Here is a 57,748-nt window from a genome sequence, read left to right on the forward strand (position 1 = left end):
CACATGCACACACATTTTTTTTTAAGTCAGCATGTAAAATAGAGTACAAACGAAACTTCACAGAAGTATGTTAAGAGTGAGAAGGACCAGTAAATTAAAGAAACATGCTTTAATGCACCCTCTCTGTCCGCTCTGCAGAATATTTGTACAGGCAGGCAGTAACTATTCCAACGGCAATAACTACAAGAAACCAGGAAACAAGGGACAGGTAATTGAAAAATCACTGCCAAGATTCAAAATCTAGCAGAAGAAATAAATGTTGGTTAGATTTCCATGGTCAGAAAATGATATTTTATTTAAGCATGTACACATTTTTATTTTCTTTTGTCTCTTCACTATCTGAATCCAATTCTCTGGAATCACTTACATAGTTCATAGTAAGTCAGAGAAGTCCTTGATTAATTTCAAAAATGACCCATAGCATATTTGGGGTGTAAACTCATATGGCTATGCATCTTGAAACAACATTTATTATTTAGGGCTTGTTAGTAAGTGGACATATAGAATATAAAAGAATATATAAAAAAGATAGTATATTACATGAAAATTTAAGTTTTCCTAAACTGGTTTACTTAATTTAATACTATTAAAACTAAAGAAACTGAAAAAAAATCACTAAAAAATTAATGCACTTCTTCAGAGTGATATCTTGATTTAAGTGGTATCAAAGTTTGGAATACTTACGCACAGAAAGAATAATCACACCAATGACTGCTGCATCTGGGGAAAACAAAAATACTTTCATGATAATTGAGCACACAGGTGTCTCCAAATAGCTGTTGCATCTTAATGTGTGGATCAGCTATAATTACAGCAAAGAAAAAATTACCAATCTAGTTTTAGCATGACTGCAAGTGCATCCATGTCATTCTGACCACAGAACCTTTCAAAATAGACTCCTTTTGAAATTCTCAACAAGAGCCTCACATTTTAACACTGTGTGCTGTAACTACCATCCTAGGTTATTTAGTAAGGTGGCTGGAACAATTAGAATTCAGTAGATTAGAAGAAAATTCTTTTAAAACATTTTATCCAATTATAGTTCAGTATTAAGTCTATTCCTTATGATTTTGTCAGGAATTCTCCATACTTTTCTCCAAAAGTGTGATTGTTTAATAAATCATAGTGAAGTTTTATAAATCTATCAAACATATGCTTTTTGCCATCTTCACAACCAATAGCTTTATCTTATCATCAACCCCTCTTTATTTCCCTGTCCCCTGAATTAAGATACAGTCCTAACTATAAGGAGATTTTCTCTAATAAAGCAAATGAAACATCAGGGCACATGGATAAGAATCATACACAGAAATGTAAATATGCATTTTTAAAAAACTATCCAGAGAACAATAAATGTACCACCAAATGAAAATTCTCAGAAATGTCTGTGGGTAGCACCTCTGCTTCTAAACTACCATTATTTGTATTATCTAAAATTCAGACCATAAAACGTTATCTTAGGTCCTGTTCTTTTTATTCCATAAATATTATGAAGTATTAGTATCTGAAACAGAAGTTATGAAGAGGTAGCAAGAATACACAGAAGAATTATACAAAAAAGATGCCAATGACCTTGAAAACCACAGCAGTGTGATCACTGACCTAGAGCCAGACAACCTGGAGTCAAGTGGGCCTGAGGAAGTATCACTACAAACAAAGCTAATGGAGGTGATGGAATTCCAGCAAAGCTATTTCAATTCCTACAAGATAATGTTGTTAAAGTGTTACACTCAATATGCCAGCAAATTTGGAAAAGTCAGCAGTGGCCACGGGACTGGAAAAGGTCAGTTTTCATTCCAATCCCAAAGCAAGGCAATGCCAAAGAATACTCAAACTACCGCACAATTGTTCTCATTTCACATGCTAGCAAAATAGTGCTCAAAATCCTTCAAGTCAAGTTTCAACAGTATATGAACTGAAAACTTCCAGATGTATAAGCTGAATTTAGAGAAAGGCAGAGGAACCAGAGATCAAATTGCCAACATCCATTAGATCACAGAAAAAGCATAGGAAAAAACATCTGCTTCTGCTTCATTGACTACTCTCAAGCCTTTGACTGTGTGGATCACAACAAATCGTGGAAAATTCTTCAAGAGATGGGAATACCAGACCACCTTACCTGCCTCCTGCAAAACCTGTATGCAGGTCAAGAAGCAATAGTTAGAACCAGACATGAAACAATGGACTGGTTCAAAATTGGGAAGGCAGTCGTCAAGGCTGTATCTTGTCACCCTGCTTATTTAACTTACATGCAGAGGACATCATGTGAAATGCCGGGCTGGATGAGGCAGAAGCTGGAATCAGGATTGTGGGGAGAAATATCAACAACCTAAGATATGCAGATGACACCATCCTTATGGCAGAAAGCGAAGGAGAGCTAAAAGAGCCTTTTGATGAAGGTCAAAGAAGAGAGTAAAAAAAGCTGGCTTAAAACTCAATATTCAAAGGATGAAGATCATGGCATCTGTTCCCATCACTTCATGGCAAATAGATGGGGAAACAATGGAAACAGTGACAGACTTTTTTTTCTTTGGCTCCAAAATCACTGTGGACAGTGACTGCATCCATGAGGTTAAAGACGCTTGCTCTTTGAAAGTAAATCAATGACAAAGGTAGACAGCATATTACAAAGCAGAGACGTTACTTTGCCTACAAAGGTCCGTCTAGTCAAAGCTATGGTTTGCCAGTAGTCATGTGTGGATGTGAGAGCTGGACAATAAAAAGGCTGAGTGCCTAAGTTTGATACCCTCAAACTGTGGTACTGGAGAAGACTCTTGAGAGTCCCTTGGACTGCAAAGACATCCAACCAGTCAATCCAAAGGAAATCAACCCTGAATATTCATTGGAAGGACTGATGCTGAAGCTGAAGCTCCAATACTTTGGTCATCTGATGAAAAGTGCCAACTCATTGGAAAAGACCCTGATGCTGGGCAAGACTGAAGGTAGGAAGAGAAGGGGATGGCAGAGGATGAGACACTTGGATGGCATCACTGACTCAATGGACGTGAGTTTGAGCAAACTCCGGGAGACGGTGAAGGACAGGGAAGCCTGGCGTGCTGCAGTCCGTGGGGTCACAAAGAGTCGGACATGTCTGATTGACTGAACAACAGCAAGAGTAGCCTCTGAAGATGGCCCTGAATTTTCTTGGCACAGTGACAGTCGGACCACGGTTTTCAGAGGGGAAAACATAAGAAGTCTCAAGTGCATTTTATAAAAAGATTAACCTGACTAAACTAGTCTAATGTAAAGAAAAATAATAGCTATTTCTCTTCATTTTCTTATCAAGAAAAATTTATATTTCATTTAACTGTCACCACTACACTTCACTGAGCTCTTAAACATATATTGTGTGAATTATGTGAGAAAAGATGAAGTGTGCAACTCCTGTCTGTTATAGAAAAAGTATTTCACTTGTCCATGAGGCTTGTGTATACAACAAAGCAACAGAAAGAAAGTTTATCTACAAATCTCCATCACAAAATAACTCTATCAAATGGCAACAATACATTTTAATGTACACATGACCATAGCATTTAAGAAAGTTGCATCATCCCATTGGAAATCCTAAACTGGGACACTCCTTGTAAACTGTGTCATCTGCATGTCTACACATAATGCTACTTACATTGGTCATGGGATTTGCACTATTAAAAGAACAATATATGTCAACAACCACCAATTTGTGACATGATGTTTCTTCTCTAATTACAGATCATTGAAATAGTTTCGTGTAGAACACTAGGGTTTCACAATGCAAGGTTATTTATAACCAAAATAATACCGAAGTCCTCAAAAGAGTCAGGCTCTAAGTCAACCGTTGGAGAGACATATGCTGAAAAAAGAAGAAAAAATGGGTATAAGAAAAAAAGGTAGAAGACGAAAATTATAAAGGTTAAAAGATCTATAAATTTAAGGGGTTTGATTTGTTTCTAAAGTAAATCTCTAATTTCATTTTCCCCTACATGAATTATATTAATGCTTCTCTTTAAAGCTAGTGTTATAAAATCATAAATTAATATTCAATGTCAAAGCATTCTTCTTCCTATCCATTAACATTTCCTAGGATAATATTTAGTGTTACAGAAAGCAAATTTATCATTAGTATAATGCCAAAATTAGCTATGAATTTTATGTTATTTTACTTAAAATTAAAAGACATAAGATGGTTTAAATATCATTTAAAAGTTTATCTGCAATAGAATGAAATTCAACATAATAAAGATCATTTATGAAAAACCCATAGCGAACAACATACTCAACAGTGCTTTTCTGCTCACTCAGTCATGTCTGACTCTTTGAGACCCCACAGACTGTTGCTCACCAGGTTCCTCGGTCCATGGGATTCTCCAGGCAAGAATACTGGAGTGGGTTGCCATTTCCTTCTGCAGGGGATCTTCCCAACCCAGGGATTAAACTTGTGTCTCCTGCATTCTTTACCTCTGAGCCACCTGGGAATACCCATAGTGAAAGTGGAAGTGAAGTTGCTCAGTCGTATCCGACTCTTTGAGAACCCATAGACTGTAGCCTACCAGGCTTCTCCATCCATGGGATTTTCCAGGGAAGAGTACTGGAGTGGGTTGCCATTGCCTTCTCCATACTCAGAAGTAAAAGTTTGATGTTTTCCTTAAGTCACAAAAAAGGATGCCCACGTTTGCCATTTCTATCAACATAAAATGATATTTTAATTTCTTTTTCTTGCCTGATCAGAGAAATTAGGCAAGAAAAAGCAATAAAAAGCATCCAAATTGGGGAAGAAGAAAAAAGATGATCTTGTTCCACATTAAACAATCTTTTAAGTGGAAAGCTCTAAAGATTATATATACATACAAATGCACAAATACACACAGACCTATTAGAAAAATTAATTCAACAAAGTTGGAAGCTATAAAATCAACAAAAATCAGTTGCATTTCTATACACTACCAATGAACAATCTAAAAGTGAAAGTGTAAGTCACTCAGTCATGTCCGACTCTTTGCGACCCCATGGACTATACAGTCCATGGAATTCTCTAGGCCAGAATACTGGAGTGGGTGGCCTTTCCCTTCTCCAGGGGATCTTCCCAACCCAGGGATCGAACCTAGGTCTCCCACATTGCAGGCGGATTCTTTGCCAGCTAAGACACAACAATCAAAAAGAAAATTTAAAAAAAAAAAATCCAATAAAGTAGCATCAAGAAAAATAAAATACAAGAGGAATAAAAGTAACCAAAGAGGTGAAAGACTTGCACATTGAACTACACAGCATTGCTTAAAGAAATTGAAGAAGACATAAAAATATGAAAGCAAATCCTGCATTCACGGACTGGAAGACAATATTCTTAAGATGTTAATACCATACAAAGCAATATACAGATTAAATGCAACCCTTTGACCATACTGAAAATGCATTTTGCATAAATAGACAAATTAAACCTGTAATTTATATGGAATCTCAAGGGAGTAGAATAGAAAAGAAAATCTCTTGATAAGGAAATGCAAAGTTGAAAAGACTCACTTTTTCTAATTTCAGAATTTACTTAAAAAATGACAATAATCCAAACAAAACTGGTATAATCATAGAGGAAAAACACACAGACTAATACAACAGAATAGATAGTCCAGAAGTCCAGATACAACAGGATGTATTGTACAGCACAGGGAAACATAGCCATTATTTTGTAATAACTTTAAATGGAGTATGATCTTTAAAAATAAAAAAATCACTGTTATACAACTGAAAATAATATAATACTGTAAAACAGCTATATTTCAATTAAAAAAAAACCAGAGAGCCCAGAAATAAATTTGCATTTATATGGTCAAATGACAGTTCACAAGGGTACTAAGAAAATTTAATGGTGAAAAGGCAATCTCTTAAAAAAGAGTTCTTGGAAAACTGGATGTGTGTTAGGTGCTCAGTCATGTCCGACTCTTTGCAACCCCATGGACTATAGCCCACCAGGCTCCTCTGTCTTTGGGATTCTCCAGTCAAGGACACTGGAGTGTGTTGCCATTCCCTTCTCAGGGGATCTGCCTGACACAGGGATCAAACCCAGGGCTCCCACATTGCAGGCCGATTCTTTATCAGCTGTGCCAACAGGGAAGGCTGATTTCAGTATTGACCATCTGGTGATGTCCATGTGTAGAATCCTCTCTTGTGCTGTTGGAAGAGGGTGTTCGCTATGAGCAGAATGTTCCCTTGGCAAAACTCTGTTAGCCTTTGCCCTGCTTCATTTTGTACTCCAAGGCTAAACTTGCCTTTTACTCCAGGTATCTTTTGGCTTCCTACTTTTGCATTCCAATCAAGGACATCTGTTTTTGCTTGTTTTTTGTTTTTTGTTTTTGTTTTTTTTTTGGTGTTGGTTCTAGAAGGTCTTGTAGGTCTTCATAGAATTGTTCAGCTTCTTCAGCATTAGTGGTTGGGGCATAGATTGGGATTACCATGATGTTGAATGGTTTGCCCTGGAAACGAACTAAGATCATCCTGTCATTTTTTATTAAAGAGATTAGATCTGGTATATAGAGTCCTGAAGAGGTATGGAAGGAGGTTCCAAACATTGTACAGGAGGTGGTGACCAAAATCTTTCCAAAGCAAAAGAAACGCAAGAAGGCAAAGTCATTGTATGAGGAGGCTTTACAAATAGCTGAGAAATGAAGAGAAGCAAAAGGCAAAGGAGAAATACAAAGATACACCCATCTGAATGCAGAGTACCAGAGAATAGCAAGGAGAAATAAGAGAGTTTTCATAAGTAAACAATGCAAAGAAATAGAGGAAAGCAATAGAATGGGAAAGACTCGTCACACTGTTTATTTAATTTCTATGCAGAGTACCTCATGAGAAATGTCTGGCTGGATGAATCACAAGCTGTAATCAAGATTGCTGGGAGAAATATCAACAACCTCAGATGTGCAGATGATACCACTCTAATGGCAGAAAGTGAAGAGGAACTAGAGAGTCTCTTGATAAGTGTGAAAGAGGGGAGTGAAAAAGCTGGTTTAAAACTCAACATTCAAAAAACTAAGATCATGGCATCTGGCCCCATCTCATCACAGCAAATAGATGCGGAAACAATGGCACATTTTATTTTCTTGGGCTCCAAAATCAGCGCGGATAGTGATTGCAGCCATGAAATTAAAAACGCTTGCTCCTTGGAAGGAAAGGTATGACAAACCTAGGCAGTGTATTAAAAAGCAGAGACATCACTTTGCCAACAAAGGCCTGAATAATCAAAACTTTGCCAGTAGGCCTGTGTGGATGTGAGAGTTGACCACAAAGAAAGCCATGAAGTGAAAGTTGAAGGTGTTAGCAGGCAGATTCTTTACAGTCTGAGCCAACAGAGGAGCCCCCAGAGGTTGAGCATCTATGAACTGATGCTTTCAAATTGTGGCAAGACTCTTGAGCATCCCTTACATTGCAAGGAGAGCAGACCAGTCCATCCTAAAGGATACGAACCCTGAATACTCATTGGAAGGACTGATGTTGAAGATGAAGCTCCAATCCTTTGGCCACCTGATGTGAAGAGCTGACTCACTGGAAAAGACGCTGATGCTGGGAAAGACTGAAGGCAGGAGGAGAAGGGGACAACAGAGGATGAGACAGTTGGATGGCATCACCGACTCAGTGGACATGAATTTGAGCAAGCTCCAGAAGTTGGTGAAGGACCGGGAAGCCTGGCATCCTGCTGTCCATGGGGCTGCAAAGAGTCAGACATGACTTAGCAACTGAACAACAACAAATGGGTGAGAATGACATGAAAACTAGCACACATGATCTTTACAACTAAAGATATAAAGAAGGAACCAATGTGAGACAGGAAAGAGGACCAGAGACATAGTATAAACAAGACCTATAACCCTGGGGAGTTGACCCACAAATTGTGGCAATCATTACAATTGCAGAAGCTCTCCCCACTGAAGGAGGGGTCTGAGTTTCACATGGGATTCCCCAGCCTGGGGGTCCTGCACTAGGAAGACAAGTCCCCCCCGCCCTGCCCCCACCCCAGATTGTATGGCTTTGAAGGCCAGCGTGGCATACTTTTGGGAGATCCAGGGAGTTTTAGCAAAGAGAGACTCCACTCTGAAGGGTACAAACAAAACGTCATACACTCATGTGACCCTGGGCCAAAGCAGCAACTTGAAAAGATCTTGGCTTGGATCTACTTGCTGATCTTGGAGAGGCAGAGGACAACGAGGACTCACTCTGGGGGCCAGCGGCTAGCAGCAGCCACTGTTAGGAAACTCATATCACAAAGGCTCTGGTGCTAGTAAGCACCATTTTGAAATCCTCACTCTATCTTATTAGCACCAAGGTCGTGATATGACCCTTCCCCCAGGAAGGTGGACACAACGTTCTCAACACTGCAGACCGAGCAGTGTTGGTAACACAACCCCATCCACAAGCAGGGAAGTGTCATCCTGTAACCTCCGGGACCCATCCTTGCCGTCCAGAGGGCCCAGGACCTGATCCAGTACGCTGCAGTCAGACCCTGGTCCCTGGTTCTCCTCATCAGTGGGCCAGCACGGGTTCTGGAACCCCATGGGCAGCAGCCCCACCAACTGCAACCTGATTCCAGCCCAAGGACTGTCAGCCCTTCAGCCAGCTTCCCAAGGTCAGACCCCATCCATCAGCGGGACAACAACAGCTCCAGGACACCCTGACACTATAGTCAGCCACGTCAGGAAATGACCAGCCCACCAGGACCCGCCAGGCCATAGCCCTACAGACCAGAAAGCTGACGCCTGCCCTGAGACCCACAGCCTGTTTCCCCAGCTCTACCAACGAGTCAGCCAGTACAAGCCCTGCTGCATAAAATCATCTATATCCACCACAGATAGTTAAAAGATGAGCAAAACAAAAATATGTAAAATATGGTGGGACAAACATTAAACGTGATGGAATGGAGTAAAAATGCAGGGTTGTTAGAATTAGTTCAAAATTAAGAGTTCAGCAACTAAAATATCCATATGTTGGCTATTGGTAAATCTCATGAGAATCACAAAAAAAACTCTATCATAGATACACCCATAACAAAGAGTAAGGACTCCAACATAACACTAAACATAGTCATTAAACCACAAGTGAAGAGAGGAAAAGAAGAAAGGAACAAAAATGAACCATAAATTTAAGAGCTAAAATTATGAAACTCTTAAAGAGAACACGGAAGACAGCTTCAGGATGTTGGGTCTGGCAGGGATTTCTTGGATGTGACACCAAAAGCACAGATACACAGGGTTTCATCAAAGCCAAACACTGCTGTTTAAGAAGGGACACTATCATCAGAGAGAAAGCGGTCCACAGAATGGGAGGGAACTGCCTACATATCTGATAGGGGTTCACCTCCACAATGTATTATGAGCTTTTAAAAATTGAAAAAAGATCCAATTCAAAATTGGGCAAAGGACTTGCACAGATATTTCTCCAGAGAAGATATAGTAAAGACCAACAATATGTGCATGAAGAGATAATCAATCACTAATAATTGTAGAAATGCAAATAAAAACCACAGTGAGATACTACTTCTCGGACACTGGTATGGATTTTATCAAAAATCAGGAAACAACAAGTGCTGGAAAAAAGATGGAGAAATCAGAACTTTCATGCATCGCTGGAGGGAACATAAAATAGTGCAGCTGCTGTGGAAGATTCTATGGCTGTTTCTCAAAAAAATAAACATAGGACTGCTATATAACCCAGGAATTTGATTCCTAGGTACATAACCACCAAAATTAAAAATAGGGACTCAGATACTTGAATGCCAATGTTCAGAGCAGCATTATTCAGAATATCCAACAGGTGGAAACAAACCAAGGGTCTTTCAACAAATGAATGAATTAAGGAACTGTGGTTTGTATCATGGAATATTATTAAGTTACTGAAGTAATAAAGTTCTGATACATGTTACAAGGTGGATGAACCTTGAAAACATTATGCTAAGTGAAATAAACCAGAAATGATTCCAAGTCTGTGAGGTACCTAGAACAGTGAAATTCATAGACACAGAGAATAGGCAATGGTTAGCCAACCAGTCCATCCTAAAGGAGGTCAGTCCTGGGTGTTCATTAGAAGGACTGATGCTGAAGCTGAAACTCCAGTACTTTGGCCACCTCATTCGAAGAGTTGACTCATTGGAAAAGATCCTGATGCTGGGAGGGATTGGGGGCAGGAGGAGAAGGGGGCGACAGAGGATGAGATGGCTGGATGGCATCACCGACTCGATGGACATGAGTTTGAGTAAACTCCAGGAGCTGGTGATGGACAGGGAGGCCTGGCGTGCTGCGATTCATGGGGACGCAAAGGGTCGGACACAACTGAGAGACTGAACTGAAGTGAACTGAACAAGGTTGGAGGAGGGAGAATGGAGAGGTATTGTTTCATAGGCATAATGTTTCATTTTGAGATGATGAAAAGCATTTGGAGATAGATAGTAGTAATGACTGCACAAAAATATGAATATACTTAATGCTGCTGAAGAGTACAATTAAAATACTTAAAATTGTCAGTAAAATAAAATAGAATTTGGCCTAGAAAAACTAACACAGAGCATTTGAGCATCTGAGCCTGGGCATCTGAAAAGGAAGTATTCTGCTGGATGTTAGATGTATCATTGTGTTGTAATCAAAGCGTCCATTTGGTGCTGGAGCACGAATGGGCAGAATTCAGGGGAACAGAAAGATCAGATCACGCATGAATTTAATGTGTGATAAAAACTGGCACTGTCACAAGCTGGAAAGGAGACGACTTACTCAACAAATGGTGCTGCTTCTCCTTGGTGTTGGGACCAGCCCAACAACGAACTGACCTGAGGGAGCAGTGCCGCAGAAGAATAAGGGAAAATAAGACTCAGAAATAAAGTGGGGATCAGGGGGCAGATGCCATTTGCAGGCAAAAGCCCAGATCCTAATCCTTACATGCCTTTATTGTTAACTTCTACTTCCTTCTACAGATATGCTCTAGAAATATCTGTTCTTTACAATCTCAGATCCCAGATAGACAATGCACAGTCCTCAATGTCAAACCTTCAGGCCTTTCATGACTTTGTTTAGCTAGTGACGTCCATTCTCAGCAACTCCCTCAAGGCTCTGGTTACGGGAACAGTCACTAATGGTTTTCCATCACTCACATCAGTACTTCAACGTCTTGTTTTCAAGATGTCTTTCCACAATGTACTTTTTACTGCTCCCAGCCCTTCATGTGGGAGTGATGAGAAAGTCATTTTTAATTTTCAAAGAGGCCCTGTTAGTTATAGTACAGGCCTGTGCATAGCATTCCCTACAATTGGATGAAGGCAGGTGGAATGAGGAGGAGCCCAATCTCATTTCCCATGACATAAAGAATTCGAGATGACTCAGTGATTTAACGCAACCAAACAGTCACATTGTGGACACATTAATACAATTTAGCATGGAGAATATCTGAAACTTTTTTTAAGAGAGACACAACACTCATAGTCATTAGGGAAAAGGTCAACGCATCCAACTTCCTATTAATGTAAAAACTCTGCACTAATAGATTACCACTGAGATAATTGTTGAGTGAAATATGGTACATATTAAAATCGTCATTTAAGAAGATTGGAATAAATCTAACTACAGCTCCAATCCAAGTGGAAAAAGTGCAAATTTCAGAAAAATATGAACAGCATAATGACATTTTTGGATAAAAAAGAAAAAAATGCTAAAATATGTATACCTACAGAAATAAGAATGCTGATGTGTAAAAATAGATTAAAAAGACACCCTAACCTCTAAAGATATTAGTTTAGATAATAGATCAGGGAAAGAGGTGGAGAACTAATCTTTTACTCTGTATGCTTTTGCAATGTTTGCAATTTTTTAAATTTATATTAGTATCTACTTGTATAATTAAAAGTTGCAGAAAGCAATCTATAGGAAATAGAATAAAATCTTAAAAGAAAACTGACTAGTAGAATAAATCAAAGAAAAAAACTAGAAGAAAATTCCACTTCATGTTAAAAGAGCTTAAATAATAAGTTGACCAAAAAAATATTTAGAAACCACATAGAAAAATGAACAAATTCAGCTTTATTGATAATTTTAAAATGTAAATTAGTATATTACATCATTTTCACTGATCACCTTATTAAATTGTAACCAATGTGAGTAAGATAAAGAGGTACTGAACCTGTGTGACTCGATGTTGTAGTTGTAGCTGGACGAAGACCTGGAAGAATTAATTTGATTCAATTCACCCATTTCATCAATACAAGAGTATAGATTTAATTTTGATGTTTCATTCTTTAAGATTATTTCACAAAATGAATTACTTCTCAAAATGAAAAATATACATTCCCAAACTATGCTATTCTACTTCTGGAAAGTTAACCTAAACGTATATTAACATAAGTACATAAGAATGTATACATAAAAATGTTTACCATAGCTTTGTATTACATAATGGAAATTCTAGAAATTAACAAATAATAAGTCATAAAGATCATGCATTCAGAATAAATATACAATGCTTTAAAAATACCATCCACATAGTATCATGCTACATATTTTGTATCCTTTCTTTTTCACCTCATATTTTGCCCACATTTTTTCACATACACAAAATCGCATAATCACATCGCCCTGGAAGGGCATAAAATTCCCAGGCGGCACAGTGGTAAATCCATCTGCTAATACAAAAGACAAAAGAAACGCAGGTTTTCTGGGGTCGGGACGATGCCCTCGAGAAGGAAATGGCAATCCACTTTGGTATTCTTGCCTGGAAAATTCCATGGACAGAGGAGCCTGGCAGGCTACAGTTAACTGGGTCACAAAGAGTCAGACATGACTGAGCACGCATACACATAATCACATCTACTTTACACCATTATATTTTACTAATGATCCTTTTCATAGTCTTTTTCTAACTGATGATAAAAACTCATGTTCTGATGATAAAAACTCTAACTCATGTCCTCTCATGAGGAATTTTGATTTTTATATTTTAAAAAAGGTCCCTGTAATTTATCTTCTTTATAAACTTGCCCTCACAATTCTGTCTTCTTTTAAACACTAAACTGGATCAGTGTTTTATAAATGCTTTATGAAAAGCTTATAGTCAACTCTTTCAAAAGAGCATATCAACATAGTTACCACAGTGCAGATTCCCACTAGGACCATGTGATTAAACATTGGTGGGTCAATGAGTAAATATATGCAATCTTTATATATCATCCACCAAAAAAAAAAAAAAAAAAAAAATCTCTTTCCCCACAAAACTTCAGAGCACTCACTAAGGTACTCAATGAGTCTACTCAGTGAGGGTACCAGGTTTATGGTAATTATAAAAAGATGTTCCAATTACCATGTTAACATGAACACTGCTGCTGCTGCTGCTAAGTCGCTTCAGTCGTGTCCGACTCTGTGCGACCCCATAGATGGCAGCCCACCAGGCTCCCCCGTCCCTGGGATTCTCCAGGCATGAACACTGGAGTGGGTTGCCATTGCCTTCTCCAAGGCATGAAAGTGAAAAGTGAAAGTGAAGTCGCTCAGTCGTGTCCGACTCTTCGTGACCCCATGGACTGCAGCCTACCAGGCTCCTCCGTCCATGGGATTTTCCAGGCAAGAGTACTGGAGTGGGTTGCCACTGCCTTCTCCTGTTAATATGAATAATGCCCCTCAATTCCTCAAAATATTAGGGCAGAAGGAAAAAAAACAAACAAGAAGGCAGTAAGTGACATTTGAGTCATTAAACAATGGGAAACTGGAACCTATAGAAATGATGTTACTTGAGTGAGGTAACATATTTATTCAGAATAAATATACAATGCTTTATGAGTGAGGTCTGCCCAGGCTAGTGCTGTTCCTACCATTCTTCTTGTCTCTTGCTTCTGCTGAAACCTAAGAGAAGCTAGCGATAGCAGCCCTGAAATCAGGAAGACAATTCCTCCCACAACATCAAAGTAGTCTCCCAAGTCTTAGGCAAGAGTAACTGATCAGTTCCTGTCCCTGCCAGAAAACCCCCATTTCATTTCAATAAATAAGGGCAAATCTTACAAATGTATGTTAGTATACTACTTATGTAATTAAAAGTTATAAAAAGCAATCTATATTCAATAGTATAAAATCTTACAATTTTATATGACTGACTAGTAAAAATAAGGCAAAGAAAAAACCTAGAAGAAAATTCCACTTCATGTTAAAAGGGTTTTAATGTATATAATGAGTTCTGATAAGTCAACAAGATAATTACTTCTGAAACCACATAGGTAAATGAACAGAGGTGCAAAAATAAGTGAAAGTAGATAAAAAATTCAGCTTCATTGATAATTTAAAAAGCAAAATTGGCACATGATATCATTTTTCACCCATTGCCTTATTAAGTTCTAACTATGCAGATAGGATAAAGAGGTACTGAACCTGTTGAACTTGACACTGTAGTTGTATTTGGACGAGGACCTGGAAAAATAAATTTAACTCAATTCATCAGTGTCATCAGTACAAAATTATAGAACTGATTTTGATTTTTCAGTTTTTAAAAAATTATTTCTAAAAATGAAAAATACATATATTTTCCAAACTCTGTGTTATTCTACTTCTGGGAAGTTAACCTAAATATACATTTATATAAGTACATAAAATTGTATGCATAAGAATGTTCACTATAGCTTTATATTATGTAGAAGGTAACAAATAATAAATTATAAAAATCCTGTCTTCCCACTCTTTCTCCTGTTCTTGCTTCTGCTGCAACCAAAGAAAAGAAGAGAGAGAGCAGCTTTGAAGTCAGGAAGACAATTCCTTCCACCATACCAAAATAGTGTTTCAAGTCTTAGGAAGAGTAGCTGATCCATAATCCCTGTCAGAAAGCCTCCATTTAATTTCAATAAATAAGGACAAATCTTACAAATGTATGTTAGTATACTACTTATGTAATTAAGAGTGATAAAAAGCAATCTATACTCAATAGTATAAAATCTTACAATTTTATACAAGTGACTAGTAAAATAAGACAAAAAACCTAAAAGAAAATTCCACTTCATGTTAAAAGGGCTTTAACTTATAATGAGTTCTGATAAGTTAACAAGAAAAACACTTCTGAAACCACACAGAAAAAATGAACAGAGGTCCAAAAATCAGTGAAAGTAGATTAAAAAATTCAGCTTCATTGATAATTAAAAATGCAAAATTAGCACATGATATCATTTTTCACCCATTGCCTTATTAAGTTCTAAACTATGTAGATAGGATAAAGAGGTACTGAACCTGTTGAACTTGACACTGTAGTTGTATTTGGACGAGGACCTGGAAAAATAAATTTAACTCAATTCATCAGTCTCATCAGTACAAAATATAGAATTAATTTTGATTTTTCATTTTTTAAGAGATTACTTCTCAAAATGAAAAATATACATACTTTCCAAACTCTGTTATTCTACTTTTGGGAAGTTAACCTAAATATGTATGTATACAAGTACATAAAATTGTACATGTAAGAGTGTTCACTATAGCTTTGTATTATGTAGAAGGTAGCAAGTAATAAATCATAAAAATCCTGTCTTCCCACTCTTTCCCTTGTCTTTTACTTCTGCTGCAACCAAAGAGAAGAGACAGCAGTCCCAACAGTCGCTCAGGTCTTAGGAAGAGTAGCTGATCAGTAGTCCTTGCCAGAAAGTCTCTATGTCATTTCAATAAATAGGGACTTTTCCTGCCCTTGAGTTATTAGAAAACTTATTTTCTGCTGCCACACACACACAAAAAAAGCCCAGTAAAGAGAAAAATAATAATTGCATGAGTTGGCAGGAGGTGGGGGTGAGGACTAGAAACACCAATCTTGCTCTGAAGACAGCAGAAATCTCTCAGTTAAAATTACACTACTGAAAAAGAATCAAATTCCTTATTGGCAGGAAAATGAAACACATTCCTGAACCCAGATGATACCCTGTACAGGTGTCAACAGATTCCTTTTAAAATGAATAAATGATCACTGTTGATGACACAGAAAACATACATGTTAAAAACCAGAAGCCGTGGATCGTCCTCTGCACTAATACTAATTACAGTGAAACTGGGCATTAGGTGAGCTCCCTTTAAGAGCTTTCTAGACACCAGGCACTGTGCTAAGTGCTTTAAATGCATCCCATTGTGACTTTACTATTCACACAGTGAGGGAGGCATTCAATCACTACACATGTACATAAGCAAGTTTACACACATTACCTAAGTTTAGGCATCTGTTTATGCCTGTGGACTATAGTAAATAATTTTGGACTAACTACAAAAATGGCCGTAAATGCATCCTCCCTCCTTCTCTGACCAAAAATTACAGCGAGTGTAAATCACCAGACATTAAAGGATTTTGAAAATTCACAAAGAATTTAAGGGATATTGACAAATACAAGCAGGACTTTATGAAACCTGAGGCATGGGTAGTTGAAGGCTTAGTAGTAGCAGCAACTGGCGCTGGAAAACAAAAATATAAACTCATTGAATTACTTGGAATTTATCACTCTCTGTTCATTTACATGAATTATGCTTTTCATACTTTATTTATGTAAAAATGCAATTGCTTTCATTTACACTGAAAAATGTTTCCTATCCATTTTACGTGTAAAGATGTTGAACGAGAGAAATTCATGCATCTGTGATGTACGTAACATCACATTTTAAGAGCCTATAAAAGGACAGAAAAATCGAAACAGCAGCTTTCTTTGTGAATTAGTTGTCATGCATGTAACATGGAAATGGCTACAAGGCAGATACGTGTACTAAGTTTGTTTCTTTTCTGTTATTCTGTATCATCAAAATTTATTGTCCAAAAATAAATCTAAAAAAAAAAAAGGAGAAAGACACCTTCATACCTTGAGCACACGTTGGTATCTGGGGCTCCCAAGTACTGTTTGCGTTACAGACAATTGTGCTGCTGCCATGAAGGGAGAAACCCTGGTTACATTTAAATACAACTTGGGCTTTGTAGTAAAATTTTCTTCTAAATCCTGATACTATCATTCCATGTTCAACAACTGGATAGTCACATTTGACCACTGAAAAGTGGAGAAATTCAAAAATTAATGGAAATCTGCTTCACATAGGGGCAAAAATCTAGTACAAAGTAATACTTACCATGGGAAAAAAGAAGCGAAGAATGAAAGGCAGGATGTTAATTGAAAAAAAAAAAAAAGAAAAAAAGACTATTTGTGCATTTGACTTCCAGGGAAACAGATTTAGAGGAATCTAATGTTTTTCTACTAAGAACAGACTATCATTATAGTTTATTGGTTTTTCTACAATTTTTTTCCCCCAGTGCTGACAAGTTTTAAAAAGGTCTGACTATCAGATATAAATTCAGGGTAAGTTCAAAAGTGACTTTTGATATTCTTCAGCTCTAGGATTTTTTTTAGCTCATGCTGAGACTAATTACATACCTTGCTCTTTTAGAAAGGCAGTAAAGACTTTTGGAGAAGGTAATAGTTGGGCTCAAATTTAAAAGTTTAAAATAAGCCAGTCATGAAAAAAATACAAAAAAAAAAAAAAAAAAAAAAGAATAGTTTTCAGACGGCAAAAACACACAGGAATTGGGATGTTCAAGAAATACAAAGGCCAATGTAATAAGGACAGTGTTTTCCAAATATTTTGGACTACAATCCAGAGATCAAGAAACAATTTTTAAGTTGTAAAGCAGTATGCAAGCATGCAGACCCAAGATAAGGTTTCAAGTTAATACTTAGCCCTCACACCAGTGTGCTCTGCTAGTTCCCATTCTACTCTGCTTCTTCAGAAGTAAATTACAGATCATGACACTCTAGCTTGACTTCAGGATCTACTAATAGGTTTTGCAGAACTTGGAAACAAAGCAAAACCAAAAAGCGCTGGACTGGGCAGTGACTTCAAGAGAATATCTTATGAGATTAAATCTGCAATAGATGCAAGTGAAAAAGTGAAACTGATAGTCACTCAGCCTTGTCCGACTCTCCGAGACCCTACGGACTGTAACCCGGCAGGTTCCAGCTGACAGGATATTCTCGGTTGTTTCCAGTGCGGGATGATTATGAGAAAGGATGCTATGAACATTCTCATGGAGGTTTCCACCTGTACATGTTTTCATTTGACTTGGATCGCTGAGTGTTAGTCCCTCGGTCACCTTCAACTCTTTGCGACCCTGTGAAATGTAGTCCACCCGGCACCTCTGTCTACGGGACTCTCCAGGCAAGAACACTGGAGGGAGTTGCCATGCCCTTCTCTAGCGGATCTTCCTGACCCAGGGGTCAAACCCTTAAGTGGATGCTTAACTGTATAAAATATTGCTAGATTGTGTTCCAAAATGGTCATACCACTTTGCATTCTTAACAGTAATGTATTGGAGTTTCAAATACATCATATCCTTACCAAAACATGGAATGATTAGTTACTCTTTTTAATTTCAGGCATTCTAATAGGTTTCTAGTGGTTTCTCATCATGGTGTTAAATTAGATTTTTGTTGTTACTAATGATATTGAGCAACATTTCATATACTACATTGGCATTCACATTTCCTCTTTGGTGAAAAATTCCATTCAAATATGTTCCCCCCTTTTTTGTAAATTGGGTTGTTTTCTTCATATTGTTTTGAGAGTTCTTTATTTATCATAGCTTGAAGTCCATTCAGAAATGTCCTTGACATATATTTTATCCCAGTCTAAGGCTCTTTTTTCATTCTCCAATGTGTTTGAGAGCAACACTTCTGAGATTTTAAGAAGCCTGGTTTATTTACTTTTCTTTAAAGGATAATGATTTTAAGGTTTTCAAAGAAATCTTTGGTTACTCATAAATATTTTCTATCTCTTCCCATAAAGTCTTAGAGTTTAGATCTTACATTTGAATCTATGATCAAGTATCTTTTCCAATCACAAATCAACCACAAGAAGAAAACTGGAGAAAAATGCCACATGGAAACCAAAAAACATGTTCCTAATCAGTCAATCATTCACTGAAGAGATCAAAAAGAATATAAAAATACTTTTTAAGAGTAATGAAAATGAAAATGGTGTGTTTCAAATCTGTGCAACACAGAAAAAGCAGTCTAAGAGAGAAGCTTATAGCCATACAGGTTTACTTCAGGAACAAGAAAAGTCTCAAGTTAACAATCTAAACTTACACCCATAGCAATAAAAGAACAACCCTCCCCACAAAATTTGCACAAGGAAGAAAATAATAAAGAACAGAGTGGAAATAAATGAAATTGAGCTAAAAAACAATGAAGATAAGAGATGGTTCTTTGAAAAGATAAAATTGACAAACATATAGCCACACTCATAAAGAAACAAAAGAAAGGATCCAAGAAAATGAAATAAAAATTAGAGGTTACAACCTACACCACAAAAGTACAAAGGATCATAGAGAATACTATGAATAATTATACATCCAAAGTTGGAAAACCTGGAATAAATGGATAAATTCTCAGAAACATTCACTCTCCCAATACTGAGTCCAGAAGAAATAGAAAATGTGAATATATCGACTACTAGTAATGAAATTGAATCAGTAATTAAATAACTCCAAACAAACAAGGATTATGTGGGTTCACAGGTGAATTGCAATAAACATTTAAAGAACAGTTAACTTCTACTTCAAAAGACAGTGTATAGAAATGAATAAAGCGAGCCATCAGTTCAGCTCAGTCGCTCAGTCGTGTCCGACTCTTTGCGACCCCATGAATCGCAGCACGCCAGGCCTCCCTGTCCATCACCAACTCCCAGAGTTTACCCAAACTCATGTCCATTGAGTCGGTGATGCCATCCAACCATCTCATCCTCTGTCATCACCTTCTCCTCCTGCCTTCAATCCTTCCCAGCATCAGGGTCTTTACCAATGAATCAGCTCTTCACATCAAGTGGCCAAAGTATTGGAGTTTAGGCTTCAGCATCAGTCCTTCCAATGAACACCCAGGACTGATCTCCTTTAGGATGGACTGGTTGGATCTCCTTGCAGTCCAAGGGACTCTCAAGAGTCTTCTCCAACACCACAGCTCAAAAGCATCAATTCTTCAGTGCTCAGCTTTCTTCACAGTCCAACTCTCACATCCATACATGACCACTGGAAAATCCATAGTCTTGACTAGACGGACCTTTGTTGGCAAAGTAATGTCTCTGCTTTTTAATATGCTGTCTAGGTTGGTCATGACTTTCCTTCCAAGGAGTAAGCGTCTTTTAATTACATGACTGCAGTCACCATCTGCAGTGATTTTGGAGCCCCCCAAAATAAAGTCTGACACTGTTTCCACTGTCTCCCCATCTATTTGCCATGAAGTAATGGGACCAGATGCCATGATCTTAGTTTTCTGACTGTTGAGCTTTAAGCCAGCTTTTTCACTCTCCTCTTTCACTTTCATGAAGAGGCTTTTTAGTTCCTCTTCACTTTCTGCCATAAGGGTGGTGTCATCTGCATATCTGAGATTATTGATATTTCTCCCGGCAATCTTGATTCCAGCTTGTGCTTCCTCCAGCCCAGCATTTCTCATGATGTACTCTGCATAGAAGTTAAACAAGCAGGGTGACAATATACAGCCTTGACGTACTCCTTTTCCTATTTGGAATCAGTCTGTTGTTCCATATCCAGTTCTAACTGTTGCTTCCTGACCTGTATATAGGTTTCTCAAGAGGCAGGTCAGGTGGTCTGGTATTCCCATCTCTTTCAGAATTTTCCACAGTTTATTGTGATCCACACAGTCAAAGGTTTTGGCATAGTCAACAAAGCAGAAATAGATGTTTTTTCTGGAACTCTCTTGCTTTTTCAATGATCTAGCGGATGTTGGCAGTTTGATCTCAGGTTCCTCTACCTTTTCTAAAACCAGCTTGAACATCTGGAAGTTCACGGTTCACATATTGCTGAAGCCTGGCTTGGAGAATTTTGAGTATTAATTTACTAGCATGTGAGATGAGTGCAATTGTGCAGTAGTTTGAGCATTCTTTGGGATTGCCTTTCTTTGGGATTGGAATGAAAACTGACCTTTTCCAGTCCTGTGGCCACTGCTGAGTTTTCCAAATTTGCTGGCATAGACTAGGGGAAAATAGAACTACCATATGATCCAGCAATTTACTTCTGGGTATTAATCCAAAGAAAGCAAAACACTAATTCAAAAAGATTTATGCAGCACTCTTTTCATTACAGCATTTTTTTACAATAGCTAGCAAGTTCAGTTCAGTCGCTCAGTCATGTCCGACTCTTTGCGACCCCATGAACCACAGCACACCAGGCCTCCCTGTCCATCACCAACTCCCAGAGTCCACTCAAACCCATGTCCATTGAGTCAGTGATGCCATCCAACCATCTCATCCTCTGTCATCCTCTTCTATGTCAACAAACTGTGGACAATTCTTAAGGAGATGGGACTACCAGATCACCTTACCTGCCTCCTGAGAAACCTGTGTGGAGGTCAAGAAGCAACAGAACCGGATAAGGAACAATGGACTGGTTCAAAATTGGGAACGGAGTATGTCAGGGCTGTATTTTGTCACCCTGATTATATAATTTATATGCAGGCTACATCATGTAAAATACTGGGCTGGATAAAATATTAATAACCTCAGACATGCAGATGACACCACCTAATGGCAGAAAGCTAAGGGGAACCAAAGAGCCACTTGATGAAGGTGAAAGAGGAGAGTGAAAAAGCTGGCTTAAAACTCATCATTCAAAACAAGAAATTATGGCATCTGGTCCCATCACTTCATGGCAAATAGGGAAAAATAGAAACAGTGACAGACTTTATTTCCTTTGGGCTCCGAAATTACCATGGATGGTGGTTGCAGCTATGAAATTAAAAGACAATTGCTCCTTAGAAGAAAAGGTATGGCCAACCTAGACAGCATATTAAAAAGCAGAGACATCACTTTACCAACAATGGTCCATCTAGTCAAAGCTATGGTTTTTCCAGTAATCATGTATGAATGTCAGAGTTGGACCATAAAGAAGGCTGAGTGACACAGAATTGATGCTTTCGAACTGTGATGCTGGAGAAGACTCGTGAGAGTCCCTTGGACAGCAAGGAGATCAAACCAATCAATCCTAAAGGAAATCAACTCTGAATATTCATTGGAAGGACTGATACTAAAGCTGAAGGTCCAATATTTTAGCCACCTGATGTGAAGGGCCAACTCACTAAAAAAGACACTGATGTTGGGAAAGACTGAAGGCAGGACGAGGATGGGATGACAGAGGGTGAAATGATAGGATGGCATCATCAACTCAATGGACATGAGTTTGAGCAAGCTCTGGGAGATAGTGAAGGACAGGAAATCCTAGTGTGCTGGAGTTCATGCGGTTGCACAGAGTCAGACACGACTTAGTGACTAAACAATAAGATATGGAAGCCACCTAAGGGTAGTAACGGGTGAAAAAGATGTGGTATGTATACAATGAAATATTACCCAGTCACAAAAAGAATGAAATCTTTCCATTCATGACAGCATAATACCCTAGAGGGTATTATGCAAAGCAAAATGTCAGTCAGAGAAAGACAAATACCATATGATTTCATTTATATGTGGGATCTACAAAATAAAACAAATGGGCTAATAAAACAGAACTAGATTCATGGATACAGAGAACAGGTGATTGACTAAGAGGAGGTGGTTGGGAGGATGCGCAAAATAAAAGAAGTGGATTAAAAGGCACAGACTTCCAGTTATCAAATAGATAAACCATGAGGCTATGACATACACAATAGACAATATATTCACTAGTTCTGTACCAACTCTAAATGGTGACAGATGGGAACAAGACATCATGGTGATCAACGTGCTTTGATCTTATAAATGTCAAATCGCTATCTTGTACACCATCTGGTCTTGGCATCAGAGAAACGCTGTCCTCATGAAATGAGTTGAGGATTCCCTCCTCTTGTATTTTCCTAAGGCTTTGTGTAGAACTGCTATCATCTATTCCTCAAGTGTTTGGTAGAATTCCCCAGTGAGGACACGGGGTTTATAGTACTCTTTGTGAGAAGGCTTGAGCTGTCAAATTCATAGGCACACAGTGGTTTGTTTTCCTCCTCATTATTCTTCAAATGTCTGTAGGATATTTTGTGCTGTTCTCCTTTTCACTCTTGTAACTGGTAATTTGTATCTTTTCTCCTGTCACACTGTCTATAAGTTTATCTATTTCATCTGTTTTCTCTAAGAACCAGGCTGATTTCTTTGATTATCCCTGTTTTGTGTCTCTTTTCAATTTCATGGATTTCTAACTTTATTATTTCCTTGTGTTTTCTTGCTTTGGGTTTAATTTGCTCTTCTTTTTTAGTTTTTTTATGGTAGAACTTAGATGATTGATCTGAGACTTTCTGTTTTTCTAACATAAGTATTTCACACTAAAAATATCTTCCTGAGCAATACTTTTTCTGTATCCCACATCTTTTGATATATTGATCTGCTGTGTTCTAATTTTATTTGATTCAAAACACTTTCTAACTGTCCTTTTGACTGCTTCTTTGACTCATGGGCTCCTTAGTAGTGTCTTGCATACTTGTCAAATATTTGGGAATTATACATATAACTTGTTCTGATTTCTGCATTCATTATATTGTGATCAGGTACTACACAGGTAAAAGTTTCAATATTTTAGAAATAAATGTGTTAAAAAATAAAGTGTGTTATTAGAGAATGTCCCATGTACATTTGGAAAGAATAAATATTTTGCTATCATTCAGCATCTCCTTCAAGAATCACATATCCTCCCGTGTCTCCCTGCTTTCGGTTAATGTGAAGTCATCAATCACTGTTGAAACAAATTTTGTCTAGAAGTTAACAATGTTATCAGCGAGTGGGTTAGTCTTTCTTTTTTGTGTGTGTGATTCACTATTTTTTATTATTGTAGCTGACATACAATATTGTATTAATTTCAGGTATATAACATAGTGGTTTGATATTTTTATTCATTATGCTAGTTACCATCTGTCACCATGGAAAATTGTTAAAATATTATTGACTCTATTTCCTATGCTTATATCATATTCCTGTGACTTGTTTATAACTGGAGGTTTGCACCTTGCTAATTCCCTCACCACTTGTCTGTCCTCCCTCGTCCCTCCCCTCTGGCAACTATCCGTTTGCTCTCTGTATTTATGAGTCTGTTCCTGTTTTGTTTGTTCCTTTGTTTTGCTTCTTAGATTCCACATATAAATGAAATCATAAGGTATTTGCTTTTCTCTAACTTAGTTCACTTAGCGTAGCACCTTCTATGTCTATAGTATTGCCACAAATGGCAAGATTTCACTTTTTTATGGCTGAGTAATATTCCATTACACACATACACCATACTACACCATGTCTTCTTTATCCATTCACATATTGATGGATACTTAGTGGGTTAGTTTTTTAATAATCCTGTAGTCAGAACTGTCAGAGATCTTGTAATACAAGATAAAATTTTCTTATTTCTTAAGCCAGGGTGTGTTGAGTTTTCTGATGATTTCAAACAAACAAGAAAACCAAAAAGTTCTAGCTTGTGCATATACACAGTAGCTCATGATGTATAAATTGGAATGCCAAGGACATGTGGAGTGACTGGTGGGGAACTCTACAACTAGAATTATCTTTTAATTTGGTTTGACCAATATTTAATTGAATTAGAAATCAATTTAGCAAGAGGAGTAACTATTTATGGCTGTTCTGTTTACTTGTAGGTAAAACTATTTATGAAGTGCTTCCATGGTATTTGCAGACTCAGGAGGAAATAAATGGAAATATTATTACCTTTACACTCCGGAGGCTCACTGCTCCATCTGTCACGATCAACACAAACAAGCCTGCTCTCTCCAACAAGAGAATATTCATCTGGTCCATTTGAAGGATCACACATATAAGTTACTATTTCATTATATTGATATTCATCCTTGTAAATGGTAAATCTTCCATTTTTTATATTTCCAGGTGTGGAACACAAAATCTCTATAAAGCAGGGAAAATGACATGAAGCAAAGATAAAATAGTAAGACAGCATTAGCAAAGTCCTATGAACTTCCTTCAAATAATTCATAACATATGATTAATATAAGCTAGCTGTGACTCCAATATCCAATCAGAAGAAAGTCTCTATGTCAAAATGTATTATCTCAAATTCAAACCATTAATTTAGAAGTTAACTTTTAGAATAAAGCTTATTTTCTGAAATATGATACACATATATTTATCTGCAAAGCCATTCCAAGTTTTGTTTCATCATCATAAAAGAGGCCGACAATTTAATGCTAAAATGTACTTGTGATTAAAAATAAAACTCTGTGCTAAGAAAATCCTTTATGATTTATAAATATCTCCACTAACAAATTGATTGTTAACATTGATACTGAGTATTACTGTCATTTTTCAATTTCATCCCTATGAGAGTATGGTTAAATTTTTCAGAGGCTACAAACTATGTTATTTTGCAATAGGCTGAATCCAAATGTCTTCCTTTAAGCCAGATATTAAAGTAATTTGCAGACGTCCTTGGTGGTACAGTGGATAGGAATCCATATGTCAGTGCAGAGGACATAGGTTTGATCCCTGGTCTGGGAAGATTCCACATGGTGTGGGAAGCTAAACTTGTGGGCCACAACTACTGAAGCCAGAGCGTTCCAGGACCTGCAAACCGCAACTAATGAGCACCTGTGCTACAACTATTGAAGCCCTGCATCGAGAGCCTGCGCTCTGCAACAAGAGAAGTCACCACAATGAGAGGCCTGTGCACTGAAAAGACTAGCCTCCAGGATTCTTGCCTAGAGAATCCCAGGGACAGAGGAGCCTGGTGGGCTGCTGTCCACAGGGTTGCACAGAGACAGACACGACTGAAGCACTTAGCATGCATGCATGCATTGGAGAAGGAAGTGGCAACCCACTGCAGTGTTCTTGCCTGGAGAACCCCAGGGACAGAGGAGTCTGGTGGGCTGCCGTCTATGGGGTCGCACAGTGTTGGACATGACTGAGCGACTTAGCAGCAGCAGCAGCGGCAGATCACAAGAAAACATGTGCAAAATCGCCAGTTATTACAGAAATTCAAATCAAAAAGACAATGACATATCACCTCACACTGGTCAGAATGGCTATCACCAAAAATTCCACAAATAACAAATGCTGGAGAGGGTGTGGAGAGAAGGAAGCCCTCCTGCACTGTTGGTGGGAAAGTAAATTGGCACAGCCACTATGGAGGACAGTACGGAGGTTCCTTAAGAAACTAAGAATAGAGCCACCATATGACCTTGCAATCCCACTATTGGGCATATATCTAGAGAAAAACATGGCTCGAAAAGATACATTCCCCCCAATGTTCATTGCAGCACCGTCTACGCTGGCCAAGACATGGAGACAACCTAAATGTCTATCGACAGAGGAATGGATAAAGAAGAGGTGGCATATATATACAAATACACACAATACATATACACAGCCATTAAAGAGAATGAAATAAGGCCATTTGCAGCAAAATACAGATGGGCCTAGAGAGTGTGATCTTGAGTGAAACAAGTCAGACAGAGAAAGAGAAACATCATATGACATCCCTTGTATGTGGAAACTAAAAAGAAATAATACAAATGAACTCACTTAGAAAACAGAAAGAGACTCACAGACTTAGAAAACAAACTCAGGGTCGCCAAGGGGAAGGGTTAGTTAAGGACTTTGAAAAGGTCATGGACACAGTGCTATATTTAAAATGAAAAACCAACAAAAACCTATTGTATAGCACATGGAACTCTGCTCACTGTTATGTGCCAGCCTGGATGGGAGGGGGCTTTGGGGAAGAATAGATACATGTAAATGTACAGATGAATTCCTTCACTGTTCACTGAAACTACCACAAAATTATTAATCAACTATACTCCAATACAAAATGATTTTGGTGTAAAAATAAATTAATTAATTAAATAAAATAAAAAGAGTAGCCTCTTGCTCACAGTAACTAGAGAACACCTGTGCATAGTAACAAAGACCCAGCATAACAAAAAATAAATTAATTAACTTTAAAAAATTGAACAGTGTGCATGGAATCTAGAAAAAGATTAAGTAATAAGGATAAATGTAAAACAGTACCACAATTCTCAATATTTGTTTTAAAATTTTTTGATTTTTCATAAAAATTTGTTGCATATATTTACATGTATTGAGCTTACTCTTCTTAAAAATGAATTAATAATTATTTAAAAAATTTTCAGCTTTAATTCCAATATAATAAATATCAATAAACATAACCCATATAAAGAAAAGCTCTTGGGTCTCTACTTTAGTTTAAAAGAATAAACGGGTCCCTGCATCAAAAGGGCTTCCCTTGAAGTTCAACTGGAAAAGAATCTGCCGGCGATATGGTACACCTCAGTTCAATCCCTGGGTTGGGAAGATCCTCTGGAGAAGGAAAAGGATACCCACTCTAGTATTCTGGCCTAGAGAATTCCATGGACTGTATAGTCCATGGAGTCACAAAGGGTCAGACACAACTGAGCGCCTTCACTCACTCACAGTCACCACATCAAAAAGTTTGAGAACTGCTGCTCTAGATTCTAAAGAGGGGATATACTTACTTTCACATATTGGGGAATCATCATTCCAGTTCACATTGTTATCAGAAATTTCACAATGTAGAATTCTTGCTCCAATCAGATAAAAACTAAATGAGAAAAAAAAAGTTACTATGTTCTTTAGCAATTAGAAGATGTGGATAACAATGGAAAAAAATGTTTATAGGGTTGTCCTTCTACACTATAGTAAATTGAGGAAGAAATTTCTTAAAATATCATGGATATGCTAAATCTGGAACCAGCTGAATAGAGAGCTTCTGCACGTGGACCCACTCTGGCCTACAGTAAATGTGCAAATTACTGTCACGCTTGTCAGTGTACCCCTCTGCTCCCTCTGGCACGTGTATCACACACTGACTTCTACTCTTTGCTCACGCCATTTTGCTCAGTAAGGACTGAGCAGAGATCAGGGCCCTAGCACTTGCCTGCCTGGATTCAAGTTCCAGCTCCATGACTGCCTTGAGCTTGAGAAATCCCTTAATGCTTCCCCTACACAACTCATGATTGTTCTGAGGATTGGATGAGTTAGCCTCTGGCACACAGTGAGTACCAGGCAAGTTTTAACTCTTATTACTACTTTTAGATCAGAATACACACCCACCTTATTTTATTGCTCTTAAACTTTTTGAGATTTTAACAAACTGAAGGTGCGTGGCAACCCTGCATCAAGCAAGTTTATTTGGGCCATTTTCCCAACAATGTTTGCTCAGTTTGTTTCTCTTGTCACATTTTGGTAAATATCACATATTCCAAACTTTATAACTATTAGTATATTTGTTGTGGTCATCTGTGATCAATGCTATTGAATGTTACTACTATGACTTACAGCAGGCTCAGATTTGGCAATATGCTATTTTAAAGTTAATGTATGTACACTTTTTAGATATAGTTCTACTACACACTTAGTAGACTATGGTATATGTTGCTGTTGTTTTTGTAAACATATGTAAAAAATTCATTTGACTTGCTCTATTGAGGTGGTCTGGAACTGAACCTGCAACATCTCCAAGGTATGACTTCACATTCCTAGGATTATGGGTTCCCCTTGGTGGCTCAAGGGTAAAGAATCTGCCGGCAGTGCAGGAGACCCAGGTTCGATCCCTGGGTTGGGAAGATCCCTTGGAGTAGGAAATGGTAACCCACTCCAGTTTTCTTGCCTAGAGAAGCCCATGGACAAAGGAGCCCAGCAGGCTACAGTTTATAGGGTTGCAAAGACTCAGACACGACTCAGTCACCTGACTTCTTAGGAATAGCTCAGGGATACTCCTACTTGATGAAATCTCTGATGATTTAAATTCACAATACACACTCTCCTCCTTCTGGAAGTTCACTGTAATGACTGTGAGTGATTCTATCTATTTGATACTTCTTATTTGCTACTATGCTTTTACCCCTCTCTGAATATGCTGTATTTCTCAAGAAGGATACAACTTCTTTAGGAAAAATCTACGTATTAGAATTTTGGCATCCCTCAAAGTATCTAGCTGAGCCTCTCTATATAAATATTCACTGAATGTTCCATTATTTTTAATTGACTACATTAAAAAATACCCTATCTGCTTCCAGCTGACTTTTCCCACAAGGCTCACTCATTGATTTTAGATTGCAATGTGTATTTCTTTTCTTTTCTTTTTTTTTTCCATTTTGCAACGTGTATTTCTGGGATGACAGCAATTTAAGAGGCATCGGGAATCTGTCTCCCCACCGTGATAACAATTGCACAGGTAGAATCTGCCTGATGTCACTATTTTGGAACTCTGCCTTCTGTTGATGATTTACAGTTTCCAGGTGAAGATGTAGACAGGTAAATTGACTTGTTTTGGTCAATTTAAATTCTTGTTTAACACAGTGGTAGCTACCCATCCTCACCCATAGCAGTGTAGCAGGGATCTCTGCATGATCTCTGCATCAGAACAGCTTACAAGTTGCTTACGGGAGACACGGTGGTCAAAAAGGACACTGCCCTCCAAATACGAGGATCTGTGTTCTTATCACTGATTGCTGCTTCTGATCACAGATAATCAAAGAGATGGACTTCCATTGTTGTCACACCTCACCCTATTCTTGCAAGCCCCTTCTATCCTGGATGAAGTAACTTAAAGGGGCTTAAATATTTAGTGGCCTTTGTTCTGCCTTTCATTGTTTGCTTCTTCCCCTTTCGGGAGGCAGACATTCGCTATCAGGACATTCAAAAGCAACTGCAGATGCAGGGGAAATAAGTAAGTGACAGTGTGTGCCCAGGGAAAGGCTCGGGAAAGACCCAAGACAATCTTCAGTTTATATATCAGACTGGTCTCCATCACAGAGATACAAAACACATGAACACGAAAGAGCAACCCCCAGGTAAAAGGGGAAATCTAACTTTCAGAATTACCAAAGTATTAGATTCAAGTGTTTTTTGTTCAGTAAGAAAATCACAACACATATAAAGAAACAGGAGTGCGAGCCATTCAAAGGAAGAAATAAAAGAAATTGTCTTTGAAAGAGAACTGATGGGAGACGAACTAGACAAAGACTTTAAAATAACTGTCTTATGAAGGCATTTGCAGTGTTAAATCAATTAATGTCAGTTTTGCTGTCTGATTTTTCTTCAGTGAAGGGGCTCAGTGGGAGACATAGAGCCGCAGATCTTTATGAACACCCTGCAAGTAAGAACATCACTCTCAGGGTCAAGTTCAATGTCACCATTGAGAATATCAAAGCTAAAATCCAAGAAAAGGAAGACATCCTGTTTGCCTAACAGTTTTGAATTTCGGGGTCAAATGGCTGGAGGTTGACCACACACTCTCAGACCACAAATTCAAGAAAGGATTCAACTTGCACTTGGTGCTTTGCCTGTGGGGTGGCATCACCGAGTCTTCCTTCCACTAGTTTGCCCCAAAATACACTGCCACTAAACGACCTCTCACAAGCATTGGCTCACTTCAGTCTCAATGCTGCCGACTGCCACAAGAAGAAACGTGTCCACACCAGCAACCTGCGCCTCCAGAAGAACATTAAATGATTCCCATACTTTGGTGCCTCTTTGCGGGCAGGGAGGTCTCTTGCCTAAACCCCAAGGTCCTGGGCCCCAATAAAATTTGACAGAAAAAAATGACTGCCTTAATGATGCTTAAAAAATTAAAGGAAGAAGTTTAGAAAATCAAGAAAAGATGTGTGAAACATGGAAATCTCAAACAGGAGACAGAAAAACTAGAAAGAAGCCTAAAGGAAATCCTGGACTTGAAAAGTTGTTCCATCGCTAAGTCATGTCCTACTCTTTGTGACCCCCATGGATGGCAGCACGTCAGGCTCCCCTCTTCTTTACTCTCTCCTGGAGTTTGCTCAAACTCATGTCCATTGAGTCAGTGATGCCATCCAAACGCTTCGTCCCCGGCCGCTCCCTTCTCCTCTTGCCTTCAACTTTTCCCAGCACCGCTACATTCACTGCTGCATAAGGTAGACAAGATACAGTAGCTAACTATGTGCCCTTCAGGAGACTAAAGGGATTAAGAACATATGGATAAACAAACCCAATGGACTATATATAGCTCAGCCATAAAAACAGGGAAATCTAGCCATTAGCAACAACATAGGATAGGCCTAGAGAATATTATGCAAAATGAGAAAAGCAAGAAAGAGAAATATAAATATTGCATGATTTCATCTATAAGTGCAATTAAACACAAAGCAAATGAGAAACAACAAAACAGAAACACACTCCAGTCACAGAGAACAAAACAGTGGTTTCTGGAGGGAGGGGGTGGAGGGAGAAATGAATTAGGTGAGTGAAATGAAGAGGCACAAATTTCCAGTTATGAAAGAAAGAGGTTATGAAGATCAAAGTAGGAAACCAGTAATAACTGTGCAATAACCTTGTATGGTGACAGATGATAACTAGATCATGGTAATCACTTTTAAATATATAGAAATATCAATCCCTATGTGATGTACCTGAAGTAATTTAGTTTGTAGGTAAATTATTCTTCAATTAAAGTAAGAAACCTAATGTTACAACTTAAGGAATTAGTGAAAGAAGATTTCAACCCAAAACTACCAGAAGGAAGTAAATAATAAAGATTAAAGCAGTAAAATAGAGAAGAGAAATTAGAGAGAATGTCAATGAAACCAAAAGTTGGTTTTCCAAAAGAGCAAAGACACTGACAAACCCTTAGTTAGATGGACTAAGAAAAAAAGAAAAATCTAAATTACCCAAATCAGAAATTAAATGGGGATATTATCACTTAGGTCTACAGAATTAAAAATATTATGAGACCTCTATGAATAATTTTATGCCAACAAATGATAGCCTAGATACAATGAACAAATCCATGTAAACACAGTACCTACCAAAACTTCATTAAAAAATTACAAAATTTGAATTGAATATGACTTGAATATGACAAAATATGAATTGAATATGAAGTGAGTAGATTGAATCAGTAACCAAAAGTCTTCCATTAAAGAAAAAGTCCTGAATCTGATGTTTTTCAACTCTTTAATTCTGCCAGATGTTTAAAAGAGAAGTTATGCCAATCCTTCTACAAGAGGGGGATTTCAAGATGGCTGGGAAGTAAATCATAGAAACCATGTTCCTCCCCACAAATACACCGAAATAAATCTGCATGTGGAACAACTCCTATAGAATATTTACAGAATGCTGGCAGAGACCCCAGACTTAAGCTAATTTCCACGGGGTAGGGCAAAAGAAATTTTTTAAAAAAGGAGACAAAGGTATGGGGACATGTTCTGTGCCTCTGGGAGGGAGCTTGAAGGAGGGAACGTTCCCACACACTAGGAGATCCCCTAATGGGCGGAGGTGGGGGTGAGCCTCAGAACCTCAGAGGGGGGCACAGCCACAGGTACCTGGGAAAAGAAGTGGAGAGACCTCACCCATCAGTGCTGACAGCACTTCCGTCTCAGACATTTGCTAGCGCCTGCCCTGCTGAGCGGTGGCTGGGCGTTGAGGCTCGGGCTTTGGCGATCAGACCACAGGGAGAGGACTGGGGTTGAGCGTCATGATGAAAGCCTGAAAGCCTAGTGCAACACAGCCGAGGGCCTCCAGGGAAAAGCCCGTGCCAGCCAGAGAGGTAAGAGACCGTTGCTGTGGGGGCCTTCCAGCTCTGCGTGCTTGCAGACGGCAGGACACTGCCTTCGTGAATGCCAGAGGGGAGAGGCGCTGCACTCTGTGGTCCCAGGGGTGGGCAAGCAGGCTGGCTGCCACCAAAGCAAGTGCCAGAGAGAGGTGGCAAAGTGCCACGGCAGAGCCCCGCCCCAGAGGTTGGCATGACGTCCACCGTGGCTCCCACCAAGCTGTCAAGCAGGCAAAAGCCACTGCCCGTACCTGTGCTGCTTGGCGCTGCCAAGGGACCCTCAACCCGGGGCCAGTTCCCCTGGAGGAGCAGACGACCTGCTTGAGGCTGTAGTAACTCCCTACGGGTCTCTGCGGCCACAGGTTTTCCTTGCACTTCCCAACTGGGTCCGCCACATCACTCCCTCTGCCCAGACTGACTAAGCAAGTGAGCCCTGATAAGCTGCAGCTTTTGCCTCATTGTCTGGGCGGGGAACACACACCAGAGGATGGTCTATAAAAAGAGATGGGGCCAAAACCAAAACTGGGCGCCAGGGACCCAGAGGAAGGGAATTCCCTTGTGTAGCCCCAGGAGCAGCAGACTAAATTCCCACAATTAACTTAAGGCTGTGGACTTTGAGGGCAACTGTAGACTTTGTAAGCAAGTAAAAGCTGGAGTAAAACCAGACCTAAATCTGAGTTGACCCCACAGTGCCCGCAGCAGATTCCAGAGACCTTCCTAGAATATTTAGAGGCCTTCCTGAGCAGGCAGACTTGCTGAAGATCTCTGTGTGACTTGGACACGGAGAACTGAAAGCCACAGGAAAATATTCTTCTTACTACCAATCTTTCTCTCTATATTTTTCCTTTCTTCTTTTTTGTATTGTTTTATTGTTGTTCTTTACTATTGCTTTTATTTTTCCTCTACTTAATGCTTTTTGTTTTTAAATAAATTTTTTCAAGTGTGTTTCCTAATTCCACAGTACTTTCTCATTGTATTACAGTTTTCCTCATGTTTTTGATTTTGTATTTTTGCTAGTCTAGTTTCTGTTTGTTTTCATTTATGGATTTGTTTATGGTTTAATTGCTCTCTTCATTTTTTTGTTCCCATTTTCATTCTTTAAAAAATATATATATTTTTTGAGTTTGTGAGTTTGATAGTATGTTATTACATGTTAAGTACTGCTTTTGATATTTTTCTTGGGCCTTTGTCCATTATTTGTTTGTTTGAATTTTTCCTTTTCTTCTGTCTTTTTCTTTTTCTTTATCTTCTGTGCTGTATAGCTTATGGAATCTTGGTGCTCCAGCATTGGGGTCAGGCCTGAAACTCTGAGATAGGAGACCTGATCCATGATGTTAGACCACCAGAGAACTTCCAACCTCATGGAATATTAATTGGCAAGAACTCTCCAAAAGGCCTCTATCTCAACAGTATGACCTGGCCTGACACAAAGGCCAGCAAGTTCCAGTGCTGGACACTTCATGCCAAACAATTAGCAAAACAGAAATAGGACCCTACCCATTAGCAGACAGTCTGCTCAAAGCCATACCAATGTTCACAGACATCTCAAAATACACTACTGGGTGTATAGCACTGCCCTTTAGAGACAGGATCCACCTCCAACCACCATAACAGGCACGAGCACTCCCTACCAGGAAAACAACCCCACCCATGGGGGACAGACACCACAAGTAAGAGGAACCACATCCTTGCAGCCTGTGAAAAGTAGACCCAAGCACAGTAAATTAAACAAACTAAAAAGACAAAGAAGCATGTGGTACATGAAAGAGCCAGGTAAGAACTCACAAGACCAAACAAATGAAGAGAAAATATGCAGTCTACCTGAAAAAGTTTAGAGTAATGATCGTAAAGACGACCCAAAGTCTCAGAAATAAAATGGAGGCACAGAGAGACAGAATGGAGGCATGAATAGAGAAGATACAAGAGATGTTTGATAAGGACTTGGAAGATGCAACGAGCAAGGCAACAACTGGAACAAAAAGTGCACTAGAGGGAGCCAGTAGCAAAATAACGGAGGCAAAAGAATGGTAAGTGAGCAGGAAGATAGAATGGTAGAAATAACTGAAACAGAGAATAAAGAAGAATGAAAATAAGTGAGGACAGTCTCAGAGACCTCTGGGAAAACATTATGCAAACCAACATTCAAATTACAGAGGTCCCAGCAGAGAATGAGAAAAAGAAAATTATGAGAAGATATTTGAGGAGATTACAATTAAAACCTCTAACATGGGAAAGGAAATAGCCACCCAAGTCCAGGAAGCTCAGAGAGTCCCATTTGGGATAAACCCAAAGAGAAACATGCCAAGACACATGTTAATCAAGCTAACAAAAATTAAACATAAAGAACAGATATTGAAAGCATCAAGGGAAAAGCAACAAATAACATACAAGGGAATCTCCATGAAATTAACACCTGGATCTTTCAGGAGAAACTCTTCAGGCCAGAAGAGAGCGGCAGGATATACTTAAAGTGATAAAAGGGAAAAACCTACAACCACAATTACTCTACTCAGCAAGAATCTCATTCAGATTCAATGGAGAAATCACAAGTTTACAGATGAGCAAAAGTTAAGAGAATTCAGAACCACAAAACTACCTTTATAACAAATGTTAAAGGAATTTTTCTAGACATGAAACAAAATATAAAGACATAAAAAAAGGCCAAGCAATAAAGTAAATGGTAATAGGATCATACACATCAATAATTACCTAAATGTATGTATCCAACCAAAAGACAGAGATTGGCCGAATGGGTACAAAAACAATACCCTTATATATGCTATCTACAAGAGACTCACTCTAGACCTAGGGACAAATACAGACTGAAAGTGAGGGGCTGGAAAAAGATATTCCAGGCAAATAGAAATCAAAAGAAAGTTGGAGTAGTAATACCCACATCAGATAAACTAGACCAAACTAAAGACTGCTACAAGAGACAAGGAAGAACGCTACATAATGACCAAGGGATCAGTCCAAGAAGATGTAACAATTACAAATACATATGCATCATCATAGAAGCACCTCAATACATAAGGCAAATGCTAACAGCTATGAAAGGGGAAATCAACGGTAACACAACAAGAATGGGAGTCTTCAACAATGCACTCACACCAATGCACAGGCCATCTAGACAAAAAATTAAAACTAATAAGGAAATATGAGCCTTAAACCATACATTGAACCAAATGGAGCTAATTGATATCTACAGACATTCCATCCAAAAGCAGTAGAATTCACTTTTTTCTCAAATGCAAATGAAATATTCTCCAGGATATGTCACATCTTAGGTCAGAAATCAAGGCTTGGTAAATTTAAGAAAATTAAAATTGCATCAAGTGTTTTTTGTGACCACAGTAGTATAAGATTATTTATCATCTGTAGGAAAAAAATTAAAAAACACAATACATGGAGATTAAACAATATGCTTCTAAATATGCTTCAGTGATGAAGAGGTCACTGAAGAATTCAAAGAATATATAGAAACAAATGACAATGAAAACACAAAAATTGAAAACCTATGGGATTCAGCAAAAATGGTGCTAAGAGGGAAGCTTATAGCAATACAAGCCTACCTCAAGAAACAACAGAAACATCAAATAAACAGCTTAACCTTACACATACAGTAACTAGACAAAGAAGAAAAAAAAACCCAATAATTAGTATAAGGAAAGAAATCATAAAGGGCAGAGCAGATATAATTGAAAAAGAAATGAAGGAAACAATAAAAAAGATTAATACAACTAAAAACTGGTTCTTTAAGAAGATAAAATTGACAAATGATTAGCTAGATTCATCAAGAAAAAAAAAGAAGATTCAAATCAATAAAATTAGAAATGAAAAAGGAGAAGTTACAACAGAAGATGCAGAAATACAAAGGACCATAAGAGAATACTATGAGCAACTCTATGCTGACAAAATGGACAACCTGGAAGGAATGCAAAAATTTTTTGAAAGGTACACTCTCCTAAGACTGAGCCAGAAAAAAAGAGAAAATATGAACAGACCAATTACAAGTACTAAAATTGAAAGTTGATTAAAAAATTCCCAACAAATAAAAGTCCAGGATGAGATGGCTTCACAGGTGAATTCTATTAAACATTTAAAGATGAGTTAACATTCTCAAACTATTCCAAAAACTTAGGAGGGAAGAACACTCCTAAGCTCATTCTATGAAGCCATCATCATGCTGATAAAAAAGCTAGACAAAGATACCACATAAAATAAAATTATAGGCACTATTACTGAAGAACATAGATGCAAAAATCTTCAACAAAATACTAGCAATTCAAATTGAACAATACATTAAAATGTACCTCCACCATTATCAAGTGGGCTTTATCCCAGGAATGCGAGGATTTTTCAATATCCACAAATCAATTGGCGTGATACGCCATGTGAACAAATTAAAGAATAAAAGCCATATGAGCACCTCAATATATGCAGAAAGAGGTTTGACAGAATTCAACACCCACTTACAAACACTTTCCAGAAAGTGGTCATAGAGGGAACCAACCTCAACACGATAAAGGCCATATATGAGAAACTCACAGCAAACATTTTTCTCAGTTGTGAAAAAAAGCATTTCCTCTAAGATCAGGAAGAAGACAATGGTGCACACTCTCACCACTATCATTCAATACAGTTTTGGAAATGCTAGCCATGGCAATCAGAGAAGAAAAAGAAATATTGAATCCAGAATTGGAAAAGAAGGAGAAAACTTGCACTGTTTGCAGATGACATGATACCATACATAAAAAACCCTAAAGTTATCACCATAAAATTACTAGAGCTAATCAATGAATTTATTAAAGTTACTGGATAAAAAAATTAATGGAGAGAAATCCCTTGCATTCCTATACACTAACGATGAAAAATCAGAAAGAGAAATTAAGGAAACAATCCCATTCACCACTGCAACAAAAGCAATAAAATAAGGAATTAACCTACCTAAAGAGTCAAAAGATCTGTATGCAGAAAACTACAAGAAAGAAATCCATGATGACCATAATAGATGGAGAGATATACCATGTTCTTGAATTGGAAGAATCAATATTTTCAAAAAAACTATACTACTCAAAGCAATCTATGGAGTCAATGCAATTCCTATCAAACTAGCAATGGCATTTTTCACAGAAGCAGAACAAAAATTTCACTATTTATATGGAAGTACAAAAACTCCCAAATGGCCAGAGAAATCTTGAGAGAGAAAAATAGAACTGGAGGAATCAATCTTCCTGACTTCAGACTATGCTGCTGCTGCTGCTGCTGCTGCTAAGTCACTTCAGTCGTGTCCGACTCTGTGCGACCCCATAGACAGCAGCCCACCAGGCTCCCCCGTCCCTGGGATTCTCCAGGCAAGAACACTGGAGTGGGTTGCCATTTCCTTCTCCAATGCATGAAAGTGAAAAGTGAAAAGTGAAAGCGAAGTTACTCAATCATGTCCGACTCTTTGCAACCCCATGGACTGCAGCCTAGCAGGCTCCTCCGTCCATGGGATTTTCCAGGCAAGAGTACTGGGGTGCCATTGCCTTCTCCATCAGACTATGCTACAAAGCTACAAAGCTACAGTCATCAAGACAATATATGGTACTGGCACAAAAACAAAAACATAAACAAACGGAAGAAGATAGAAAGTCCAGAAATAAACCCACACGGCCATGGGTACCTTATCTTTGACAAAGGTGGCAAGAATATACGATGGAGAAAAGACAGTCTCTTCAATAAGTGGTGCTGAGGAAAATGGACAGCTATATGTAAAGGAATGAAATTAGAACACTTCCTAACGCCGTACAAAAAAAAATAAACTCACAATGGATTAGAAACTTAAATACAAGGCCAGAAACTGTAAGCTGTTTGAGGAAAATAGAGGCAATATACTCTTTGATATCCTCTTTGACCCACCTCCCAGAGAAATGGAAATAAAAACAAAAATAAACAAATGGGACCTAACTAAATGTCAAAGCTTTTTTTTGCACAGATAAGGAAACAATAAACAGGATGAAAAGACAATGCTCAGAATGAGAGAAAATAATTGCAGATGAAACACCTGACGAAGGATTAATCTCCAGAATATATAAACAGGTCACACAGCTCAATCTTAGAAAAATAAAAGGCCCAATCAAAAATGGGCACAAGCCCTAAACAGACATTTCTCCAAAGAAGTTAGATTGCCAATAAATACATGAAGAAATGCTCAACATCACTTATTATTAGACAGATGCAACCAAAGTTACAATCAGGTATTACCTCACAACGATCAAAATGGCCATCATCAAAAAACTAGAAACAATAAATGCTGGGCAGGATGTGGAGAAAAGGGAACCCTCTTGCACTGTTGGTGAGTATGTAAATGATACAGCAACTATGAAGAGCAGTATGAAGATTCTTTAACAAATTAGGAATAAATCTTCCATATGACCCAGCAATCTCACTGCTGGGAACATGCCTTGAGAGAACCACAATTCAAAAGACACATGTACCCAATGCTCACTGCAGCACTATTTACATTAGCCAGGACATGGAAGCAACCTAGATGTCTATCGATAAATGGGTAAAGAAGATGTAGAACATATACACAATGGAATATTACTCAGCCCATAAAAAGGAAAAAAATGTAAGTCAATTCTAGTGAGGTGGATGAACTTAGAGCCTGTTACACAGGGTGAAGTAAGTCAGAAAAAAAAAAATCTCATATTATACACATATATCTGGAATCTAGAAAAATAGTACTGGTGAATCTATTTGCAGTGAAGGAGTGGAGACCCTGACTTAGAGAATGGCCTTTTGGTCACTGTGGGGGAAGAAGACCGTAAGATGAATTGAGAAAGTAGCCTTGACATATATAACCTGTCATATGTAAAATAGATAGCTAGTGGGAAGCTGCTATCTCTCACAAAAAGCCCACAGGGGTGGGATGACAGGAACAAGGGAGGCTCAAGAGGGAGGGAATAAACATAATTATGACTGATATGCCTTGCCATATGGTAGAAACCAATACAGCATGGCAAAGCAATTCAGTTCAGTCGCTCCGTCACGTCCGACTCTTTGCGACCCCACGGACTGCAGCACACCAGACTGCCCTGTCCATCACCATCTCCCAGAGCTTGCTCAAACTCACGTCCATCAAGTCGGTGATGCCAGCCAACCATCTCATCCTCTGTTGTCCCCTTCTCCTCCTGCCTTCAATCTTTCCCAGCATCAGGGTTTTTTCTAATGAGTCAGTTCTTCGCATCAGGTGACCAAAGTATTGGAGCTTCAGCATATGAATATTCCAATGAATATCCAGGATTGATTTCCTTTAGGATGGACTAGTTGGATCTCCTTGGGATTCCAAGTCTCCTTGGGACTTCTGATAGTCTCCAAGGGATTATCAGGAGTCCTCTCCAACACCACAATTCAAAAGCATCAATTCTTTGGCACTCAGCTTTCTTTCTAGTCGAACTCTCACATCTATACATGACTACTGGAAAAACCATAGCTTTGACTAGACGGACTTTTGTCAGCAACGCAGTGTCTCTGCTTTCTAATATGCTGTCTAGATTGTCCATAGCTTTCTTTCCAAGAAGCAAGCATCCTTTAATTTCATGGCTGTAGTCACTATCTGAAGAGATTTTGGAGCCCAAGAAAATAAAGTCTGTCACTGTTTCCATTGTTTCCCCATCTATATTGTTATCAAGTGCTGGCACCGGATGCCATGATCTTAGGTTTTTGAATGCTGAATTTTAAGCCAGAGTTCAGTTGACAATTCTACCTCCTATTTCTAAAAGCCTCACTTCAGCTTAGATTTTAAATAGGGTACACTTTATTGTCAAAAAATAAAGTTACCATGATTACTACACTTTTAATGCATACAATAGATTTATTATTACATATCATAAATTATACAATTTTGCTTTAGTTCAGCTTAAATATTTTTCTATTGCACAAATTTCAAATCTTCATAAAAAATGCAAAAGTTGTTTGGCCACAAGTATAATTTGTCACATAGAAAGCAAGATGAAATCAAGTTTATAGAAACGCTTAAGAAGAGGAGCAAAACCAAAATACAGTTAGTAACATTTAACCTTATTTTCTGTAAGTAGCATCTTACTTACCCCTGATTACAAACAAAGTGAGCCTGTGAACCAAACAGAATACTTCCATTGACAAAGTAAACTTGACCATTCATTGGATCTCCCAGATTAGGACATGATTTTCCTAAGAGAAAATATTAAAATTTATTGGTTTACAGCAATTTCAAAAATAGATTTAAATCAAATTCAAAATTCTACAATTCCTGCTTGAATTCATGGGGATCTTATTATTCATTTAATTATTATTTCTTTCCATATTATATGGCCAAACATGATTAATATCTACCTAAGTAACCAATTGCCAAGAAAAAGATTCTTTGGGGATTTTTTAAGCCTGAAGAAATGCACTGCCATCTAAAACCTATATTCACATGAGAGAACCATTATTGCAGTAGACGAATATGTGCACTAAAATGTGTGAAACTCTCCAGAGCAATAAAAAAAAAAGTTTACTTACTTGTACAGGCCTCCTCGAGAGCTGACCATGTATTGTCATCCTCACAAACAGCAGATCTGGAACGAAGAGGAATTATGGGCTTGAAACCTAGGCGACAGTCATATTGTATACGTTCCCCAGGACGATACCTGGGTTTAGGCGCACCCTGGAGCCTCATGGTTTCAAACCTTGGTGGATCACCACAGGCATCTAGGAATAGAGAGAATAAGAACATGAAAATAAAGTAGCTTACTTCTTTCATCAGGCAGGGACTGTGGCCTGGCACCAGGCAGGTAGGACAGAGTAAATAGACAGATTCTTGGCAAGATTTCAAATGACTGTTCTTGCTTTTACCCAAGTGGGAACTGTTGCAAGGGATGTACCTTGCTTATTTTAAATGATAATCCATGAGCTTTTGGTTTGTTGAGTATTAAGGTGAAATTTCATTCAACACTAAATTGAAGATAGCACCAATGTTTTTGGTTTTAAAATATGTTTATAGGTATGTGTCCTTCCCCACTTCTTTCCAAATTCATTATTTTGACATTCACCTCTCCTCTAAGAGGTCTTCTCTAAGATTATGCTTCCATAGTTTGAAACACAAGCGTATGATCACCTATCACTTTGGGTTCAGTTTCCTCTCAGAAGGCAAGGTCCTAGAGGGCAGGGAGCATATACCTTCTTTTTCTACTACACTCTGTACACACTGGGTGCTCAAGACATGCTATGGCAAGAGGTAAATATCAAATAAACCTTGTAGATATCATAGATCAAAATAAATATTGACTAAAATATTTAAAATTATGACTTCCTTTTATGTGTTTTGTATTAGTGAATTGAGAATTTTGCAAGTAAATGGAAACCCTTGAAATATCAAATTTTATTACTTTGAATAGCCTTAGTAAAAATTGGTTTCTTGGATGTTCCAGTAGTAATCATTTAATCTTCTTTCACTGATTAATGAATTGTGCATTCCCTTAGAAACTCCCTGCAGTAGCTCTTTGGGCTGTTTATCCAATGCATCTGGACAGTGAAGCTGTTATATTGCTATGCTTTTCGAATTTTTTTTACCTCTGTCCTTTTTTTGTGGGGGGTTCTTCCCTAGAACAGTGTTGTTCCTACTTCAGCAAGTCCTCTTCATTTTAATTATCTGTGCTCTTGAAAATCTTATAAATGTTAGAAAATAATGTAAAATATTATGGTGGAGACACATTGGTTAAAGTCGTAAAGTGTTAAAAGGAGGCAGAGGCCTTTCCTATAAGGTTATAGGACCTAAGGAGAAGGGAGGTAGACTATTTTGATCCCTGAGGGAACTTTTCTTTCTTATTCTTTGGGTCTAGGTCTTTAGACCGAAAGACTAGTCAGGAGAGAACTCTAAACAAGTGAAATGTTATCCTCCTTTTTCATCATTTTCTAAATTCTAAACTCCTCTCTTGACATTCTGTCCAACATTTCACTACACCAAGTGCTGAAACCCACTTTTGGCAAAATGTTTTCAACATTTCCACTAATCTGGTCTTAATATATGAAATCTCCTCAATCAACTGCCCAAAACAAAAGCAACAAACAAACAAACAAGGATGCAGTTACTAAAAACAGTGTTTAAAGATCAGTACTAAAAAGCCTCTTAAAAAAGTAAATAAATAAAGAGCCTCTTGACGGTGACAGAGGAGACTGAAAAAGCTGGCTTGAAACTCAGCATTCAAAAAGCCAAGATCATGGCATCAGGTCCCATCACTTCATGGCAAATAGATGTGGAAAAAGTAGAAGCAGTGACAGATTTTATTTTCTTGGGCTCCAAAATCACTGTGGACAGTGACTGCAGCCATGAAATCAAAAGATGTTTGCTCCTTGGAAGGAAAGCTATAACAAAACCTAGACAACGGTTTTTCCAGTAGTCATGTACAGATATGAGAATTGAACCATAAAAAAGGCTGAGTGCCCAAAAAATTAGTGCTCTGGAATTGTGGTAATGGAGAAGACTCTTGCAAGTCCCTTGGGCAGCAAGGAGATCAAACCAATCAATCCTAATATTCATTGGAAGGACTGGTGCTGAAGCTGAAACTCCAAAACTTTGGCCACCTGATGTGAAGAGCCATCTCATTGGAAAAGACCCTGATGCTGGGAAGGACTGAAGGCAAAAGGAGAACAGGGGGGCAGAGAATGAGATGGTTAGGTGGTATTACCAACTCAAGGGACATAAATTTGAGCAAGTTCTGGGAGACAGTGAAGGACAGGGAAGCCTGGTTTGCTGTAGTTCGTGGGATTGTAAAGAGTTGGACACAACTTAACGACTGAACAAGAACAACAAAAAAATCAGGATAGCATTGAATTTTATGAATAACATTAAATATACTGAATACTTTGAGTCATACATCATCATTTTACAGTAGGAAAAAATGGATTAGAAATGCAATATAATTCCTATTAATAGATACAAATATATAACATCATCCAGAGTTTCCTGGAACCAAGAGAGAAATCAAGTTAATAGCATGTCCATAATTAAATTATACAAGTGTCATTTGTTTATGTATCTGATTTCACTACCTATCTTGAAACCATATCATTGTTATGCCCGATGTCCAAATCCCCGAGCGGGAAGAGAGAAGGCCTCCAAGACAATGCAACTCGCAAAAAGGGAAGTTTATTGCTGACTCGAGTCAGGGCTCCTGCCGCATCCAACGCAGTGGTGCAGGGTCAGAGAGCCCCGAGCCCCAGCTGTTACACAAATTTATAGAGTGCACACTCCATTGGTAGTTGGTTTAAGCGGATTGGTTACAAGTTTGCAAAGCAATTTCATTGGTCAAAACTTTCGCGCACGCGGGACTTTCCCGGGGGTTTCCGCCCCGTTCCTAATTTCCTAATTGGCAAACAGCAGTCAATGTTAAGCGAAAGTTGATTGTATCCAGGTGGCCTGATAATCTTACCACCCAGAAGTAGGAAGGCCTACTCCTAATCTAAGCTGCCTGCCATGGCGTTGCCTCACAATCATGAAGAAAGAATTTCTAATATGAAAAGAAAAGAAATGTCAATGGGATGGTTTAATCCATTTAGCTAACGAGTATTTCTTCCCACTAATGAGCATCATGAAAGGCACACTTTCAACTATATACACTTTGGAATGTATGCTTTGGCAACCAGTTGAATACAAGGTTTAAACATACAAGGTTTAATGATTGAGTCCAATACCATGCTTTTTAATTACCAAATTTCTTCTCTTACTCAGAATACTGAATTCTTTACTCCTGTGTGATTTTCAAACTAAACATTTCTAGTTTCAGAAAACTAGCATTGTGACTAAGTTTTTTCCTAGATAATTTACAATATAATAATTATTGGGTTGCAATGCTATACATTAGCAGCAGATGCCATTATATAATATGATTGGCTGCATTAATAAAATTCCCTAGTTTTCCAGATGAGTTTCTGGAAGATGAAAGAGTCTGTACTACATATCAAAAGAACTGTTCACCTTCTGTACACTTACAAAGGTTGTGCAGAGACTCTCCACCTGCTTGCTAAATTTAAACATCACTCTGGTACTCAAGCACAAAACCAGATCCCTGCCCAGGCAGTACCTTCAATAAAATTCTGGTCTCTGATCAAAGTGAAATCTCATTGAAACCTGACCATCCTGCCCCTTCTCTCACTGTCGACACAAACTACCTTTTAAAATGAATATAAAAAACAAAAGTTTATTGAAATTAATGTCCATGGTTGATTAATAAACTTTTTAGAAGTCTGGTACAATGCTTGTAATTAAGAACATCTACATTCTATAACACTGCACACCTTTTTATCAAACTTGGAAAATGTGCTACAAAATCATGGTTCCAGTCGATGGGGAAGATGAAACTGAATGGTAGATGCATCATCAGTTGTAAAGAAAAGATACTGAATCCAAGCCTTCAGAAACAATTCATGACTATTTCTTACTTTCTGTCTGTTAGGCTTCCTTTGCAAGTAGGCCCCCAGCAGGTAGGCTGGGGTATAAAAGACTTAATGTTTTTATAAAATGCCACGTACAGTATTTTGATTAGTTAGAATTCACCCCTATACATGGGTAACTTAATTCTTTGGAATTTTAACATGCATAAAAAGGGTAACTAGCTGCAATAAAGAAGGGAGAGAATGATTCCACCTGTTAGAAATTAAAAGATTTTTTCCCCAGCAGGTGGCGCTACAGCACAAGTCTTTGGTTTCTCTCTTCTGCGCTGCCTCTGGCAATATCCGCAAATGGGCACTTTCCACCCTCCGCTGCCTCTTGCACAGGTCTTGCCCTGTGGCCACCTTATTACTTTCTATACCTCTTGGGTGTTGGTGCCTTGCTGCTGCCAGCGTCAATGGCATCACCACGTGGAGCACAAGGATGGTGACTTCTGCTGCCTCCAGGACCCTGTTACAGCCTCCACCATCAAAGAGGAACTGGGAGGGCGGGGGGAGTGGGTGGGGGGAATGGGTAGGGCCCCACCCAGCCGTGTTCTTACCTGACCTCCAAATGAACTTCCCAGACCCACACAAAGCCAGCAATAGCTTCCTGGGCCCACACTTGGCGCCACCGGGTGGCACTTCTACAAAGTACACACCAGGGAACACTCTGTGTGGGCTCCCCTAGCCCAGCCAAGCCCCAGGGGCACAAACACCCCTACTCCCAAGTTATCAAACTGCCCAGAGAATACAGGGCAAACGTCCCCACAGCACAACAGCAGCCTAAATACATCCCCAGGCACCTGGGAACTCCCGAGCAAACCGTCACCACCAGCACCAGATCAGCAGTCTGTGGTTCATTTGGTCACCTGATGAGACTGAAGGCAGGAGGAGAGGGGGACGGCAGAGGACGAGATGGTTGAATGGCATCACCGATTCAATGGACATGAGTCTGAGCAAACTCCAGGAGGTGGTGAAGGACAGGGAAGCCTGGCTTGCTGCAGTCCATGGGTTTGCAAAGGGTCAGATACGACTAGCGACTGAACAACACCAACCTGGCCCTTGGTAAGCCTCAGTTTGGCCCATCACCCCGCACCGCTGAGTGCCCACCGCAAGCAAGACTTCTCTTCCAGGGCTATGTAGTCCCTACTCCCCTAGATCTCCACGCAGCCCGATCCGCGGACGCCCTGGTCACGCTTTCTACCCCAACTCCTTATGACCCCGGGGTGGACCCAGCCCCACGACTCTCCCGAGGGACAAAAAGCAGATCTCCTCCCACCCTCGGCTCCAGTCGGCCGGCCTCGCGAGCCGCTCCGGTTCCCCACCAGCGCGCACACTCTGCGGGCTCCTACCGGACACTGTGGGCAGCAGGAGCACGAGGACCACCAAAAGCATCCCTACGAGGCGCCAGAAAAAGGGGGCTCTCGGGGCGACCAGGAGGGGGCTTGCGCGATGCGAAAGCCGCTGTCACTTTCGGGGAGACCGGTGGGAAAGCCGAGCCCAGCCGGGCGGAGCTCTGAGCTCGGTTGCCAGACGCAACAATCCCCAGACTCACAAGGTGTCCGGGGCAGTAACGCGGAGGGCGTGGCTGGGCCTGCCGGGGGCGGGGTGAGGGTCTAGCGGGGCCAATGGGCGGGCTGCAAGGCGGGGCCTCGGCGCTGGGGGCGGCCCCCGAGCCTGGAGGGGCGGCCCCTGCGCTGGAGGGGCGGTCCCTACACTGGAGGGGCGGTCCCTGCGCCTTGGGGGGCGGTCTCTGCGCCCGGAGGGGCGGTCTCTGCGCCCTGAGGGGCGGTCCTTGCGGCTGGAGGGGCGGTCTCTGCGCCCTGAGGGGCGGTCCCTGCGCCCGGAGGGGCGGTCTCTGCGCCCGGAGGGGCGGTCCCTGCGCCTGGAGGGGCGGTCTCTGCGCCCTGAGGGGCGGTCCCTGCGCTTTGGAGGGCGGTCCCTGAGCTTGGAGAGGCGGTCCCTACGCCTTGGGGAGCGGTCTCTGCGCCCGGAGGGGCGGTCCCTGCGCCTGGAGGGGCGGTCTCTGCGCCCTGAGGGGCGGTCCCTGCGCTTTGGAGGGCGGTCCCTGAGCTTGGAGAGGCGGTCCCTACGCCTTGGGGAGCGGTCTCTGCGCCCGGAGGGGCGGTCCCTGCGCCTGGGCGGCGGTCCCTACGCCTTGGGGGACAGTCCCTGCGCCCGGAGGGGCGGTCCCTGCGCCTGGGAGGCGGTCCCTACGCCTTGGGGGGCAGTCCCTGCGCCTGGAGGGGCGGTCTCTGCGCCCGGAGGGGCGGTCCCGGCGCCTGGAGGAGCGGTCCCTGCGCTTTGGGGAGCGGTCCCTACGCCTTGGGGGGCGGTCCCTGCGCCTGGAGGGGCGGTCCCGACACCTGGAGGGGCGGTCCCGGCGCCTGGGGGTAGGGGGACGGGGCGCGGCGCTGCAGAGGGTTCCCCGTGGGCGTGGAGACGTCGGTGCGCCTCCGCCGGCACGCGGAGTGTCTCTGGTTCCTCTGCGTGCAGACAGGAAGGAGAGGCGCGGCGACTCGGCGGGAGTAGCTGTCTCACCGCCTCTTGGTGAAACGACTGTTAACCACCCTACGCAGGAAGGGTGGAAAGGAATCAAGGGCTGGCACGGTCATCATTGTCCCTTTCCCGGAAAAATCAAGCGTAACGACCTGAAAATAGAAATCTAGAGCTTAGGCAGTGGGTCACTGTGGGTCAGACACCCGTCATGACTCCTTTTGAACCTGGGGCCCTCCAGATTGTCAGGACACTTGGGCCCTTGATCGGTCTTTGCCATTAGTCAGGCATCATTCACGACAGTATTTGAGATTTCCGTGGCTGAGTCTCTGCTACTGAAGCCTCTCATGGCCGGATAGATTTCAAAATCACGAAAGGTTTGGCCATCGCTCTCCCAACTACTAAAATCCATTTGTGCTACCCTGTGTTCCCAGGAGAGCATCTCTGGGAAAGTAAATGGTTAAACAACCGCGGGCAGTTAGCAAAATGGGCCTCAACTCTATATAACCCTTGCTATTGAGGGACTAAATGTTTTATGGAAGATGAAATATAGATACATGAAAAAGGTAAAAAGAAAGGTGCGTTAAGGGCCAAATTCTTGGAAGCAATGAATGTCATTACAGTTGGGAGGAGTAGGAATTGGTTAGGTGAAATGGATAAAGGGAAAACTTTTCTGTCGAAACACTCTTGCTAACAATGCTGGGAAATTAAGAGTGAGCACGATTTATGTGTAAAGTTGTAAGTAAACCTGTATGACTAGTAGAAGAAAAACGAAAGTAACATGACTAGCATTAAGGAACAAACAAAAGGAGCTGCCATTTTCTTATTATGTGGCAAAGAATAAAAAGGTCAATCAGTGTGAGCAAACGTGTTGAGGGGACCAATACCCCCAAACTTTTAGTTTTTAACATAACATTTTTTGTATGTTAAAAAGTTTTAATATGGACATGACTTTTAAATCACCAGTCCCATTGAGAATTTATTCTGAAGAAATTGTCAGAGCCGTGAGCAAAGATTATAGCTTTGGGAAACATTTAAACCCTATGTGTCTGGCAGAACTCTTAAGGATTTTATGATAGGTAGTTTACAGCATGGAAGGCTGTGCAACAGTGTAAAAAAAATATGAATATGAGAAACTATGATATATTTTAAGTGGAAAAAGAAGGCTCCAAATCACTATATAACTTTTGTCATTCCTTCTATTAAAACAAAAGTACTACTTGATACACATAAAGGGGTTAGCAGGAAATATTCCAAAATTAGTAGTTGACAGGATTATGGATATTTCATTTTCTTTGTGTTCTTCAGCTTTCTGTATTGACCCTATGTTACCATTTCTAATCAGGTAAAGAAAAAAGGATTACATGTGACCTGCATTTCAAATGTTCATAGAATGGTGGGGACAGAGCCTGCATCACACAGAATAATGCAATGAGAGGATGGTGAGGAAATGGAAATTCTCCCTGTAAAAGTCATATGCATCAGCTGGAATTACAATACTTTATATACATTTAAGCAATTTTCTATCTGAAATATGCTAAAGATATTCTGGGATAAACAAACCATGGAATTTCTTCTTCCTCCCAGAACAACACAGTTTTTTAATTCTTGGAAGAGCATATAAAACTCAAAGTGTGGGTGTGATAAAAGAAACATCTTAGCATCTTGTTTTTGTGGCCTGTGGGTTCTCTAACTGTGGCATGCAGGATCTGGGGTGTGCAGGGCTGGTAGTTGTGAAGCACGGGCTTAGTTGCCCCACGGGCACATGGGATCTTGGATCCCGAAACCAGGGGTCAAACCTGCATCCCCTGCATTGGAAGGTGGATTCTTAACCACGGACCACCAGGGAAGATCATACCTTAGTATCTTGGGTTAAAAACTCCAGACTTTCCATCATAACACAATTAAATGAGATATAAATAAGGAGACAATGAAAGAAAACATAACTAGAGGGCATTGTCATTTCTTTTAATTTTTACAGTTGTGAAAGAGTGTTGTAAAGGAAATACTTTGTGGTTCAGTGTTGGCAATACTTTGTGAGAAGAGGGAATTCTTTCAGTGTTCGCTGAAACCATCTGTACACAATAGTCCATCTAAAGTATATCTCATAAAGCTGAAATAACTTCCGTTTTATTTTTAGGCTTGAAAGTAAGTTTCTTTTTAATTTAGACTGGTTTTTTATTTACAGGTGATAGATTAGATTCAAAGGTTGTGTTTACTGAAACTTTATGACCAGTGCAATTTCTGCACCTAGGATCCATCAAATGATTCTAAGTATAATTGAAGACTTCACATTGATTTCTGAAATTATTTTTGACCCAACAGAGGTTCAATATGAAAGGTTTTGGGCCTCGTTCCCTATTTTTCTGAACAAGCTCCATGAGGCAAAGATGCAGTTTTCTTGTTGTATCTCCAGTGCTGAGATAGTTCTAGATCTATACTAAGTGCATAAAAGCACCCACTAAATACTGAATGAAATAAATGAGTGTTGCCATCAAATGCATTTAACATGTGTCTGTTGATCCCCTTGCCTGGGTTTACCAAATTCTGGGAAATTCTGAGAAATTTTTATATTAATAATGTTAGGCACTAAAAACAAAGCAGGATTTGCCTCTGAAAGGAATGACCTACAACTGTCTGTACAGAAAACTTTCCTAAATCAGGCAGACAAGCTGACCTATGAAGTGAATCTGTTCACTGTTTAACACTTAGCCTTGAGATCATTTTGATGACAGAGTTCAAAGGGAGGTTATGGACTGTGAACTTCCTAAGGTCCTGAGAGGAACAGAACTCAGGAGTCTAGGCTTTGAGTGAAGTGGAGGCTTAAACACTAGTGGTCTCTCCAACAAACTGCCAACAGAAAAATGAGGAGAGAATGGAGAACATGACTGTTTGTAGACCAGATTTTGAACCATGCGGTAGCTCTCCTGCAAGCTTTAGGAATGGTGGTAAGGTAGAGGGAGGTGTCTGGGGATGTTCACTAAATTAAATGATGTTAGATGATCCTTTGCCTCCTCAATGGGTATATTTACATTCTGCTTTTCAGAAGTGGGCACAGCAGCAGGAAGGGACCTATGCATGCTCTCAGAAGGGGGGCTTGCCCCTCACTACAGGTTAGGTATTTGTGAAAACCTGAAAGAGGATGGCTTAACAAGGATAGTTAAGCCGCCTTTCTGATGTTGGTCCTGGGAGCCCCGCCACCTCCGCTTGCACCTGGCAGGCGGACCTGCCAGACCTCAGGAGAATTACTGCGGAGCCACACCCAACACAGGGATCCGGAACCCAGCCAGGCATAGAGAGGAGGGCATTTCTCAGAAGGACCACGACCTCACTTTGTTTCCTCTCGGCTTTTGGAAACTTCACACAGTAAATACATTACAAACTGTATTCCAGAAGTAGGTTTGCAAAGATAAAATCTTTTATTCCTTCCTCATTATAATGGTGGAGACAATACATTTAAACATCATAGACTTAAACTAACTTACAACTCACACTTCAATCTACAAAAAGGCAAATGAGACAAAAAATTAGAATGCTATCACTAGGAATAACTTCAAGACCCATTGTTTCAACTCCTGCTTTCCAGATGAAAATGTAACGCCAGAGGTAAGCAGAACCTCTCAGTAATACAAGTAAAGTTAGGCAAAACAGTATTTTACCCATAGTTAGTATACAAAATATTTCCTATAGATAATTGAAGTTAAAAAAAATTATGTGTCTCTAGAAATTACATTTTTTCCCTTGAGAAAGTGTGAACTGACACAGCGTATTATTGTGACAGCATATTATTGACACAACATGTATTACTCTATCTGGAGAAATATATGCTGATCTTAAAAGAACAATACCTATTTAAAAATAACTATTTAACAAAGGTATGTGTATTAAGAAACATATGAAGAAAGATTATCAGAAAATGAATTAAAATATTTATTAACAGTGGTTATCACTAAGTAGTATAATCACACACAACTGACTAGTTTTACATGTCTTCCTCATGCATTTTCCAAATTCTCCTCAATTACCCTTCTATATTAAAAATATTAATTAAAATATTTGACAATAAGTAAGAAAAATGACTGGGCTTCTCTTGTGGCTCAGCTGGGAAAGAATCTGCCCACAATGCGGGATACCTGGGTTCGATCCCTGGGTTGGGAAGATCCCCTGGAGAAGGGGAAGGCTACCCACTCCAGTATTCTAGCCTAGAGAATGCCAAGCGCTGTATAGTCCAAGGGGTCACAAAGAGTCGGACACAGCTGAGCGACTTTAACTTTCACTTCACTTTCACAAGAAAAATGACAAACATGTAAACAGAAATCCTGGGTGACATCTTTCTTTAAGTCATTGTTCAGTTCAGTTCAGTCGCTCAGTCGTGTCCGACTCTTTGCCACCCCATGGACAACAACACGCCAGGCCTCTCTGTCCATCACCAACTCCCAGAGTTTACTCAGACTCATGTCCGTTGAGCCAGTGATACCAGCTCATCCTCTGTCGTCCCCTTCTCCTCCTGCCCTCAATCTTTCCCAGCATCAGGGTCTTTTCCAATGAGTCAGCTCCTCGCATCAGGTGGCCAAAGTATTGGAGTTTCAGCTTCAGCATCAGTCCTTCCAATGAACACCCAGGACTGATCTCCTTTAGGATGGACTGGTTGGATCTCCTTGCAGTCCAAGGGACCCTCAAGAGTCTTCTCCAACACCACAGCTCAAAAGCATCAATTCTTCAGCGCTCAGCTTTCTTTATAGTCCAACTCTCACATCAATACATGACTCCTAGAAAAACCACAGCTTTGACCAGATGGACCTTTGTTGGCAAAGTAATGTCTCTGTTTTTCTTTAATATGTTGTCTAGGTTGGTCTTTGTAACTACTTATAAATCCTAAGTGTAGTTTTCCCTGACTAGATAATCTATGTTTTCAGCACGAGAGAAGATGGTGAAGGGGTGACCAGGATCTGGATTAAGAGGAGGGAGCTTCGTTGCTTGCTGGGAGAACTTCAGCATCTTCGAGAGTACATGTTCTCATCTCTGTGAAGTCACTTCAAATGTTTTATGAGTCTCAGATTTCACTCTGGTGACATGAATTGGCTCCTTTCCTATCAATAATTTAATTTGAGGTGTTTTCCAGCTTCGTAGTACTTTGTCAAGGAAGGACACTGAAATAACATATTTTTATTCAGATGAAAGCATGGTCAACAACTGAAGTACCTAGAATTAATAGGCTAATAATTATGATGGAAACATTACACATAAATTGCAATTTTAAAAGAAGTATTTGCTGCCCTCTACTGTGGTTTCTGGGCTTCGTCGGTGGCTCTAGTGGTAAAGAACCTGCCTGCCAACACAGGAGATATAAGAGACACGTGTTCCATCCCTGGATCAGGAAGATCCCCTGGAGAAGGAAATGGCAACCCACTCAAATATTTTTGCCTGGAGAATCCCATGGACAGAGGAGGCTGGCGGGGTACAGTCTGTAGGGTCACAGGGAGTCAGACATGATTGAAATGACTTAACACACATGCACAGTGCTTTCTATGTTGATTGCAAGAAAGTGTGGCATAAACTGAGACACTGAGTAGGAAAGAGAAAGAGTAACCTGACTTTTCTGCATAGCTCCTTTTGTCAGCAAAAACGTGTTCCTTAGAGTTGAGCAGCTAAATAAAAAGAGTCTCATTCCAGAACACACGCAGGTCACGAATATCACACAGTGTGATTCCTTGTGCCAGTAGCATTAGAGTTCTGAGACCCCATTTCTAGTGAGTTCCCCAGTGAGGCTGCTGCTGGGCCTGTGCGACACTGAGAGAAACCAGGGTGTAGACTGTTACTGATGTGCCCACGCTCTTTAGCTCTGAGAAATCACCATAAGTACTGGTTAGCGGTTCACCTGTTCAAGATAACTGGATTTTTGAAAGACTGCTCAGCTATGTGTGTGCTTTCCAAAAGAATGTGGGAGTCATAACCTAGCTTTAGTTTGCTTTCCTTTTAAAAAGGTGAATATTTTTATTGTGTTATTTGCACTGTTGAATGCCCACTTTCCTTCCAAAACTGCATTTGTTGTTCATTTAAATTATGATGAAAAATGGCCACAAGTTTCAAGCATTCTGCTGTAGCTTTCTGTTTCTTAGCTCTCAATTAAATTCCAAACATATACAAAAGCAGAGAGAGAAGGTAATGGACCCAATGTCCCCATCACTCCAATTCAACAAGTGTTAACATATGGACAATCGTATTTTATCCAGACACTCCATTTTTCTCTATTGGATTTATTTTTAAAATAATCACTGACATTATGTCATTACTTTATTTGTAAATTTTTGATTTCTCAATTTTTTTAAAGAAAAAAATGTAAATTTAGGTAGCATAATATTATAAAAATTTCATGTGTACCACATTTTATTCCTAGCTCTGTACACCTAAAGCGTGCTCACCAATCAAAAATTTAGTTTCCATCTCTCATCACACAGTTGATCCCCTTGCCCATTTCATTGTCCCCTCTGCCCTTCCCCTCTGCTAACAGCTCCTCAGTCTCTGTGTCTACCTGTTTCTTTTTCCTTGATTTCTTTTATTTATTTTGCTATTTTTTATATTCCACATGTGACTAAATCATATATATTTATCTTTCTCCATCTGACTTATTTCACTTAGCATAATACCCTCAAAGTTCACCCATGTCGTTGCAATTGTCAAGATTTCATAGTTTTTCTGGCTAAGTAGTATTCTCTCTCTCTGTATATATGTATAATATATAGAATACATACACACATATGTGTGTGTGTGTGGATGATCTGTCCATTGATGTAAGTGGGGTATTACATCCCTATTATTATTTTATTGCTGTCCATTTCTTCATTTATCTGTTAACATTTGCTTTATGTGTTAAGGTGGCCAATTATATATATATATATATATATATATATATATGTATATATATGTATATGTATATATTTACAATTGCTGTATTTTAAACTTGGATTGATGCCTTAATCTTATGGCTTTCATTGTTTCTTCTTACAGTCTTGTGTTAAAGTCTCTTTTGACTGATATAAGTATTGCTACCCTGGCTCTATTTTGATTTTCATTTGCATGGAATACCATTTTCTATCCTCTGGCTTTCTCTGTGTGTGTGTCTTTGGATCAGAACTGAATCTCCTGTAGGCAGAATATCTATGGGTCTTATTTTATATCTATTCAGTCAGTCTATGTCTTTTGATTATTTAGTCCATTTACATATAAAGTAACAATTGATAGGTATGTAATTGTTGCTATTTTATTATTATTATTATTTTTAAGTTCTGTTTTATATTTTTTCTTCTTTTGTCCTCCTCCCCTGTGATTGAATGACTATCTTTACTGTTAGTGTTCCTAAAGGAAATCAACCCTGAATATTCACTGGAAGGACTGATGCTGAAGATGAAGCTTCAATACTTTGGCCACCTGATGAAAAGAACTGACTTATTGGAAAAGACCTTGATGCTGGGAAAGATTGAGGGCAGGAAGATAAGGAGGCAACAGAGGATGAGATGGTTGGATGGTATCACTGACTCAATGGACATGAGTTTGAGCAAACTCCAGGAGAATAACTGGCATAGGTTTAATTATATTTATCAAAGAGCTTTTATTATCTAAATGGTAATTATGTCAATTACAAATTCTTTGTGTTTGATCACCAAAATCATAAAATAACTGCATTAACCAAGTTAGTAATTGCTTACATTTTGCTGGAACAAAAAGTGAGCTATGATTGTTACTGCTGTCTGTGACTTGCTCGTGTGATTGCAAACTCCGGGAGATGGTGAAGGACATAGAAGACTGACGTGCTTCAGTTCACGGGATCGCAGTTGGAAACGACTGAACGACTTAAAAACAACACCCCCAAACCACCTCTGCTGGTGGGTGAGGCTGGTACTGGGGCTAGAACTGGCCCACTGGTGAGTGACGCCTCTTCTGAGTCTCTGGTTGCAGGGTGTTTGGTGTCTTAGGGCTTGTTCTGGTGCACAGACGTGTGGGCCCTGGACCCTGTGATGGACAGGGCCATGTCCTGGGCAGTTCAGTGCTCAAGGGATCTTAAGGCAGCCAGCCTGTGGGGGTTGTGCCTGCCTGGGGCTGTGTGCCTGCCCTGCTTGCTGCTTGGCCTGAGGCATCCCATCACTGGCGCTGACAGGCTGGTGGGGATTGGGGTTGGGTTCAGAAGGTAATAAGCTAGAGGGAAGAGTTTCATTGCCAGCGTCCCCGTGATAAAACAAGCTGCCCCAAATGACTGCCGCCAGGGTCTATGTTCCCAAGGTGAACTACAGTTGCATCCTGCCTCTCTGAGACTCTCTAAACTCAGCAGGTAGGTTGACCCAGGATCATTTCAAATGATTGCTTCTGCCTTGGATACCAGAGTGTGTAAGATTTTGTGTGTGCCCTTGAAGAGTGGAGTCTCTGTTTCTCACAGCCCTTTGGGTCTCCCAAAAGGAAGTTCTCTGAACTTCAAAGTCAAATATTCTGGGGGCACATCTTCCTGGTGGAGGACGCCTGGGCTGTGGAACCTGATGGGGACTCAGAACCCCTGTGCCTTGGAGAGACCCCTGCATTTGCAATTATCCTCTTGTATATGGGTTGCCCCCCTGGGGGGGTGTATGGGATTTTACTATATCCATATACTAAACCCACTGTACCCATGTTTCTGCCCCTCCTATCTTATTTTGACTCCGTTACAACTTTAGTTGTAGAAGATATTTTCTACTAGCTTTCCAGTCTCTCTCATTCACAGCTGTTCTAAATAGGGTTGTAAAGTGTGTCCTCCTGTGGCAGGAGATGAACTTTTCCTGCTCTATCATCATGGCTACATGCTGCTGCTGCTGCTAAGTCGCTTCAGTCGTGTCTGACTCTGTGCGACCCCATAGACGGCAGCTCACCAGGCTCCCCCGTCCCTGGGGTTCTCCAGGTAAGAACACTGGAGTGGGTTGCCATTTCCTGCTCCAATGCATGAAAGTGAAAAGTGAAAGTGAAGTCGCTCAGTTATGACCAACTCTTAGTGACCCCATGGATTGCAGCCCACCAGGCTCCTCTGCCCATGGGATTTTCCAGGCAAGAGTACTGGAGTGGGGTGCCATTGCCTTCTCCGATCATCTTGGCTACATATCCCCTTGTATATTTATATATTTCAGTTTAGTTCAGTTGCAGCATGCAGGCCTCCCTGTCCATCACCAATTTCCAGAGTTTGCCCAAACTCATGTCCATTGAGTCAGTGATGCCATCCAGCCATCTCATCCTCTGTCATCCCTTTCTCCTCCTGCCTTCAGTCTTTCCCAACATCTTTTCAAATGAGTCAGCTCTTCCAATCAGGTGGCCAAAATATTGGAGTTTCAGCTTCACCATCAGTCCTTCCAATGAACACCCAGGACTGATCTCCTTTAGGATGGAGTGGCTGGATCTCCTTGCAGTCCAATGGACTCTCAAGAGTCTCCTACAACACTACACTTCAAAAGCATCAATTCTTTTGAGCTCAGCTTTCTTTATAGCCCAACTCTCACATCCATACATGACCACTGGGAAAACCATAGCCTTGACTAGATGGACCTTTGTTGACAAAGTAATGTCTCTGCTCTTTAAAATGCTATCTAGGTTGGTCATAACTTTCCTTCCAAGGCAAGTGAAAGAAGTAAGCATCTTTTAATTTCATGGCTGCAATCACCATCTGCAGTGATTTATATATTTACATTAATTATATATTTAAATATATATATTTATATTACTTATTTATATTCAGCTTTATGTCTCTAGAAGGTTGAGTTTGTTGTCTATCTGAGTTTTATACACATTGAACGTTCTTGTAAAGTTCCACCATAATCCCGTAAGATGTCCAAATAGATTTCTAGCAAGGTATTTTAACAAATAACAAAATGAAATGAACGTTTTTCAATCATCAAGAAAAAAAACTTTTTAATCTTGCCTTGCTCTAGTAAGTAGTGTAGGATAAATCAGTAACGTATTGATATATAAAACACTTTTACCTATTTTCTTTTCTTTTTTTTTTTTTTAAATCTTTATTGAATTTGTTACAACACTGCTTCTATTTTATGTTTTGGGGGGGTTTTTTTTGGCCACAAGACATGTGGGATCTTGGCTCCCTAACCAGGGATCAAACCTGGACTTCCTGTACTGAAAGGCAAAGTCTTAACCCCTGGACCACCAGGGAAGTCCCACACTTTTACCTATTTTCAATTACCGAACTTTTGATATATTTTATTGTAGTGTATGTTTTGGAGGTTTAGGCACCTTATTTCAATTTGTCTCACCTCCTCGTTGT

General features: G+C 39.7%; 1 protein-coding gene across 4 annotated transcripts; it reads right to left on the bottom strand.

Annotated features, from left to right (window-relative positions):
* Nucleotides 1-3,586: 3,586 nt before the first annotated feature.
* Nucleotides 3,587-46,480, bottom strand: LOC136168622 (membrane cofactor protein-like). Of its 4 annotated transcripts, none has more exons than XM_065936307.1 (7): nucleotides 46,317-46,480; nucleotides 41,056-41,244; nucleotides 40,620-40,722; nucleotides 27,458-27,543; nucleotides 24,660-24,854; nucleotides 15,198-15,236; nucleotides 3,587-3,832 (listed from the first exon to the last, which is right to left on the bottom strand). In XM_065936307.1, the coding sequence occupies exons 1-7, from the start codon at nucleotides 46,357-46,359 to the stop codon at nucleotides 3,747-3,749; spliced, it is 741 nt and encodes a 246-aa protein (XP_065792379.1). In that variant the 5' UTR covers nucleotides 46,360-46,480; the 3' UTR covers nucleotides 3,587-3,746. The 4 variants fall into 4 exon arrangements, with proteins under 4 accessions (XP_065792379.1, XP_065792381.1, XP_065792380.1 ...); XM_065936308.1 differs by lacking the exons at nucleotides 3,587-3,832; nucleotides 15,198-15,236 and adding exons at nucleotides 16,096-16,394; nucleotides 16,793-16,854; XM_065936306.1 differs by lacking the exons at nucleotides 3,587-3,832; nucleotides 15,198-15,236 and adding exons at nucleotides 16,096-16,394; nucleotides 16,793-16,975.
* Nucleotides 46,481-57,748: the final 11,268 nt, after the last annotated feature.

The sequence above is a fragment of the Muntiacus reevesi genome, chromosome 5 (assembly GCF_963930625.1).
Source record: "Muntiacus reevesi chromosome 5, mMunRee1.1, whole genome shotgun sequence".
Classification (NCBI taxonomy): Eukaryota; Metazoa; Chordata; class Mammalia; order Artiodactyla; family Cervidae; genus Muntiacus; species Muntiacus reevesi.

Excerpts from the sequence above, each read along its gene's own strand:
- LOC136168622 (XM_065936306.1), bottom strand. The coding sequence starts at position 46,359 with ATGCTTTTGGTGGTCCTCGTGCTCCTGCTGCCCACAGTGTCCG. Across the intron at positions 41,245-46,316 it reads CCTGCTGCCCACAGTGTCCG|ATGCCTGTGGTGATCCACCA; the intron begins GTAGGAGCCCGC and ends CTCTATTCCTAG. Across the intron at positions 24,855-27,457 it reads TGATTCCCCAATATGTGAAA|AGATTTTGTGTTCCACACCT; the intron begins GTAAGTATATCC and ends CCTGCTTTATAG.